At 38.2% G+C, this 72089-nt stretch overlaps 2 protein-coding genes across 3 annotated transcripts in view; one reads left to right on the plus strand and one right to left on the minus strand.

Moving 5' to 3' along the window:
* Positions 1-13151: 13151 nt before the first annotated feature.
* Positions 13152-42628, minus strand: ndfip2 (Nedd4 family interacting protein 2). 2 transcript variants are annotated; one of them, NM_001016994.2, is given in 9 exon segments: positions 17626-18957; positions 21023-21128; positions 24219-24285; positions 25534-25658; positions 27895-27982; positions 30802-30861; positions 32177-32301; positions 34317-34470; positions 42239-42588. In NM_001016994.2, coding segments are annotated over 8 exon segments (765 nt in total). In that variant the 5' UTR covers positions 42281-42588; the 3' UTR covers positions 17626-18957; positions 21023-21024.
* A 17945-nt stretch (positions 42629-60573) lies between these two features.
* rbm26 (RNA binding motif protein 26) overlaps positions 60574-72089 on the plus strand; it is a 23731-nt gene continuing 12215 nt past the window's right edge. The window contains 4 exon segments of the mRNA NM_213703.2: positions 60574-60805; positions 66020-66138; positions 67506-67642; positions 69428-69516. Of these exon segments, the coding sequence (NP_998868.1) occupies positions 60747-60805; positions 66020-66138; positions 67506-67642; positions 69428-69516 (404 nt within the window). The 5' untranslated portion in view covers positions 60574-60746.

Raw genomic sequence — 72089 nt, forward strand, 5'->3', positions numbered from 1 at the left:
GCATCCACCAAATCCTGGACAGTCTGTGGTCTGTGTGAGAAGACACATGCACATTTGTGGCCCGCTGGAGGTCATTTTGCAGAGTTCTGGCAGTGCTCCTCCTATTCCTCCTTACAAAGGCGGAGGTAGCGGTCCTGCTGCTGGGTTGTTGCCCTCCTACAGCCTCCTCCACATCTCCTGATGTACTGGCCTGGTCTCCTGGTAGCGCCTCCATGCTCTGGACACTACGCTGACAGACACAGCAAACCTTTTTGCCACAGCTCGCATTGATGTGCCATTCTGGATGAGCTGCACTCCCTGAGCCATTAGTGTGGGTTGTAGACTCCGTCTCATGCTACCACTAGAGTGAAAGCACCGCCAGCATTCAAAAGTGACCAAAACATCAGCTGGAAAGCATAGGAACTGAGAAGTGGTCTGTGGTCACCACCTGCAGAACCACTCCTTTATTGGGGATGTCTTGCTAATTGGATATAATTTCCACCTGTTGTCTATTCCATTTGCACAACAGCATGTGAAATTGATTGTCAATCAGTGTTGCTACCTAAGTGGACAGTTTGATTTCACGGAAGTGTGATTGACTTGGAGTTACATTGTGTTGTTTAAGTGTTCCCTTTATTTTTTTGAGCAGTGTCTATAGCTCTGACCATCCTCATGTTGTGATATATACATGTGGTCAAAAGTGGTAAAGACACATTCAATTACAGAGCGTATCATACACTGACAAGATCCTGCTTCGACTGTGTGACACCTTTTAGCAGACCTGGATCACCTTCAGTGGAACCTCCTAGGAAATCATATAACCTGATTCCCTATCCACTTTGATCCCTACATTAACAGTCAGTATGACCTGGGAAAGATATCTCCAATCTGCCACTCAAACACTGGAGCTCAGTACTGTTCTTTCTAGCTCAACCTTTCTACCCTACACTCATAGAGTGTCCTAAGACAGAAGCTATACCTAGCTCTATCCACATATCTTATTCGGGACCCTGTTTCCCAACATCACTAAGGGCCTCCATTACTGGAACCTTGGTCCTAGACTTCTCAGCAACCTTTAACTCCGAATAAGTGGATGTCAATTCTCCTGCTTACTATATCAAGCACAAAAGAAAGTGGTCACCACCAACCCAGGCCAATAGGGAACATTTCAGATACAGGTATCCAGGTTACAGGTACTAAAAGAAAACAGAGGGGAAAGCTAATATGGACTTAGAAGGGGAGTTAGAACTGTTGCTTTGTAGTGCCAGGGTGCTGCGCTCAGTCTGTATGTATGTTCTTTCCATATATGCATAGGTTCCCGCTAACATTCCAAAAGCACAAAGGAAGGTTAAGTGGCAACTGATAAATCTGACCCTAGTGTATGTGATAGAGACACTGAATTAACTAGCTGACTAATCAAACTGAAATATGTTCTTCGTAAGGTCATAACCCACAAGATAATATAAGCTATCTGTGCCTACTCATATTTAACAGTTAATTTTGGTTGAGCACATCTAAAAGATGGTTTATAAAACATTACAGAACAGGAAAAATAGTTTCCTGAATAAAATATCTACAGGGATTTGATGAGCAAATGATGCTTGCATAAACCTTCTCGCATACACATATTTGTCTGTTAATTAGCATATGCTAATAAAATGCTATACACGTCTATTATTTATTTTTCCCTGACATCTCCATTAAACTAAAAACCCTAGACACTTAGAGAATGTGGGAATACAGGCTCTCGCAAATTGGCCTGTTTTTGGTTCCTAACACATACTTTTGAGTTCATATTACGGTTATCGGAAGGAATCTACGAAAAATAAAACTGCATACAACTGTGTATCATCAGCATGGATTAACCTTGTCAAGCATTGCTAAAACAGGAAATACTCTGAAATTCACTGGCTGAAACACAATTTGATGAAGAAAACACACCAAGAAAGGAGCCCCAATGAACGTGTGATTGAGCTCATGAGATAAAAAGGAAGTGTTAGTTGGACACACTTAGTCATACATCATAACTATAAAAAATGAATATTTTTTCCAAACAAATATTTGTTTAGTATTCCAGCTATGTTGCAACCTGCATCTGTTGGTAAATGGAGCATGATTTTGGCCATCATGTGGACAGCCATGGGTTTATATTTAAATGGTACATCGGGATCAAGCAGAAGAAAACAAAGGCACAACTGCTTAGTATATGGCACAGGCTGAAGCACAAGTAACATCCTTTTCTGGAACAATTATTCTTGCAAAAGCTTGTTCACATTGTTTTTGAGCAAGAACACCCATATCTAAAGGGTTAGAGCTGCTACCTTTTGGGCACAGACACAAGGTCCTCTGCACTTATCCATTATCAATATATACAAGATATTAAGACATATTGTACATTTTTTTGTACAGGGATTGTTAAATATATATTGCAATATATTCAAGCTGGCCAACTACATTAAAGGTTATCCCTGTTCTAACCAGTCCTACACTCACTTTTATCTAATTCATTAAGAATTCTACAGCTTTAATTTCACCTAGGTACTGAGTTTTTCATGCAACTTGCTTGCTTTCAAGGTTACAACTCCCAAATGGTTGGCCTTTTCATTGGCTAGTATTGGGATCACCTGACTGTAGCTGGAAGTGATTTAAAGAGAGGGCATTTTTGGTAACTTAATGCACAAAATGTCTTAATGTCTTTAGTGTATTGATACTAGGTGAGTGCAGAGGACCTCTTGTCTTTGTCTATAAGAATTTTGTGGTCATACCCTCACTGCCCCATGCCTAATGGTTTAAAATTTTCCTTGTTGCATTCATTTATTCAGGAGCAGTGGCCAGCTCCATGTTGTAACTCCCACCATACTTACAGTCAAAGTCACCCCAGTTACAGTCAGGTGATCCCATTGGAGCCAATAGAAAGGGCAACCATTTGGGAGTTTTAATCTTAAAAGCAAATTGGAGGTAAAATGTGGTCCCTGTGAAAAATGTACAATGAAGTAACATAATTCTTAATAAATCAAAAGAAAGAGAATATAGGACTGTCCAGACCAGTTATGACTTTGACATAGTTGGCCAGCTTGAATATATTGCAATATATGGATAAAAAAAACCCTGTTTTGTTTAAACGGGGGGGTCTTTAGTAGCTTAATGCACAGAATGTCTTTGGGCCTATTTAGCAAAAATGGAATCTGTGACTTTTTTTTCTACTTCAAATAACTCACAATTTAAAAAAAAACTCAAATGTTTGCTTATTCATTAGAAAACTTGAATAAAATTCTGTAAAATTGTTAGTTTACAAGCTCAAAAAACCTCAAAAATCTCATATTGAAAATATGTCTTGAATTTTGCCTAGCTAGCCTTTGGCTTCTGCTTGAACTCACAAGCTTTACAATGCTGATGTTCTACATTTGATTTTTTTGAGTTTTTTTGTACTTTATATATACCAAACATTTGAGTTTTGAAAATATAATTCGAATTTGTGCAAAAATAAAATTGAATTGTGGAAATAATTAAAATTCCAGCATTGATAAATTACCTCCTTAATGTCCTATATATATATTAATAATGGGTGAGTGCAGAGGACTTCTTGTCTTTGTATGCATTTGTGTGGTCACAACCTCATTGCACTCCCACTCTAGTGATAAGCACAACTTTCCCTACCTTTTTGGCACCCCTTAGTTTTCATACCCTCTATGCAAATAAAATAAAATATGGGTGTCTCTCAGACTCACACCTCAGTGTATTTTAGTAATTAATAAAACCATTCTATAAAGGGCAGATTTATGAAACTGTGAGATTAGAGCTCAACACAATAAATATGCCCCTAAGTCACAGTGCTTTGCATGTCACTACTAACGAAGGGCTGCAACAAAGGATGGAAATCAACTGATGTAGCATTCTAGCTACTTACTGGAAGCACATTGCTGTAGCACCTACATGTAGTCAAGACATATATATTTATTTTATACACAATCAGTTATAATATATTTAACTCCAAGTAAGACAGTTATTGCTTTGCAATCATTGTTTATTTAAAAAAAAAAAAATATATATATATATATATATAGGTTATATATTAGGTTATTACAAGAAATCCTAAAATGCAAAAAAACGACAAACTCAGACCCCAGAGAAATGGTAAAAGTGATCTCACTCCCTGTGAATTTTCAGAGTTACTGTCTTATGTGCCACCTGCTTTCCTCTTTGCAGTTTCTGCAAGAATGAAATAATACAGCGCAATAGTTATTTAAAGTGTTGAACTTTGAAGTTATTAACTCTGTATTATAGATTAGCTTTTGAAAGGCGTAAGCCCTGCTGTGGTTAAATCAGGGGGTAGTCTTCTGGCTTTAGTCTCCTGAGTTATATATTTGAATGAGGGACATGAAAAGTGATTTTGAACTTCCTACTTTCAACCATGAAACTCAATGAATTATTTTTTCCCCATAGGCTTTCAGGCTAAGCTTTAACATTAATACAAAAAAAGGCAGATTTTATTTTACAAAAAGAAAACCAGCAATGGGTTATAGGTACAAAATGTATGTTACTACCCAGATGGCCATCCAGATTAAATCACACAAACTCATACAAACAGGTGATACTATAACCTGCACAGCAGGAGTGATAAACCTACTAGATAAACGTGATCTTCCTGCAGCTTTTAACTTCCATATCAATCTTGTGCACGAAAGTCCCTGCTATCTGCCTATATTGGCTGTGGCTGTTCTTTTATTTAGCAGCAGTATCTTGGATCGGCATAAAGCAAATGTGAGATCACTCAGTGTTGAATCTAAGTAGAGAAACTTCAGAGGCGATGGACTTTGAGCCTTGGATGTAAATGGAACCCCTCTTGCAGTACTTAAACCTGTTTCCAAAAGCTATATGGCAATTCTGCAAGTCAGGACCCCATATCATCCTTCTCCAGGGTCCCTAACAAATGCAAAAACTACTTATCCTGTTTTTACACCCTAAAAATATCCTATACCCTATATGTAATAAAAGGCACTAAGTTTGCCCAGAAGCAGTAACCGATAGCAAAAAATAAGATGTTTCTGATTGGTTTCTATGGATTTCTGCTCCTTTCTGTTATTTCATAAGCCCCTATGTGCCTTAACTGACCTTTACCAGCTTGGCAACTAAAAATTATGCTTGATTCTAATGTTATTAATAGAAAGGAAATAAAAAATGCAGGAAGGCAGGTATTTTTTCCAGAAAAAGCAACAATCCTTTTAGTGATGCACACTGGGCCACTTAAGGTTTTGCTATGCTTGCAAATGAAAATGTTACCTCTTAAGTGAACAAATAAACCATAAAAAATCAAATACCTCAATTTTTTAATTTTCGCATCATTTTTAATGTGCAACGATGCTTGAAAAATATTTGAAAAGCTCAAATTAACTAAACAGTAAAAATTTTGCCTAGGATGGCTCCCATTCACTTCTACATGACCTCGCGAGCTTTCAGATGCTGACGTTTTACCTTAGAGACCTTTGAGTTTTCCACATTTTTTTTTAATAAATATAAAATTTATGCTCTTTAAACCATAATTTAAAATCATGAGTATTAAAGCAAAGAAAAACTTGAATCGTGGAAATAAAAAATACAACTATTGATAAATTAACCCCCTGGAGTGCCATCCTTCCACCAAAGTGCTGGTACACTGCCAGTTTAGTTATATAAAGATCAGGGTTTTGTATGAGTGCAAGCATCACATTTTTAATAATCACTTGTGCAACTTATAAAGGTTGGTTTCCAGTTCATGGCAACACAAGGATTTTCTCAAATTATCTTTAAATATTAACTTTCTTTTTCACTTTCCAGCATCCTATTGCTTCTTGGCTCTGCACACCCTCAGTTAGCTTCTCCTTTCATTTCCACTAAGCTATATTTTTTTAATCCTATCTGCTGCAGCATGCCCAGTTTTTATGGCTTACTACCACGTTAAGCTCCTCTCTGCTTTAATAACTCTTTGCTTTACCTTCTCTAAAGCCTGATTTGCATAGGTTTGTGCCATTACCCTTTCCTGCACTAGTGTTCTGCAATGATGGTATTCTTGTCTGTGGCAAATTCCTGGGTGCTTCCCTCAACCTGCATTCTCGTCTGGTTTACATCCTTGGAATGGGAAAGTTCTCACCTTCTCACCCTTTTTGTACATTCCTAATTTGCGATTAGAGACCAGAATGAAACAACGGGTTTCACATATTTATGAACATGGTTGCTGCCTTTGATTTAATAAACGAGACTTCTTTTATAATTATCCTTATATGCAACACTATTATGACTTTAGCATGCACCTAGATCAAAAGGTGTCAGAATGTATGTGCCGTGAGATACTGACGTGTCCCAAGATAAAGGCAGGCCATTATGATCGCTGAATGTTCCATTTGAAAGGAATCAGTTGTAGAACCAGACAAAAATCTTCCTCAGCAGGCACAACGACAAAAGCATGATAAAAAGGGGTTTCCTTTTTTAAAGAAAAAGGTCACCCAGATTATACGAATAAGATAAACAATGTTGGAAAAGCACAGTTGTGAACTAGAAGAATTTCGTACTTTTGTGTTTTCATGGTGCATATCATGGCAGACGCTTTATCCATCCCCATCTCTGTAAAATACATTCAGTCGCCTGTGCTAGAAAATAGTTTTAAGTAGCATCAAAGCACAAATCAAAGGGCTGGATCTAAGGCTTTTAAAGGTAAAAACAATGTTCAAACAGAGCACCAAGTTAAGATATTTGCAGCGATCCATAGAATGTCACTCTGCAGGAAATAGCGTGAGAAAGGATTTCTGAGTTGGATTGCTTGCTGCTTGTTATGAATGATGCTGCCTTACTCATTATGTGCTTTTTTTTTTTACTGGTTAGCAAGGATGCTGAATTGTACATGAAAGGACTGTAAGCTGAAATACATGGTATTCTTTTCTTCTCATCAGTGAATCAAAGTACAAAATGACCTAATTTTCTCTTTCTTTTTTTGTGGCAGAGGTAGATCCAAGTACATCTGAATAGCCGAAGATTGGTTGTCTTTTCAAACAAGGTCACAATGTCTCTGAACCTTAGATACCAGTCTGGTTTTCTCCCTGTGCATATGCATGTGGGACACAAGGCAACATAAGACTCTCTAAATACTTGGCATTTGAGTATTCCATAAAAAGAGGCAAAAAGAGGTTACAAAGGATAAAAAAGGACAAATATCTTTTCTAAAGCTTTATTATGATGTGTTTAGATGATGAGATCATTAGGCATTATTTAAATTACATTTAAAATGACCGGAACATTTGTAGGACTTGGGGCTCTGCCCATTTTGCTTTATTAACGTATATAGTTTGTCTCTTTCCAAACAGAGAATTGAGAATAGACTGGGAAATTTTTAACATATATTCAAATAAGAAAAAAAAGAAGAACCAAAGCCAGCAACTCTATAACAGTAATGATCTGGGCTTTCAAAATGTCCACAGGAGATCCTTATCTTGGATTAGACCATATAATATTGCACATGCTCAGTATGCTCTGTGCTGTTGTCATCAGGTTAAGCTTATGGTTTGTCAGTAATCATCATGCAGGCTATGAGGATTGCATGTCATTTAATCTAATGTCACAAGGTTGATTACTGATTTCATATGAAAATACCCTGCCTTCTGTGCTGCCGTGTAATATGAATCCAAATTAATTACTAATTTACTTTGTACTTCAGTTTTTATATAGTATATATACAGTACATTGCGAGTCGGACCCTAAGCTCAGGGTGAAGAGCTATTGGGGCATCTGCAGAGGCAAAGATCTTGGGCCATGGTTACTTGGGCCAACAAAGAAGCTTGAAACATTTCTATCCTACCTCTTTGTGTAAAAAACAGATATATAGCATTCCCTACTCTAAAAATGTAAATTTTGCAATTTAAAGGGATTCTGTCATGATTTTCATGGTGTACTTTTATTTCTAATTACACTGTTAACATAACATAATTCACTCTATCATTTAAAAAGTTATTCTTGAACCATCAAATGTGTTTTTTTAGTTGTAATTTTGGAGTGTAGGCAGCCATCTTGGTGCATTGTACCTTAAGGTGGCCATACACGGGCCGATTGTAGCTGCCGATATCAGCAGCCCGACCGATATTTGGCCTCAAATTGGCCAGATATCGTTCGGGCAGGTTAAAAGATTTAGTCGGATCGGGGACTGCATCGGTGTGTTGATGCGGTCCCCGAACCGACTGCCCCATTGCCGCCATTATAATTCTGATCGTTTGGCACCAGGGCCAAATGATCGAATTAGCCTACATGTTCCCCGATATCGCCCACCCGTAGGTGTATGGGCACCTTAAGTATGAACTTGTTACACATTAGAATTGCATTCACTTCAGGTAACCTACTGTTTCTCCTACTCCCATGTAACTGGAGTCGCAAGTCAGACTTGGATTTCTTACTATTGAGTGCTATTCTGATATCTACTGTGAGCTCCTATCTTGCTGCCTTCCTATTGTTCTGCTGATCAGCTGGTGGAGGAAAAGGGAGGGGGGTGATTTCACTCTAAAGGTGGCCATACACGCACCGATAATATCGTACGAAACCTCATTTCGTACGATATTCGGTGCGTGTATGGTATATCGGTGGAAGCTGCTGATATCGGCCGACTCGCCGATCGGACCAGTTTGAACATTTTGATCGGGCGCCATAGAAGGCACCTGACCAAAATCTCCCTTCAGCGCTGAATCTCCAGAAGGAGGTAGAAATCCTATTGTTTCTACCTCCTTACCTGCCGATTCAACCCTGAATGGTGTGTGGCGGATCTGACGATGTTTCGTGCGACCGATGGTCGCACAAAACATCGTCAGATCGCCACGTGTATGGCCAGCTTAAGGGCAGTGGCACACTGGAAAATTAGTCGCCCGTGATAAATCTTCGCTATTGCGGGCGACTAATCTCCCCAACATGCCATCCCACCAGCAAGTGTTTTTTTATATATATATAAAAACACAGTGATACTGCCACATTCCAGTCAATAATACCACTTTAATCAATGGTGTGAAATCAATAAATTTCTAAAACCTGGAAAAATATAGTAACAGAAGAACAATAACTTCAAGTCCGTAAAAATTGAACAGAAATCTAAAAAGGTAAAATGTGAAATGGATTTAAAATTTTGCGGTTTTTTTTTCAAAATAGTGCATTATCATCATTTGTATCTGAATATTACTTTTTTGACCTAGCATTCATGTTCCAAGAACAAAAAAACAAAGAAAACATTTTAATAAATAAATAAATAAATATATATATATATGTCACTTTGTATCATTTTAGGTTCTAAATAAAACTCCAACAACTTTAAATATCATTTCAGCTAGTGGGTATAGTGTTCCCCATATGAAATTCACTTTGAACTGTTAATGCGCTGCCATCTCATGTAAATCCTGGTTACCTTAAAGAAAAATATATTCTAGAAAGCATGATGCCTTTACAGCACAGTAGCCAATTACCACATTATTCTATAGGGTGACAACGCAATATTTTGGGTCTAGAACCAACCTTTGGCAAGGTAACATATAATTAAAATACATACGTACCTTGCACTGAGCAACTATGTTATTGCTTTACCACAGAAACTGTCAAGGTGACAAGTGCAAGACTCAAAGTGCTGGTAAAGGGAGACATCTAGTGGCAGGAGACAAATTATCCGAAGCAAGGAATCTGCTAAATAAAAATAGGAAAATTATTTTAAAAAGGTCTTTCTGCACAGGCATTCTTATTAAACTGATGTGTCACATTTAGCCACATTTCAATGTTTATATCTGATTAAATGTATTTGTATAAAAATAAATTCTCATTAACATAAATACATATGTATTTGTGTATGTTTAGTCCAGTGTTTAGTCCAAAATCACAGCTTTTTAGAGCAAAATTACCTGATATGTGGGTGCGGTGTTCAGAAGATTTGCATTTAGATGAATAGGAAGTGATTTGGGGTGTTATGTTGCATTCCAGCTGAATTACTAGACACTTGGGGGCCCATTTAACAAAGTACTATCACTTCTGAATACAAAAAAATCTTATTTTTTCTATGTTTTCGTACTGTGCGTATTTTTTTCGACTTTTTCCATTAATTTACATGACTTTTTGTGCGATAAATCGTATTTGTCGCACCGAGTACGAAAGTTTCGTATTCATTAAAGCTTCGTTATCGTGACTTTCCTTTGGCCAGGTAAGAGCTGCAGAGTGCCATTGAGTCCTATGGGAGGCTTCAAAACACATGCACAGAAGGATCAAAGTCAGAAAGCTTCTTCCGTTTGGATACGAAAATTTTTTGACTTTCGGACCGCCAATACAATATTATTTCCAATAATCAGAAATTATCGTATCTAATCCAAATTTTACACATTTCGGGATTCGAACTTGTACTTTGATGAATCAGCCCCTTAGGGTATGAAACGCCCCAAATCAATGTGTGAGGCATTGGCCTAATCTAGCAGGGTAGGTGGCTAATGGAATCACTGCTGGATCTGGCACTTCCATTGTTAGTTGTATTGCTGAAGGAAGCCTGATTGGTACCTTCAGGTGTCAGGGGCACTTTTATATATAATTATGTTTTTATATATAATAAATATTATTGCATACACACACAAAACAAATGTTTGATCAAACATCAGTTGTATGATGGAAAAGAAATTTCCAATTTAGAAATAAATATTAGAAAGGCATTTGCTACTGGGGGCCAATAGGCTGACAATTGCTATTTGCTTTGTGCAAAAATATAGATACTGTAGATAGATAGATAGATAGATAGATAGATAGATAGATACAAAAGGAATAAACTGTGTGGCTGTCCCCTTACCAGTCTGGTTTGGCCAGAATCAGATAATGATATTTTAAGACAGTTAGCATTTTAAAAAATGATTTGTGTTTTTTTAATTATTTAGCAGCCCTTCAGTTTCGAATTGCATTAGCTAGTTACTAGGGTGCAATCATGATCAACATCCTCATCAGTTATTTTTATACGGGGTAAGTTATATCATGCTTTACATTTATTTATAACAATCTAGAGTTGCAGATCAGGGGGCCCTGCTCACGAGAGCTTCACATTTAACCTAGTAAACAGACAGAGGTTTGAAGCAGACTGAAAGATAAACAGGCTATAAGTGATAAAAAGTAACAATAACACTGTGGCCTCACAGAGCAATAGTTTTTGGCTGTCGGTATTAGTGTCCCCCAATAACCAGATAGCATATAAAATTGCAAGATAGATTTAGGGAAGGCAAATTATTGAAAAAATATAAGAAATAATGATCAGTTGAAGAGTTGCTAAATATAGATTATTCTATAAAATATTCAAACTAAACAGTTAACTTAAAGATGAACAACCCCTTTACAAACCACCGCAGTGGAGTAACTATAGAGGAAACAGGAATTGCACGTGATATACAATTTTATATTTAGGGGCAATTAATATAACCTATAGAGTATATGGGCTTTGCATCCTACTACATATTAGGGCTATTACAAGTTAACTATAGAAAGGGAGCAGTTCAAGGGCTCATACAGATGAGAGTTTGGATCTCTGTTGCCCTTCGGTGTTCTCCTGCATTCCACCACAGGGGAGCGCAGGACAAAATGCAATACATTCTTTCTTATGAAGCTCTACTAACACAGGGACATCATGTTGCGTTGCACCTGAGTTCAGCGCTTACATGCGCCTGTGTCTGTACAGCCAGTGTTGGACTGGCCCACCAGGATACCAGGAAAACTCCCTGTGGGCCCAAGTGTCAGTGAGCCCTTCTGCTCCTCACCATTTGGCCTGCTTCATGGTCATTTGTTATTTCTGAATGGGAAGAAAGAGGAGAAATAGATGGAAGAATAGATGCTAGCATGTAAATAAAAGAGACTAGGAGAATAAAGAGGTTGTGTGAGGAAAGGGAAAATTAGTTTGCAAAGTGGGCCTATAGTCTAAGGTTTTCTGGTGGGCCCCTGGGTTCCCAGTCCGACACTGTGTACAGCCCTGTAAGAAACAATGAATTGTGTTTCATCCTGTGCTCCTATGAGGTGAAATGCCCTTCTGTACCAGCCCTAAGCTTGACCATTTCACTAGGAAGCTATAAATGATGGTTATTATTATTACTACTAGTTTTATGCACAGATCTGGCACTAACTTAGAGATGCCTGAATCATGTTAAAATCAGCTGAGCAGATATTCAATCTTTGGAAAAAATAACTGAGGGTCCAGGAGGATTTGAAATCACCACAGCAACTAAAAATGCCTGTAGCAGACAATACTCTTTGTATTCATTAGAATGGATGCTGACCATAGCAGATGCTGCTGCCAGTCCCAACTGATACCTGCTGTTATGTGTTGCTGGTACTGTGTGTATGCTAAGGTTGGTCCAGTTGCCCCTCTTCTTGCTTTATTATTAAACCTGTACCTCAGTGCAGCCAGTAGCGACACAGCCTGGTATTAATATAGGCACTCTTTCCCTGCAGTTCCAAATGCTGCATATTTTTCATTGCTTTCATCTGTGCTTTTTACTTAAGCAGTCTTATGCCCATTTGCTCCTTTAGTGTTTGGGGATCTATTTGTTTGAGGGTTGCTTCTCGAGGAGAGGGGTGAGGTGGAAGTTCATATTGGAATCCTCTGAATTTTGTTTTGGTATTTAGCAGCCTGCCCACTATTCAAATTCTCAACCCAACTACTGAACACCTACCCGTCTATAAATATACAGAGTTAACAGTGGGGTTCATTTACTGGGCAAATGTGCACCTGGTCAGTAATCTATAGCAACATATTCAGTTGTTGCTTACATTATATTACTTGCAGCTGATGTAGTTGCCATGGGTTACTACCCAGGTACATATCTATCCAGTGTTAGTAAATGAGCCCAATGTCTTTCCAATATAATAAAGTACAATATGGCTGGCGGTAGCAGGCATATTTGAGCAACATGTTTCTCAGTGAGGCCTGCAGAGGTCTAAAATACATAATCATTAAGGAAAATTATGACCTTCGTTAAGACTTCTCTCATCCAACTTCCACTCCCTGCTCAGCAACGGTCAGTTTCATCAGAAGCCAATTAATTACCGGAGCATAGTTAGTACCCAGATACAGGACTGTGGCCCGGTGGGCAGAAATGTAGTCACAATACCTATACCTCATCCTAATACCCCGCCCCCCCCCCCCCCCCAAAAAAAAAGACAATAGGAACAAGAACATATTTTGTTTTTATTGATATTAGCACATATACTCAAATAGAAAAATAAAAATGCCGATGAAATTCAGAAAGTGTGAAAATCAAGATTTAAGCATATTTTGCATTCTAGAAGGTTAATGGATTAATAATTTAAGTATTTTACAGGCTTTATGGTAAAATCACATTTTAGTTTTTGAAAATGCAGCACCATACATAAAAACTGAATTTTCTGATGTTATTTATTAAACATAAAGTCACCTAAATTTAAAAATTATATGTAGAAAATGCCAAATTATCTTTTAGACATTTACAACTCAAGCAACCTCCAGAAAAATACTGCCAAACCTCTCATCCAACAGCAGCTCCCTAACAGCAAATGATAATGTAAGACAATGAAATACCCCAGATGATACCACAGCTTATCTGCCCATGAATGGGGCCGTCTAACAGGCCTACCCAACAATATTTGGCTGAAAATTGGGCAAATATCAACTGGGCAGGTTTGATTTTCCTGTCGGATTGAGGACAGCATTGGTCCTTTCTCTGCCAGCTTGTATTACTATCCAAATCTGATTGTTTGGCCCTAGGGCCAAATTAGCCCAATATTGCTCACCTTAGGTTGGCATATTGGGGTAAAGATCCACTCATTTGGCAAGGTCACCAAATGAGCAGATTTTATAGTATATGGCCAGCTGGTCAGATAAGTTTAAGACTCCTTAGTCAAATGTATGGGAACTGGACAGTTCTATTCACACTATGCAATAAGATTTTAAATGCAGTGCATATTTATAGAAAGGTGTCTATATCAAATGGACAGACCACCCATTGACACCTGACTTTGTCCAGTGCATATATATTTCTTTTTAATCCTATTATATGGCTTTTAAAAAGCCAGCACTGTTCACTTCTGGCTTGGACACAATCTCTGTATTCCTTTCATTGTTTGCACTAAGTTGCCGGTAGCAGTGGCTCGCTAACATGTTTTCATATCCACAATTTGTTCTTTTTAAAAAACGCAATTTGGAAGATCTGATATTAACTTACATTTGAACTTCTGTCTTATTTATTTCATGAAATCAGTAGTTTACAAATCTTTCATGTCACAAAAAGGCTGAAGCCAGTCAGCCTGCATGGACTGGGTTGGTGATCTACATTTGCTCACAGACTTTCAGGGGCCTATTCATAAAGGTTATATCACTTTTGCATGGCAGATAATTTGCCACTTGACACACTCAGTAGATGAAATTGGTATATTATGCTCAATAATAAATCATTGTACACTAAAAAAGTCCCATAAATGAAAAAACATAAGTGAAATACATTAACTTCTGTGATAGATGTACTGCATTCTCCACCCACTTCTGTAATACAGTACTGCAGAGGACAGCTTCTCTGATTTTACCAGGGAGAAGTCAGTAGGACAAAATTCTGAGTAAAGTTTATAGCAATCTTTATGGTTATGGCACACAAAGGATATTATGGTCAAAGCCCAGATGTCTGCATTTGAGGCATTCACCATAAATTTACATGGGCACTTTTTCCTTGGAAAAGATACCAGCACTAAAACTGTGCTGTTTAGGCTACAAATCTTTATAGCATTATATTAATGCACGAAAACTTAAACAATTTAACATTGTAAACCGATGCATATTTAGCAATTTTTACAGAAGGCCCCTTAATGTACAAACTGAACTTGAGATCCAAGTAAACATTTAAGGAAGTTGGTAATGAAGTTAATTTGTCCATGCAAACTACTGAATTATGAAACAGATTTCCAAGCAAGAGGTAACAACTTTAGCATTTTAAGCATTTATTTGTATTAAAATTTTTTTTTAGTGCAAAGCATATCATAAAAAACCCATTTAAAAGGGTAGTTCACCTAAAATTTTTACTTTTACTATGATATAGATAGCAGTATATTAAGAAATGGTGATCATTGGGAGAGGGTATGAATAGAGAGAAAGCAATCACAAATAGGTATAATATAATCTGTTTATTGGTTGCCAGGGGGGCATGACCCCAGCAACCATATAACATTTTCAGTGGCAGAACTGCAAAGTTAACTTAAAAAGCCTAAAAATGATGAAGCCCAAATAAACTGCCTAGAACAGGTCCATCTGTAACATTATAGAAGGACCTATTTTAGGCATCTTTTCAACTAAGCATTCATAATGATGTTTAAGGGGCCACTTTAAAGGGGTTGTTAACTTGTATGTTAACCTTTAGCATGGTAAAGATTTTATTGAAAGTAATATAAAAGTAAAATACCCTTTCAAACTGGTCACACACACTTCATCTCTGCAGCTGGTCAATTCCATTACATAACACAATTTGCCAGCAATCATGTTGGACCCTGCATGATGATTCTGGATTATCAATCACAGTCATTCACTTCTGAGTAACTGCAAACTCAAATTAGTCAGTAATCCTATTGGAAAAAGTAATCTGCTAACCTGGAAGCAAGCAGGCATGCATTCTTAGTGTAATTTAATTGCTTTGGCCCAGGGAAAAATTGGATTTATACAATTTGGCCAAGCACATGAGGCGCAGATGCACACAATACATTTAATCCATTTGTGGCCCATATCCAGAAGATTAAATGTGTCTAGAGTGCTATTTTTAAACACTTTTGCAAGTTTATTAGACTTTATAATCCCTTTAATAAGTCTTGTAACAATAATATTCACATGGAAGTTAAACATAAAAATCTGAAACTAAAGTTAAATATAAAAAACATGTTCAGAGTATACTCCTAAAGAGGGCTTAGTTTCCTTCAGCTAGCCATACTCTGCCAGATTTCTCAGTAGTCTTCTACCACCTACTAGACAACTGCTTGTCTGAATGCAAAAGGGACATTTTATGTTCAGAGAATTTGACATGTTCTCCCTACAGACCTTGTTTCATTTCTCTTGGCATAAGTGAATATTATAGTCTGATCATGCAAACAGAAAAGGATTTCTGGAAGCAAAACAAAACCAGAGAAATTGATTTTTTAGTATGCACAAGGAATTACATATTGTTTTTATAATATCAAAATATGGCATAGTGTTGGAAATTCCAGCAAAGCCCTTTCATGCTGTGCACTGCACTTATCCAAACCCCTAAACATCCATGTTGGAATACTTGCCTCCAAAATGGCATTCATATTGTGTATGTCCATGGTAAGCTTTGGTAGCTATACTTCAGGTAAGCACATTAGAGCAGAAATTATGTACACTGTGTTTTGGGCTTCTGTTCCAGTCCAAGGCAACCACAGCCAGCAGGGAAGATCTGTGCCCCCAAAGATGACCCAGTAGCTCCCCATCTTCTTTTCTGCTGATTTCCTGCACATGCTCTGTGCTGCTGTCACATACTGAGTGTAGGGGCCGACTCACAATATACTGTATATATAGAATAAAAATGTCCCAATATAAGTAAGATTTGTAATAAATTAAGAGCCTTATTACATGGCAGCTCCAAACCAGTGCAATTAGCATCAGCTAATACAACAGACAAATCTTAATTTTTGCTTGCTGATTTACCACAACCCCTAAGCTTAGCTTCTGCCCAGAGTACTTTAAAAATGTGAGTCTCACTGACACTTAACAGAATCCAGGACGGGGAGCTCCTGTGGCAACTCTGAAGGCCTGGCTCATTATTACTGTAGAGATGCTGAACCTTTAAGCTGGCACATTAAGCTAAGTCAGTGGTGATTCTGCGGCTGCTGCAACCTGAGGAAGCAGCCCAGATGCTGCCCCCTCTCTCACATTCTGACACTAAAGTTGTAAGAGCAGAGTGGGTCCAGAGGGGGCTGCATCTCTAGTGGCTCTTACAGTTACCAGAGGTGGCTTTTTGCCCCCTCAGGTAATTAGGCTTCTCACCTTGCCTCATGGTGGGAGCGGCCCTGAGCTCAGTATATGAAATGGTATTTCTAGCCATATTTGTTTTTATGCTTAGTACTCCTTTAAACTGGGTCTTATTTTACTAAAATGTGTAAAGTAGACTAGTACAATATACACTGCCAATCTGTCTGAACACTTCAACAGTGCTTTTTGTATTTTTTTGAAAACTAAATTCCATTTTTATGTTAATGTTTACACACCTGAGTCTGTTTTATCCTTGGCACAATACAAGTGTAAAGGAATTCCTAGGACATGTTTATAATTGCTCTAATGCTATTTCAAGAATACAAAATAGGAGAAAAGACAACATACTACAATTATAAGTGAGTTTTTCCCCTTGCAACAAGGAAACCATGAGGTCATTATTCATTGCATACATAATACATTCCATAAACAAAACATCTGTATCTAGCTATAGAGTTTGGAATAACACAGGAGTAGTATGTGATATGAGCTACAGGGAGAGGCGCAAAGCCTCTGCAGTGGCAAGCAATATTGCAACTACTATAGCATTAATATAGAGAATAATGTTTTATGAACAGATAAAGTTCTGCTTTCATACAGTTTTACTTTAGGAAAAAAACACAAGGAAGAAAAAGTTAATAAAGGTTAAATTTTTATCTTTAAATCATGCAAATGCTGTTAAGAAGTTATGCTATAAAGAGATGATTTTTTCTCAGTATTAAATAATTGACAGATTGCAAAACAAATTGACACACAAAAATTAACATATAGGACAGTAAAAAAAAATACATAGTGAAAAAAAAAACAGACAAGTAAAATAAATATTGCAAATCTTCATTCAAGCATAAACAAAAGAATCTTCTTCCAGAAGAAACTTTTTCTATATATGTATACTGCTGAAATAAAAAAAAACTACTGTTGATATGTGTTCTCCTTCAGCATAATTTAATCTGTAAAAGAATGACCCTGGCATGATCATGTTTGTCAGCAAATGCCAATATAGCCTACCTGCAATCTGCCTTTTGGCCTTTGTGTGCCAACATTTGAAAAAGAAAGCCACATGGGAAATCTAGACGCATTTTTGCAAGAGCCCTTGTAGAATTTTTGCAAAGGCACATAAAAACATTGGCAAAGGTTCAGTAGCCTTGGAATCTATTGTAATGATCTGCACTGATAGACTAAGATGGGACTATTCTTATTTACAAGCTATACAGTATATTTGTTCAGTTGCCTGCAAGTAAAAGGATACTGCTGTTAAATATGACGTGCTTTGATATATAGAGGACAATAAATTGCATGGCACAATTTGATCAAAATAAAAGCTTTGAAGGATGAAAAATATTTGTTCTATCCAATTGTAGGAAAAAAAAATAAGGCTATTTAAGAAACATATTAATATTTAAGATTACGCTTAATTTAAACAGATAATATAACACTAGGACTTAGTAAACAGACAATCTGGTCAATTAAATATTTAAGACATCATTTTTCAATTGAGCATGTTAGTAACTTTTTGGCAAAAAGGTAAGTTCTAATTTATGTAGGATGGACTATTATATCCTGGCAATATACACTTTTCAGTTGTTTTTCCAGCATCAGTGATGCAATAAATTAAGGATATGATAGTGTAATTAAGAAAAACCTGCACATGTGGTTGCACTTTTGCTCACTAAATGCTTTGTTGTAAAGAGGAAAACCCTGTCATGCTGATATAGGTCCCATTTTTAGCCTTAAAATTGGATTTGTAAGTAATTAAGCTTTTATCTAGGCAAATTAAGCACATACAAAATGTGCAACATAAGGACAATATTAAACAGACAACAATTGATTGAGCTGCCAGAAAAGCATTAACTTCTGTTCTGCATCATCATCATCATCATCATCATCATCGTTATTAGTCTTCTAATCAATACACTTGGAGAACTGTAGACTAGTTGGTTCGCACTGGTAAAGGAAAGTCTGGTTGGCTGTATCTGCAAGAAAAAAAAATATATAGTCAAAATTGTTTCCGGTTCTATACAGTAAGTTGGGGTCAACTGGGTGAATTTTCTTCCATCTATTTTAGTTAGCATTACTATGGGGTCCGTTGGAATAGGGATGTCTGGTTTGGTTTGGATCTAGTGTGCTACCTGGTCCCAAAATAGCTGAATTGGTGCGCAGGACCATACCATAATCTGCTGGGAATGATGACATCTAGGGCATTCTGGATTCAGGTCTGGGTTAATTTTATGTAATCTTTGAGGGGTAAGGTATACCCTGTGCAGAAAGTTCAATTGTGTCATTCTATCTTTGCTACTAATAACCTCCTCAAATGTTGAGGTTACGACATCCTTCAGGGATTTCTTGTTGCCAATTAACATGCAGCTTGCTAAGGGAGGTGCTCCCTACTTGTATCTTGTATTTGTGCATAGTATTGTGACAGTCTTTTTGATTTCTGCATTGCCTATTCCTGTTCTTTGTACTTTGTAGCTGCTTTAAGGTTCTGGATTATAAATACACATAACATGGGAATGATATGGCTTTCAGCCGAGCAGGTTTGAAACTGACGCTGCAAGTGGCAAAGCTATGAAATAGTCACTCACCAGCAACAGCATTTAAAGGAGACATTTTATATAATATTCATCTTCAGTTATATTATTCATCCTAGGTCAAAATACGATGATCTCTATTTGAACTCAATGTAATAATTATGTGAAATAAAGGTTTATAATATTTATTGCTAAATATGTGTAAAGCTTGTGTTTTGAGGTAACTAGGGGGCAAGTAGGGCAGGCAGGCAATATGTAGGTGTGGAGCAGGTGGGTGGTCAGTGTGGGTGCAGAGAGGGCAGGCAACACAAATGCTGGGCTGAAAATAAGGGTAAAGGGCTAAACAAATAGCAGTTTGGGGGCTTTTCTTTTTTTGGGATATTTGACCTAAAAGGTACTATTCTATTTTATTGGACTTATAAAGGACGTGTTAAGCCTATTTCACTGGGGGTGCCAAAATGTTAGGCACCCCCAGTGAAATAGACTGCTAAGTTCCGCAGGCTGGTGCTCCTATTAGAAATGAACTGCACCTGCATGTGGAAATAAACTGATCGCTGCACCACCATTTTACTTACCTTTCTACAGGTGTCTCAGGCATCCCCTGAGCAAATTTCTGCAAGTGCATGCACAGTAGATTATGCCCATCAAGATTTACTCAACCGCGCACGTGCATGTCTTTTAAAAGCTATTGCTGAACTATGAAAATTTTTAGGGGAAGGTAGGAACTCCTTTTGATATAGTTTACCTACTATTCCTTCTTACCACATCTAAATGCTACATTATAGTAGAATACAAGTAAGTCTAAGTACTAACATCTACCGAGAAAGTCAGAGGTAAGATGTGAAACTGCAACTGCACAACCCTGATTTAAATGAAACCAGTTAAAAGAATATGTGCATTGGTACAGTATGAGTATTTACCAGTAGCAGTGGTACAGTATGAGAATTTTCCAGTAATTTAATTAATATAGTCTTTAACATAATACTAAACTTTAGGTGAATTATGCCCAAAACACAATACTTTGTGCTTTAAGGTGACCTTAAAAATCAAGCAAATCTTTCACGGTTGGGCAATATCAGGCTGATCAGATTGTCTGACCCTGGAGCCAAAAACTAGATGACAATTGCTGCTAATGTAGTCCATTGGGACAATGACTGCATCAACACACAAATGCAGTTCCGATGGGAAAAATTTAAACCTGCCTGATTTCTGGCAAGATATCAGTCAGGCCAGGCCAGTTGGCCGCTGACATGGTTTGTGTGAAAAAATGCTGCATGTTACTTTGAGTGTATTCAGTAAAAAATAATGCCAGCCCATTTATTCTCTAAGATAACTAGTGTTCATGCCATAAATAATACAAGGCACCTTACAGACCTTCAAAGTGATATATAAAAGAAATCACTTCCTTCAATACTGCCTATGGACAGGGCATTTTTTTCTAATACAGAAGTGTATGAACAACATATTTTTAGGTACAGGTTTTTTTTTGTTTTGTTTTTTTAAATCTTACCTCTAATATAAGAAGAAAAATCTTGTTCTATGTGCAGCAGCCATACTTTCAGACATGTTTCGCACTTTGAGGTAATTGACAAATCCTCTGAAGAATAGTAACAAACCTGAGAACAAAACAATGTTAAAGTTATTTTACAGTGTTATAGCAAGCAACTGAAAGCTCCACTGTATAAAATCCAGGAACTTGAAAAGTTTCTTTAATTTCAGTGAAATGTACAGAGATATACAATATATTTAGTCTGAAAATGGGCAGATACCCTTAATACATTGCGATAACCACTAAATTGCTGCCTGGTTCCATGAATTTAAGCTTTTTTATACACCACATTGCTATATTTACAAATACTGGGCTGACATTTCTTTTTGCCATGTCTACATTCTCTCAAGGAAACATTTTAGGGGTTATTAAATGCTATACATTTTGAAGCCCACTATAAACATACTAAATGCTGGAATTACTGCAAATTACTTCCCCTCAACAGAAAGGAGAAAAGTAACTGTTATAGTTGTGGGTTGACCTGCTTCTTCTGGGTTGATCGACCTTCCAACCTTCCAAGAAATAATCTTGCAATTAGGCAAGCAAATGGTGCTAATTCTGCCAATAGGAATAGTGGGTCAACACTGATTTAATAGCAGGTATCTGTTCCCTACCTGCATTTAAATAATTGAAAATAGATGCACAAATCAACACAAGTGGAAAGGGAAATTAAATACAAAATTGTGCCTGGTTAAACATAATTCTATGCACCTTTACAATATACAACCATTAAAATAGTTTAGTGATTTTACAGGTATTCGTGTTACTGCAGTTGAAAGCAGTATGTTATAACATTGCTTACAATTACAATTTCTTTCATTAGGCAAATTATTTTTGGGTTCATATACCTTTAAATTCAATAGCTTAATTTTCACTGTATATTTCTGTTATCATGGAGCATTTTTTCTTGCCTGACTGAACACTACATAATGTACAACTTATTTCAAATAATAGTTTTGAGCTTTTCACATATACACAACAGAGCCCCTGGAGTTTTTAACACTTTGCTTATTTCATTAGTTCCATTTCTTCAAACCATTAAGATCTGGAGATTAATAAGGAAAACTGCAAACACAAGACAAGAAATTTCTGATTGTTGTACCGTGCACTATAAGCAAACCCTAGAACCTTCTCACCTACAAACATCAGTATATATTATATGCTGCATCTGTATAACTGCATTTGGTTGGTTCACACTGAAATACTGGGTGCACGTACACATCAAGTGAATAAAGAAAATGATTCAACATTTGTATACCTGACTGCAGTATTTCTGCTGCTGCAGTCTAGTAAAACACAACTCATCTGTCAATGCTGCCGATTTTATTAAATTGACTTTTGATGGGGTGGTTCACCGGTCTCTGCTCGGTGAGCATCAGCCAGGGTACTTTCCATTTCATTCTCTCAGGAATGATGGAAGAATAAGTAGTTTGGTCAGTTTTCCATTCCGTGTGCCATAAGCTTAGCAAAGTTATGCTAAAAAAAAATTTTTTGACTAACATTCTTAAATGGGAAATATCACGAAAATTAAATTTAAAATACGCTTAATATAATTTATTATAAGCTTCATCATACTGAAATTAAGAAAAATTAATATAGTCAATTAAAAATTCTGTACCATTTCTGAAAAAAATCAAGGTACTCTTTACTCTGCCCCTCTCAGCATCTATTTTTTCTTAATTCTGTCTTCATGCAGGAGCTGGGAGTCAGATTTTAAATGACAGATGCAATATTTTTCAAGATTTCAAATCAGAAATCCTGCCTCTCAGTTATTTTAATTTTTTTAATTTGTTTTTTGCGGGAATCAGCTATTTGAGTAAATTCAAATACATCTGCTATCTTATATTACATTTTTATTTTCACGACAGTTCCCTTTCAAAGATAAAACTTTTTATGCTTTAAAGATTTATATGCCATTAGTTAAATTCTCTTAAAGGAGAAGGAAAGGCTAATAAATAGTTAATCTCAAACTGCAGGCATACCTTCAGTTCTCTCAATAGTGCCCTTAAGTCTCCCCATATTTCACCTGTTCAGATGATCAGGAGCCAAACAGGAAGAAAAAATGTTTTCCCATAATGCCTCCCTCCTGCACAGAGACTCAGACCTTACAAACGGAGTACATGCTCAGTTTATAAGACTATAAGGAAGCTTCATGCTGATTGGCTCAGATCACACATTCCTAAGTGGGGGAGATTCTTAGCATTCTTGAGGGAGGGGGGAACAGAAGAGGTGAGAGAGGAGAGAGCTGTGTGTCTCTGGCAGAGGGAAAAAGACACAACAAATCTTTTTTTTAGAGAAGTCAGTGCAGCGTTTCTGTGAGTGCTTATGGCTGTATTTACATAGACCTTTCTAAAAAAGCTTACTTAGGATTTAGCTTTCTTTCTCTAAAAAAAAAAAATTGCAGTCCATCCACGCCTTTCTAGTGAGATTCTAGGCATATTTATTCCACCCCAGGGCCTACCACCGAACGCCCAATCTAAGATCCTGAGCCAGTGCTCCTGTTTGCTAAGAGCTGCACCGGTGCAGGATATTACTGTAGGAGGAATATGCTGTCATCTTATAACCCTACCAGGATCCTCTTTATGGGTGGGGTCCAGGTTCCCATGCAAAGCTAAAGCAAAAAGCTGACTTTTCACTCTACTGTACATGCGCGCTTAACCCAGCGCCAATAACTGAAACTAGATTGTGGTGCTCCTACAGTAGTACCCCAGGCAGTTTTTAGTGAACTGGAGCACTAGCATGGGGTCTCCGGTAAGCAGTGATTATGCCTTTTCCTTTACAGGATTCAATAGCAGAATGGAAGAAAGAAAAGTAAGAATATCTTTAAGGTTCAAAACATAGGGGTTAAAATACCTAAATGTTTCAAAATCTGGTTACCAAAATGGAGTTATAAAAGTGGAGGCTTATAAACTGGACACAACTCCAAGAGATTGTAGTCTCCATTCCATCCAAGGGCTCTACTGAAGCCTTTGTTAAAATCTCACCTTTGTTCTTGAAGAGGAGCACAATGGCAAATTTCTGTACTGGGACAAATGTCAAAAGAGGGATCTCTCTAGTATTTAGGGAGTAGTTGTCCATAATTTATTGAATGACTGTCCTACTATGTAAGTTTGCAGAAGAATTTTAAATGGCTAATTATTTTTAAATAAAAACTTACCTAGAACTAGGAATATCCACCAAAGCCAATATTGTCCATTGAAGTATCCAGTGAAATAGTCAGAAAACTTGAAATAGAACAAAACAAAAAAGTATTCAATACCATAGACACCTTTTTCAGAAGAACAGTTTGGAGTACTTGACATGACAGTAATGTAGAAAGAGAACACATTGCCAAGTTCAGCAATAAGTATAAAAGGCTTTTTTTTGCATTTCTAATTGTGCAACTGCCCATTGTTACAGTAACAAATCCATTTCATGGAGTGCTGAGAGTCAGAATAAGTGTTAAACGGAAGTGCTCTGTCTAAACAAGTTTTAATGACATTAAAGGAATACTGTCATGGAAAACTTTGGTTTTTTTTCCAAAAAGTTAATAGAGCTTTTCCAGCAGAATGGGGCATTGAAATCTGTTTTTCAAAAACACAAACAGGTTGGTTTTTTTTAAATTTAATTTTGAAATTACACACGGGGCTAGCCATATTCTTCATTTCCCAGAGTGCCACAGCCATGTGACCTGTGCTTCACACTTTACTGCTGAGCTGCAAGTTGGAGTGATATCAACCCCCTCCCAGCAGCCGATCAGCAGAACAATGGGAAGGCAGCAAGATAGTAGCTCCCAGTAGATATCAGAATAGCACTCAATAGTAAGAAATCCAAGTCTGACTTGCGACTCCTCCAGTTACATGGGAGTAGGAGAAACAATAGGTTACCTGAAAGCATTTCTAATGTGTAGAGCTGGCTCCTTCTGAAAGCTCAAACTCAGGCACAATGCACTGCTGCAATGGCTGCCTACACACCAATATTACAGCTAAAAAACAATACATTTTTTTTTATTCAAGAATACAATTTTAAATGGTAGAGTGAATTATTTGCTATATAAACAGTGTAATTTAGAAATCAAAAATACACCAAAAAATCATGACAGAATCCCTTTAAATTTTCCCTGAGTGAATAAGAATATAGCATATGCACAAGCCTATTTCCCCTGATTCCTGGGATAAGAAGAAAAAGAGGGTTAAAAACACTCCTGATTTGCAATACTTTGTAATATATGAAAAAGCAAATTGAAAGCAAAACAGTCCGTTTCCATTAACTCAATGTCATATCATATAGTGGTTTAAAACGATATCTTGTAACATATATGCAGCTCTTGTAATATACTGTATTAATTTTAAAGGTCAGCAAAAACTTTGAAAGGAGTCGTGAACAGTGAAACACTGTAGAGCGTTGTACCCATATTGTGTGGGCTTTTCTGGTCCAACTGAAAATTACCACATTTACCAGTTTATAATAAAATCATATCAAAAGTGACTTACTCTCACAATCAAAATCCATTTGATTAGTGAAAGGCCAAAACCACAGATAGCCCCATATCTTCCAGCAATTGTATTAGTTATGCAGAAGGATAAGCAAAATCCAATCCAGTTAAATATGAATGCCACTAGAACAAGAAAAAGAACATATAAAACAGATTGTATTATATATTATGCACAGAAATTTACATATCTACAACAGTGTTAAAGAAAGCTGGCAACCAAACTCATACAAACAACATCAGTGCCAAACTTATAAAACAAAAAGCACTTGAAAAGAGATAATGTCCCACTTTTGCCAAAAAGGCATGCACGCATCAGCAAAATAATAATACTGACATACATGAATACACATTTTTTAGATGTACACTGTACAATGTAAAAGAAAACTCTTAGTGTTTTTTAGCAGGCTTATAGAAGTGCATTTGCTCCCCTTCCCAACTCAGTTGATCCGATTTTTAAAAGATTTTAGGCTGAAGTTTTGGAAGGTAGGGGATCTGCTTCTCCCGGTGTGCAAAAAAAAAAAAATGCAGATGCAAGCAGAGAAGCCAATTCTCTGTGTGCCCTTAGCCTTGCCTAGGGACTCTGCATAGCACTGCTGCAATAAAGTCATTTTCAAAAACTGGCACCATGCTGGTTATCAGAAAAGATTTCTGAAGTTCTTTTGTTTTCAAATTGAATCTCGTCTATGAGTTTTCACGTGATAAACCACGAGATATCTTTTTCTCACTAAACTGAATCTGACCCAATGTCTATTTATCAGACAGTGTCTAGAGATGTAAAAACCATATTAACTCAAAATAATCAGATTCTTAAATCCTGAAACAGAAAAACTAATGACATTAACATACAGTACAATTTAACAAAATGTAAAATTAATTTTGTTTCTCTGTCTGGAGCAATAAATCACTCCCTCCAGTCTCTAACTTGTAAGAGCTCTTACTCTAACTAATACACCATTTTCTTTTTGTTCTGCCACTTTTCTATGGTAATTTACTCATAGTTCTTACCACATACACTCTATGTACAACTTATTTGAGAAACAAATAAGGCCTGCTACAAAACTAATAAATTGTATAGTTAGATCTTTTGCTCATGACAAAAGTTTGTACACAATATTGCACAAGTCAGCACTTGGTTTTGGGGGTTAGCTAAGAACTCTGGTATAAAAGGGAGCCTCCACAGTGTGTCAGTAGCTTCACCTAGAACTCCTGAATGAGTGCTGGGACATTTGGATCATCGCTTGGTTATCCAGAACCTGAAGGTCTTGCACAAAAGGTTGTGGGGCTCTCGATTGTGCTGAATTGATGCAGAACTGATGCAGATGCTTGTAACTAAAACTATACAAAGATAAGTAAATCTGTTTGATTCTATTATTACTTGTGTGTGCATAAGTTTTTGCTCACTAACAGTTTATCAGAAGGTTTAATCATTGATCCTGCCTATGTATTAATATTTGTTATTAATGTCAATGAATACAAATTAATAAAGGTTCACCCCCTTTATTACACTAGGGTAAGCGTGTACTAATAAGAGATACTAGCTCACTGTAAGAAGATGGTTTCCTAATTCACTACTAGACTGAGTGGTTAAGCCTCAGTAATTCATTTTTAGAAAATAAAATACTTGTTTGGAAAAATGTGGAAAAAATACAACATAGAACAACTTGCACAGCTCACACAATATTCACAGCAAGAGAGACTAGCTTTTGTGCACCCTCCAGTGACAATACTGACCACTAAGGGCAGCAAAAAACTACTGACTTGGGCGAGTAAGCATAATGTGTTTCTTAATTTAACTGCAAAATGGGGTAACAAATTTAGGTTTGTTGGCTGGCTGCATCCCCTGAAGTCTCTCATCACACAAAGATCACATACATTGAGTGGCCCTATTGTGAGGTCCCTTTGTCAGGTTAAACAAAGAACCAAGTTACTGGATGCTTAAAACTTCTTTTAACTTTTTAAAATGTGTTTTATTTTCTTTTATAGCTCCTAAGATAAAACATTTTTGTGTTTTTTTTAACCGCAAAACAACAGAAAAAAAAAAAAAAAAACTAACCTGTTTCTCAGTGGTGCCCTCACTGACCTGCAATTACTAAAGCATGACTGTCCTGCAAAAGTTGGATTAAGCTATTGCAGGATAAAATTTATATTACTGTTGCTACTGGAAGTCTGATGAGCTACAGTACAGTTCCTCTCATCCCAGAGCTTCTGCTTTGATTGGCTTACCTCAAATTCACAACCAACTACAACATAATGCAGGAGCAAGTAATAAGACCAAAAATGGATGGTATCTACACAAAGGAACTGTGCTATAAAAGTTAACCAACTAGCAAATAAAAATGCAGTGTTAAAAGGAACTTACTAAAAAATGCCAGCATGAAAATCCCATCATTCCCCACTCTCAGCTGATCAGCATCACTGAAGTCATCTCTAGGTGGATATTCCTCTTCCTGTCAAAACAAAATAAATATAATAAATATAAAATAAACCTAATAAATACAGATTTTGCATTTTGAAACAAATGGTTTATAAAGGATACTTGGTAGGGCGCTGAACACTAATAAACTATTCATCCAAAATCTATAAGACAAAAATGAAGGTATTTTTGAAAAAGATTTCTTAAAAATCACTCTGGGGGCATGTTTATATTCCCCTTAATGCCACCTCAAGAACTGCTGTGTTTTTGCCCTCTCAGTAAATAAGAAACTTATCAGCAGAAAGGGTACAAGCTGTGAATTATTTTATTATAGAAATAAATAACCACATATTTTTTATTATTATAAACAAGATATTTCTAAAAGCTCTTAAAGGAGCTTAATCAACAGGGCTTTTGGCTACTGTCTATCTGTGGTTTTTGTTATTTATCACATAAAACAATAACCTTAAACCACTTTCAAACACTTTTGATTCCATCACTGTTTGCAGAGATCTTTGACCCTTCAAGCTTTTATAAATATGAGGACATGGGACTTTGTTTTTGTCTGTGAATCCAACATACAGGAATCTATGTGCCCGTACACACACAGTTGCCTGTGAAGAGGTCTGTAACATTGCTGCAGTTGTCACTGTCACTGTCCCTGGTATGGAGAAAGTCTCTTTTATGCACTCTTTTGTTACACCTGTATCTGGCTACTGATCCGCTTCTGCATATGTAAATTGCAGGAGGGTGACTGGCAGCTGATCTAATCCTGCTGGTGAGAAGCACAAAATCCAAATGCAAAAGAGCCTGAAATGCTGCGTATAAGTGGATATAAGTTATATAAGCAATAATCTGCTTTACTGTTACATGTACAAATATAACTTCATCAACAACCAGCCCAGCCAGGCCCCATTCCTTTACTTTCCCTTTGCACATGCATGCTGTTGAAGGTGTAGACACATGATACACCACAGCAAATCAGCTTTCACTCTGCTCTGTCACTCATACATTTCTGCATCACTGACGCAGACCAGGGAGCCAGAGATTCTGGAGGGTTGGGGTTAGGATGCTGCTTCAATAATAAGCCATAACTTTGTAAGGGTGCAAAAAGCTATAAATTGTTAAAATGTTTATATATAAAATGTTATATTATAAAATGTTTGTCTAGACTTTATATTTTCAATATTATAAAAACATTTTTCATGATAGGTCCCCTTGAAGCTTAGTTACTATCAAGTACAAGATACTGTTTTATTGTTTCAGAGAAAAAGAAAAGCACATGAAAAATATTAGAATTTTTTTAAAATTCATTTCATGAGAGAGGTCCTTTTCAGTTTCCTGAATAACAGATTTCCGGATAAAGTATCCCGTACATATATCTCCGAGAAAAAAAAAATGATCTTAGAAAATGCACCCTAAATAAGTTTACATGAAATCATTTTTGTGGATTAACTACCTTTTTAATACTTCATTTAGGGGTGGTGCAATGACAAATGGGGATACTGGCAGGGCCGGTTTTTTTATTTGGGTGCCCCAAGGCCGCCCCCTTGTGCCGACCATCTCAGCACCTAGCCTCACACATGCGCACCACACGCACCCCATCCCTCCCCCCCCCCCCCCCCGCATATGCGCCACTTAGTTCATCCGGCGTTCGGAGCAGTGGGGAGAGGATGCGCTAAAGTTTCTGCGCATACTCTCCCTATTACTCTGCATAGGGGCAGATTTTTCTGGTGCGGCTGGGCGGCTTGCCACCCCTAAATTTCTGCCGCCCTAGGCCAGGGCCTTTGTGGCCTCGCCACAAATCCAGGCCTGGGTACTGGATACATACTAAGATGGGGCTTTGCTGTACCACAGTAAAAACTGGAAAGAACTGATGAAAAGTTTCAATATCTTTCGGTGGCTCTTTTTATACCAACTACTACTTCAAACATATCATTGATTATTAAAAGGAGATGCCTGTAACAGATGGCAGTCACAATATACGAAACAGAATTCAGAATTCATACACGTGAGAAAAAAGTGATTATTTTGTTTTGAAATAGCAAGTGTTGCTAAAGTAGAAAACTATATTTGTATTGCATGACGTACACCATTTTTAGACTTGTCCCCTGAAGAAGGGGTCACCCCCGAAAGCTTGTGCTGTTTGTACATTTCTGCAAATAAATGATTTAAAGGCATTGCCGACACACTGGAGTGCTTCTTCCCCTTTGCAAAGATTCATATTACATAATACATAAGGTCTAGTCCACACCAGTATCCGTTGAAGTAATATAGTTGATCCTATTAATGTCATGGCTGTGGGGATTTTTATACAGATATGGGACCCATAATCCAGATTGCTTGGGACCTGGGGTTTTCTGGATAAGGGGTTCTTCGTCCTTAATAGGACTGTTTTGCCTCCAATAAGGATTAATTATATTTTAGTTGAGACCAAGTACAAGCCACTGAAGTATTTGATTAAAAGATGTCTATGGAGTTCAGAGCCTTTCAATAATTCGGAGGTGTCTGGAGAACAGATTTTTCAGATAAAGGATCCTATATCTGTACTAGCATTGGACAAGCAATGCCCTGAGCAAAAGAGATGCAGGAGGAGGCAACAAAGAGAATTGCATTACTAGTAAACACAAATATGTTTCCAGGAAAAAAACTAGAACATTTAGTCTGGTCAAGACTTCCTATAATAAAAACTGTTGTGCTTACCAAAATGTATTTTAAAATAATAATAACTAACACAAGTGTGAACTAGACCAGAACTTTGCCACAGTCTTCTAACAAATTAATACAAGTTTAAAACAAGAATATAAAGTAATTATTGTGTTGCAACAAAATTACTGCAATTAATGTCCATACCTCCGTAGGGCTGAGGAATATTTCATCAAACAGACTTCTAGAATCTCTAATTTGCCCGTGCTAAGCATGTGAAACAAAGAAATAGGGACTGAAACAACATCAAAGAGTCAACACACAAAACCATTTTATCCCCTTAACTTGTTGCTCTCCTCTCATCTTGCCCCAAACAAATCTGATTTCAATTTGAATGCACCTTTGCTTGGGAGTGGTAATCGCTTATTAGAATATGTTGTTAGTTTGTAAGACCCATTCTTTCTGTGGCTTTTAGAACCCCACCCATACTGGGCTAACTAACTAGGGTATTTAAACTGCCTTTAAGTTTCACTTTGAGAAAGTCAATGCATATAGTTGCATAACTCCAGGTTTCATGTAGAAAGCATTTAAGACTTTGGGGATTTGCCTTGATGGTGCTTTTAGGTTTAAATTCTCTATGACCATGTATAATCCTAACTAACATATTATTTGAATTACTTTGGTAATGATATTTATGCAGCATTAAAAATGTTTCTAGGGGAAACATGCTAGTAATCTAGTTTGTGTTTTCTGGTACCTGACCAGTTATTCACATTTTCAGGTCCAGAGTGTCAGTATGTTTTATATCTTAAATGTCTGTAGTTTTACCCAAAACAATATCTTCATCTTGGCAATAAAAGATATGGAGTATATCCATATATTTATGCATTTACTCCACATCTTTAATTGCCTAGATTATGAACACATCACATCCTACCTTTATGCCTGAATCTAAGCATTTGTTTTTCCTTTGAACTAGACCAATAATTGGGATCATAAAATTATGCTGTTTTACTTTAGCTAACCTTAATATAATGAAGGAATTTACTAGTAGTATCTATTGGCATTACAAGGAAAGCAACAAAAGGGCATCACTGGGCCTCTCTTAGACCATTAGGTTATATTCCCATTGACTGTGATATACACAATTATTGTCGCACAAAGTGTTGTGTTATTTGAAGATATCCAGTTTTTATAAAATAACATATTTTGAAACTATTGGCTGCTTGTAAATCTGTATGTTTAATGTATTTACTGTACAGCACTGCGGAATGATGTAGCAAGCTCTAACCAGAAAGTGCAGGGATCAGTATTTACTGTGCATGCCTCCTTCTTTTGCATATCCTTGATCTAACTGAACACAGATATTCTTACCATATTAGCTACTTAAATAATAACCAATCTTAACAATGCTGGTGTGAACTAATAATAAATGTTATACCCATGGGCTACGAGATATTTATGTGGAGATAGATGCCCATTGTTTTGCTGATCAAGAATTCCCAATCTGTAAAAATATTGAAAGATAGACAATTTGACAAAATGATGTCGAATAAAACAAACAATGAATATAATTGCTTACTCTTTGTGCTTCAGCTGCTACTGCTGCCAATGCTGCAGCCTTTGCCTTCTCTGCTTCATCATAAGTTGGAAGTGTAGTTGCTACACTATAGGGGGGTGGCACAGGATAGAAGTCACTACTTGTTTCTATTGAAAGGAAAAAAAACAGACATGTAAATGTAACCTTGAATTTTAAAAAAAGCCAGTAAACTCTGGTCTTAGCCATATATATTTTAGAGGGCAAATTAAAACAGTGCATACAGCTACATACACCTTGTACACCATGTAACATGAACAAAATAAATATAACTTATGCTAAGAATATATTCTCTTTTTCATTAAAAAAACCCATATTTATTTTTTTTCTCTTTTAAAGCATGAGCATATTTATAAAGCAAAATTATTTGTTTTGCTTTTATTATGACTGGTTTGTTAGCAGGAGTGCATTATGCAGAGAGAGGAGTTTCCATGTCTCTTTTTAGCTCAAGAAATAACACAAGTCATATATTTTTCGGGATTAAAACAATAGGCAAATATATGTTTGGCACAACCACTATTTATTGAACTCATAATGGGCAAGGGGGTATGCTCAAGTTTTTTTTTCCCCATCAGCTTTTGATTTAGAATTGCCTTGTCATAGTTTATATCTTATACCAGGAACAAGGGCAATATTATCCACAATGTTGCTTGATATATTGGGACCCAGAAGCTTTAAAAGACGAGAAAAGCTCTATTCACTCAGGGGTGCCAAAATCTTAGTCACCTCCCAGTGGACTGAATTTCTAGGTGTGGTCGCTGGGCCTGTGCTCCTGTTAGGAAAAACTGCACCAGTCAAGGAAATTTAAATCACAGCACCCCCATCTTGCTTACCAGTTCCTAGCCAGGGACTTGCACATGCGCAGTAGCACAAGGTTATAGGTTTTTTTGCAACAGTACATCTAAATGTGACAAAAGAGATGACTTGAATAGCAAGGTAAGATGGTGCTACAGTACTGTGTTTCCCAAGCCCACCAAGTCATCTTTCTGTGTGGAAACCTCGTTTCGTACGATAATCGGTGCGTGTATGGTATGTAGGCGAGTCGACCAATATCGCAGGAACCTGTTGATATCGGACGACTCGCCGATCGGACCAGTTGGAAAATTTTGATCGGGCGCCATAGAAGGCGCCTGACCAAAATTCTCCCTTCAGATCTGAATTGGCAGAAGGAGGTAGAAATCCTATTGTTTCTACCTCCTTACCTGCCGATTCAGCCCTGAATGGTGTGTGGCGGATCTTACGATGTTTCGTGCGACCGATGGTCGTACGAAACATCGTCAGATCGCCACGTGTATGGCCACCTTAAAGGAGTTAGGGGAGTCACCCAGGATTGCAGGGATTTTTTAAGGCAATTTTCTGCAGCACAGTGAATTTGCTTAATACACATCACAACAACCTTAAAGAAGAAGGAAAGGTATAGGTAAATAACACCTCAGTAACAAGGTCTCATCTTTATTTAACCTCACAGTGCAGTTCTCTATTGTCCCAGACATTAGAACCGAGTCGGGGAAGTCAGTGTATCAACTTATTTGATACATTAGTTGTTACATTTATCTAACCATAATTGATACAATAGTTGCAGATGATGCTGAGAAATTTATCAACGAATGTACCAAACAGTGTGTGTCCATTGATTACCGAGCTGTCAGACTAACCAGCAAGAGGTTAGTCTGACAGCTAAAACGGTTAGTTGGTTAAGAACCCCGTAAAAAAATGATGTAAAGGAATCCACACTCACAGGGCTTATAATGCAGCAAAAGACATGATTATATGACGCTGTGACATCACATGACATCACTAGAGTGAGACACAACATACAGAGTGAGACAAAAGGTAAAAAAGTAAAACAGAAAATAAGACCTAAAGTTAGCAAAGCACAGTTGTTATATGTCACATCATCCAGAAGGAAAAAAAGATAAAAACTGCACAAAATAAAATTAGACAAATATGTTTGTCCTTGTATTAAAGTAAACAGATATTGTTGCTCAGTGTCTGCAACCATAGAAACCAAAAGGAAAAGAATAGAAGAAATTCAAACAATAAAATCAGACAAATAAGTTACAAACGTATTTATTTGTCTGATTTTATGTTTTTATTAAACAAAGGATTCCTTAACTAGATGTACCTGCATCTGTAGTTGTTCCAGCAACAATGCTGCTGTAGGGTGGAGGAGAGACATCTGATGCAGATGATGAGGTTTGGGCAGCCTGAGATGGTTGCGTAGAGGTTGAAGGCTGTTCTACAGTTGGTGCCTCTGATGAATCATCCTCATTCTGAAGCTAAAGAAAGAAATCAATTTGGCATTTAATTCTCCAAAACAACTACTGCTAGCTATAAATATTGAGCCAAATGCACACTTGGAGCAATCTCAGTATCTCCCATAGATGTCAAAGGTTGAAGTGATCTGTGATGGGTTACTTATGTGACAATATGATGCTCTATATGTATTTACATATAAAAAAATACCTAAATAAGACTTGTCTGCCCCATTACTTCAGTCAATATCACTATTAATCACGACTGGCTGTGAAGCCTCTTCCATTGTGAAAGTAGGTAGGCTTTATTCTCTTCACGCATGCTACACAGCTTCCACAGGGCTAACCCTCATGCTAATCCTGGTTAATTTTATTAAAAACAATCAACTCCAGCTTTCACAATTTGTGCATTTGCACAGACAGCAAAGGTTACTACTTTTCCCTCTGATATTTATGTTACTCAATGGAGAGTAAGGGTGGTCACATATGGGCAGATTTAAGCCTTCCGACCTATTTGGCAGCTTATTTGCCCTTTCATGGGGACCCCTGATGGGCCACTCCAACTGATATCTGGGCAAAAATTGACCAGGTGTCAATCAGGCAGGATTGGTTTTTCCACTGGATCTGGGACTGCATTGGCTCATTGATGCAGTCCTAGCTCTGACATCTCTTATACATGTCACCGTAATTCAGTTGTTTGGCCTATGGCCAAGGTGGTCATACAGGGAGAAAGATCCACTCTTTTGGCAATCTTGACAGATGAGCAGGTCTTAAAGGAACAGTAACACCAAAAAAGTGTAATTACAATATAATGTGTTGTTGCCCTGCATTGCTACAACTGGTGTGTTTTCTTTAGAAACTCTACTAGTTTATATAAACAAAGTTACTGTGTAGACATGGGGGCAGCCATTCAAAGGATAAAAGGCACAGGTTATGTAGCAGATAACAGATAAGTTCCCTACAATACAATGGTGTTTTATCAGTTATCTGCTATGTAACCTCTGCCTTTTCTCCTTTTTTCCAGCTTGAATGGCTGCCCCCATGGCTACATAGCAGCTTATTTATACAAACTATAATAGCATTTCTGTAGCAAACATGCAAATTTTACCAGGGCAGGGCAACTGTACATTGTATTATAATTACTTTAAAACACTTTCATTTTTTGGAGTTACTGTTCCTTTAACATGTATGGCCACCTTTGATCTATATTTATTGCCAGTTTTTTTGGTAACAATGCGATCTCCTTAACTGGTATGCTATGTGCGCCCTATCTACACTAACTTCAACATAATGCTCTCCGATGCATAGTTTAAACACTCCACCAGCATTTTAGTCCCACCCGAAGACTGCTAGTTTATGCTCGGTCCCACCCAATGTTTTTGTCTACGATATGCTGAACCCTGGCCACTTTCCTAGTAACTCAATCTCACCCATCTCTTCCCCCCACCACTACCACTACTATTATAGAGGCAGTTCTCCAGTCCGTAAGAGTGATCAGGCCCATTTAAAACAGCCTTTCCAGAGTTTAAACTCCCATCTTCCTCATACAGTCTGACAAATCTGTTGGGATGCTCAAACCACAGATCAGCCTTCCTTTTTCCTTTCCCTACATTATCCTTTCTTACCGTTAACCAACTTACTTCCTCATCATCCTGCTGCTGTTCTCCTTTCCAAATTCTATCTGACCCAGCTAGGTCCTGCTCAGCGAGTAAGAGACTGCTCTCAATATTGTCAGTCAACTGCAGCGTTGCAATTTGCTGTGCTAGTGGCCATACACTATATGCCCATCTACAGGTGGGTGATATCAGGCTAATTTGATCATTTGGCCTTAGGGCCCTAAGTAAAATGGTGGCCATAGGCACTGTTGGTTCAGGGACCACATCAACAAGCCAATCCAACGTAAAAATCAAACCTGGCCAATCAAGATCTGCCTGATTTCTGGGAGGTCCATTATTGGTGCCCATACATGGGCAGATAAGCTGGCAAATCGGTCTAAACGACTCTCGGCAGCTAAATTCGGCCCATGCATGGCCACCTTATCTTAAGGTTCTAAAAAGGCAATTTGCTCACATCTACCACAAAGGTAAGCACTTTGGATCCAGTGTTCCAACACACGCTACACAGAGCACCTACTTACCAAGCAACTATCCACACAAGCAAGTTCACAGGAGTCCCAGGGGTTTAGGCTGATGCCACACGTAGCGTTTCTCCGCTGCGTTTTTTTCTCGGCCAAAAAACGCCGCACAAGCCACACAGCCCCTGACTATGGCGTTTTTCAGCCTAGTACTGGTGACGTAAGCAAACCCGTTTCCATGGTGCTAATAGTGCGAAATAGCAAAAAACGCCGCGTATTTCCGCTAGGTCTGGCAGCTGCCTTTGCGTATACATAGGAATAGCCTGCTTTGCAAATACTGGCGTATGTCGGCCTACGCTTGAAAAATCCGTGCTAAGGCGTTTTCTAGCGTATTTCCGCATTGTGTGGTTTGCTTCAAGTCTTTTCAAGCTGTTTCTATGGATGATGATATCATCACGAAATCATATCATGAAAAACACCACGTGTGGCATCAGTCTGTTCAGGTGAACTAATCAACCCCACCCACCTCAAACTGATCTAAGCCCTTTAAAAACGAAAAGCCTTGGCTATTGGTCATCTCGTCAATCAGGCCGGTTTGACAATTTTGATCAGGCTTTATAAATAAGCTGCTGTGTAAACACGTGGAAAGCATTTTAAGTTAAATAGGGCAAAAAGACACATTGACATAGCAGGTATGCTGAGTATGTGTGAACAATGACTGGAAAATACACTAGTGTGTGCCATTAAAGGATCTCTTTAGCAAAACTGCTGCAATTAGGCTAATGTCCCTAAGAGAGATTAGTCGCTTAGTTTCCTCTCAAGGCAACTTCCGCGGGGAGATTAGTCGCCCGCGACAAGGGAAAATTGTTGCAGGCGACTAATCTCCCCGTCTGCCACAGCCCATATAAATCGCCAGTACATGGTGATCAAACGCCCATATAAATCGCCAGTACATGGTGATCAAACGCCCATATAAATCGCCAGTACATGGTGATCAAACGCCCATATAAATCGCCAGTACATGGTGATCAAACGCACACTATTACCTACCCAAACACTGAATATATTATCTGTTTGCATCCAAAACAAAGAGTGGGTGTGAAGAATGTTTACATAATATATATAATTGTAGATACTAAAGCAGCCAACAAATAGAAACAGAACAGAAAACAAACAAAAATGCCTACTGTTGTTATCATAAAGCTGGTCATACACGTACAGATAAAATCAGACTAAACCTAGTTTTGTTCAATTTTCAGACTGTGTGTGGGTTCCAAATTATCATCCCAGTAATTTTTACATCAAGGCGAATGGGTGTCTAGTCGATTGGCCAAGTTAGAAACTTTCAATCTGATAACGATCAAAGCTGCGCATACATTGTGTATCAGATGATATCCTTGGGGGACCTACAATGGAAGATACTATCGTACTTTCGATTGGCGTCTGCCAGCTAGTTCATGTTCAGAACATGCTCCAATTTGTATTTTAAGGGCTTTATCATGCAATTTCAGTCTAAATTTTAGTTTCAGATCGTTGCATTTTAACATACAACCCATATCTGAACGTTTGTTGGAAGAAGACTAAAATCTGAACATGTATGGCCACCTTTAATATTAGGAGATCTATTCCTTTGGCACTGCACTTGTCTTTTTGTATATATGGCACACAAAAGTAATTACTATCTGTGCTGGTTTTTTACCCAGGAGCCTATATATAAGGCTAATTTGAGGAAATTTTGCTTGTTTGTGTAGAAACACTGCCAATCTACTGTTTCTATATGCAAGGACAAGCATGGGATCAGCATGTCTCTACACACACAGCAGAAACTATAAAAATATGCAATTTTGCATCGAAATTCACTCTGTATGATTGGCTTCTCTCTACTGGTGTATATACTGTAAGGCAACAGAGAAAATGTCCTGCATGTCATTAAAGCACAAACACAGAACAACATCCATTTATATAAAACTTGGACCCCCTACAAACTCCTCCCTGCCCCCTTCGATACTGTCCAACACACAGCCTCCAATATTATGCTATTGGCCCAAAGGTATTAAGAAAATGCAGAGCAGCAAAACAGGTTTGGCCATTTTGAGTATGCAGGGCAGTTTTGGGATCCAGTCCTTAAAATGGATATTAATGCGATGGAGAGAGTGCAGAGAGGTGCAACTAAACAAGGGAATGGAAGATAGTTAGTTATATAAATGAGTGGCATTGCTGCATTTTGATCTCTGCTCCCTGAGAACAGTGGAGGTCAAAATGCGATCAACCTAAACGTTTTGATAAGCTAATAACATACAAACAGATTCATGTTTTTGAGAAGACAGTGACAAATCACTGTCCAAATGTTAAAGTTACTTATTAGCAGGAAGTTATGATGTGACAAGGAATAATAAACACTGAAATCTTCCAGTGACTTAAGCATGTTTGAAATATTATAAATGCTTATCAAGAGATTATGTAAGATTGCAGTTATGAGTCAATCATGAGTCTTTTGTAAACCATTCATATTAAAAAATTTTTTAAAGGGACATATAAAAATAACTGTTTTAAATGTTTCCTTAGGCTGATGCCACACGCGGCGTAGGGCTGATTTTTTCGTCAAGCGGAAAAACGCTTGCCGAAAATTCAGCCCTACGCCTGCTACTTGTGCCTGCACCCGAATGAATGGGATACGCTCGGGTGCAGGCACATGTAGCCGATATACGCACAAAAACGCGAGAGAATGCAAAGTCTCGCGTTTTCATGCGTATATCGGCTACATGTGCCTGCACCCGAGCGTATGCCATTCATTCGGGTGCAGGCACAAGTAGCAGGCGTAGGGCTGAATTTTCGGCAAGCGTTTTTCCGCTTGCCGAAAATTTCAGCCCTACGCCTCGTGTGGCATCAGCCTTAATTATATAAGTGCTAATTATATTACAGCTTCCTTTTTTGTTTTCATAGGAGGAAATATCTGAAATGTTTTGAGTCCACTACTCTCTTCCAGTTTTAAAATGACAAATCTTAAAACTTAAGGCCACTCATAGCAGTTTGTCTGTCTTAGCCTTAAGGAGGCCATACATGTTACAATTATGATCTTTCCTGCGACCACACAGCATTAGTCTTTGGTGTAATTGTATTTAATTTACACAGCATTAGTTTTTGGTGTCATTAGACCTTCTCAATAAGACTTTGCACAGTACTACTATTCAAGTAACACTGCACGTTGTTGTCAGATGCGCACAGACTTTATCTTAAGTTGGCCATACATGCACCAATAAACGTAGTTTTGTACAAATTTTTGGACCATGTGTGCTTTCAAATTATCGCCCTGATAATTTTCTGTTCCATTATGACCAGTCATTTACTCGATCGCACAGTTTAGAAAGTTTCAGTCGGATAACGATAAAATCTATACACGTATTGTGTTCCGGATAATATCATTGGGTGACCTACAATGCATTTCTGGGATGTACTTACAATTGTTGCCTGCTAATTATTTAATGTTGAGAACATTCACCAATTTGTTATTTTTAGTACTTTATCCTAGAAATCAATCTTAATGTTAGTTTTAGATTGTACGTTTAAATGCAATAATATATATAGGAAGTTCTTTGGAAAAAGTTTAAAATCTGAAGCTTAAGCTTAAGCAAAGCTTCCTTTTAATCTTAAAGATCTTTTTTTTTAAAAAAAGAAAAAAGTATTTTTCTTCTTGATGCTTACCGCTAGCAGAATGCTAGAAAGGAAACCAACTGTGGTTATACATGAAATTGCTGTTTTGCAAGCTGTATTTCATGATAATTAGGTCTAGGAAATATTTACTCACAAGGGGACTTCCTAATTAGACAAAATGTTGCAACTTTCTCTAGCCTTAAATACAACACTAAGTGGCCCACTATATCTAGTCAAGTAAAGCCACCCCCAAACACACATTCAGTCTTAAATGTTAGCATTTCTGCATACAGGAAACAGTGTCAATCAATATTCAAATGTATTTTTCATTTAATCTTCTTTTATTTATAAAGCACTGACATTTTATGTAAAGACTATTCATCATTCAGATCAGTTCCTGCCCCAGCACAGCTTACAATTTAAATTCCCTATTACATTCACTAATTAGAAAATCAACCTGCTAGTAGGGCTGCTTTAATAACAATGGGCAATTGTGCACAGGGACAGAAACTTATAGCAAGCAATCAATGATTAACCATGTACAGCCAACTAAGGGACACATAATCAGAATAAATATTTAATTGGTTGCCACATTACGTAATGGGATCATACTATAGCATTAGGTTTATGCTTTTTAGGCTATTATTATGCTTAATGGTTTTTCTGCCAGCACACCAACCACAAGTGTTTTCCCGTCTTAAGTTAAATGGTAACCACCACTAGTACAGGTGGTTTTTTTTTTTTGCCCTAAATGAACATCTAGGAGATTTCAGGTAAAAAAAAATATAAATAAATCACCTTTATCAGCAGTAAAAGGCAGCTATCATTAAAGTTAATTACAGGTGCCACAGGCCTGGTGTTGCTCTGCCAAGTGCCTTAGGTTCAATTAGCTCACAGACCAAACTGCCGGATATTGTATAATATGGCCATCCACACTGGCAATAAAACAGAACTGATTATCCAGCAGTGCGCCAAAAAGAATTAACAACTGATCTGTCAAACTGCCCTCTTCTGCCAAAGTGCCAGAATATGCACCAAACGCTGAACCTTAAGGTCAAAATCACCCAAAATATATAACAAATCCTGCAGATGTGTTACCATACCATGGTTTGCCATAAACACAGATTTGTTTATAGTATTCGGTTGGTTTCTGACTGATCCAAATTTCCGGTCCACTCCCTAATTCAGTGACAACCCCACCTAGAAATTCTTATATCTAGTCCATCTAATCAAGCAACTGCAATTTAGGATGTGGATACCTAGTACTAATATCTGGCTCATATCCATGTAACAGATGACGCTGAAATGTGGTTTCTAATTGGTTGGCTATAATACATTCAAACAATTGGAGGGCAGAAGGGTTGAGTCTCTCTTAGTAAATGCTATAATGTATAGGCTCTAAGGGGGAAGACACACGGAGCTACTTAGTAGCAGCTACCTGTCATGGCTACTAAATGCCAGAAAATACCCTGCCATAGACAATACTGAGAATTTCCTCAGCTAAAACGCATGTAGAGACATTTATCAGTAAATGATCATCATTGTCTATTTTAGTAGCCACGACAAGTAGCTGCTACTAGTAGCTCTGTGTGTCTTCACCCTAATAGGTCTGTCAGCCATCACTGGATATTCAGCCTATTCTCTGGCACTGTACTTTAAGTAGGCAAATTAGGAGCAGGGCTGGAAATGAAAAGACCCCAGGCACAGAAGAAAGGCAGGGTATCAATTCGTGGCAAAAAAGTAATGTAAGGATGTCCAACCAGTACTCATTCAGCTGTTGTTGCACAACAACCCCCTCTGATCCCCCCAGACAGATAGGGAAACAGATAGGGGTGTGCATGTTGGACATCCCTAAGGAATACAGTAAAAACATGTCTATTATTAATTGTTTCACGTTTTAACATTTCTTCCCAGGGCAAACGCCTTCTCTGGCCTACCGAACAGGCAACTGTGAGCAGAAGCATGCCGAACAGACTCCTCAGTGCTTCTACCTGCGACATGACATATATTCCACTCACATCCCCACCTACGCCTGGGGCACAGCACAACGTCGCGGCCGGTTCTTACCACTTGATATCGGTTGGCTGCTTGTAGATATTGATGCTCCATGGCCAGGAAGCAACTTCCAGGGTTCAGCGGGTCTCCAGGCACGTCTTCCCCGGCCTGGCTGGGTCTACCTGTGCCGCGGTCTCTTTTCCTCCCTGTCTGTTCAGCGCTTGAGGTGAGTCACAGCGAGACTGTAATGCCCTGCCGCCCCACTTATCGTTATTCTTATCCCACGCCCTGATATAGCGCTCTCTTACCGCCGGCCGGTGTACCCCACTAGTAAAGAACCCTACCCAATGTTCACCTTTCTCTCTGCCCTATGAGTATTTCCCTAATGCCTCTCTCAGCCTCCAGTACGCGCCGCCCATTCACTAGGTCAACCTCCTCGGCGCGCTCCTGTACCCCTCCCATTCTAACTCGGGAACACGCATGCAAGGGGCGGCGCCCTAGTTCTCATGAGGCGTGGCTTGCAGGTATATCCTTCCGTTGCCATGGATTGTGGGGAACGGATGCTGCTTCCTGGATGTGTCTTTCTGTTTCGGACGTGATGGTGTTGTCAGCATGCACATATAGATACGAATAACAATTTAGTGGCGTTCCCCTGTTACAAAATACTAGTGATCCTAAAGGACATTTAATTAATAATCGTGCCTCATGGCGAGGAAACACCACGTTTTTTGTAGTGGGGGGGAGGTTTAAAGGTTGTTGGTAGTGGCCTCTTAACCACTTGGAAGGAGACTAAAGTAGCACCATTTTGTAGTGTTTTTGTCGAGATTCTAATTTTTGCTTTTTATTTATACAGTCCCCTGACCAAATCACCCACACACACAAAGCTGTATGTCAGGCATCTGTTGCAACACTTCAGCACTTAGTCCCACAGTTTCCTTCTTATTGTGCCTTGGTTATTTCTTTTTTTATTGCTCTTACGTTAGTCATTGATTTAGTTCACCTTATTTTCTTTTATTTAGCCCTTACCATGCCTCTCCCTTGATGTGAACCCCTAACTGCCTTTTTCTTCCAATAGCTGTTAGGCCCGCATCCATAACTTTTTTCTATATGTTAACTCAGCACATACACCTCATGAAATGCTTAATGCTTTTTATACCCCATTACTTTTTTTATTTGCTCACACTTTCTCTCTCTTATAGGAGAAGAAAAGGTAAAATCGCCGGAGGCTCTGAGTTGTTAGACAACTCTGTTTAACAATGCATTCTTTTCTCTACTAACGTTAAGGCTGATGCCACACGTGGCGTTTTTATGGTGCGTATTTTCTAATTCTCTCAGCGACTGAAAAACGCCTGATATCATCATCCATAGAAATAATTTGAAAAGACTCGAAGCAAACCACACAATGCATGAATACGCTAGAAAACGCCTTAGCATGGATTTTTCAACCGTTGGCTGAAATACGCCAGTATTTGCAAAGCAAGCTATTCCTATGTATACAAAAAGGCAGCTGCCAGACCTAGCGGAAATACGCAGCGTTTACTATTTCGCACTATTAGCACAATGGAAATGGGGTTTGCTACGTCACCAGTACTAGGCTGAAAAACGCCATTAATCAGGGGCTGTGTGGCTTGTGCAGTGTTTTTAGGCTGAGAAAATACGCAGCGTAAAAACGCCACGTGTGGCATCAGCCTAAGAGCTGAATCATCAGATATTCAGGTGGAAACAAAAGAATTCTAACCCAATCTGACAATTCAGCATTAAAGTTTTGCTGATGTTTGGACACCTTCAAAGGCCCCTGATGAAAATGTTCCATCTTGTCCGATCAATAAGTTGACTGATATATAAGGCTTTTGCCAATATCGGTTGCCCCATCTCCCACCATACATGCACCAAATATCATACAAAACTTTGTTCTGTATGATAATATTAGAGCATGTATGGCCACCTTTAGTTAACCTTGCCCTTATGTAATGTAGTTTAAATATTTTTTTTTACATTTAAATAATTGAATCTGTTGATCAACAACCTAGAACTTTTTTTGGCAACAAATGTGCTATTTTATATAAGAGAGGTATTTATTATATAGTTCTGTGAAGAGCCATGAATTACATTTGACCCCTGTTGATCTCTCTGTATAAGAACCAAAGCCATTGTATTCTGCACAGTTTATCTGCTGTGTAAACATGTGCCTATTTGCCTTTTTCAGCTTAATTGACCACCCCATGGCTACACAGCTGCTGATTTATATAAAGCTAGTAGTTTTTTTTAAGCAACACACATTTTTACCAGTTCAGCACAATTTGAAAATGAAAATTGAAGAATAACTGATTCTGGTGGGACAGGTTAATACTCTTTATAGTTTTAAAATACATAATATGAAAATTGCATTTTTTATACTGTAATGCTACACAACACAGTTTAAGGGCTCTGGCACACGGGGGAGATTAGTCACCCGCGATTAACTCCCTGTTCGCGGGCGACTAATCTACCCCGTGTGCCAGAGCCCTAAGAGTTAAACAGTAAAAAGGGATCATTTCAAAGAAATGAGTAAATTAGTTATGTGATGCTTTTCACAATTACCAAGCCTTTTTCCAGCACAAATTGATTAGTTTGCCTTGCCCTTATGTAATGAAGTTTAAATGCATAAATATTGTTGGGTGGGGGAGTTTATAGCACTAACAACTACATATAGATTTGCAGGATATTAAAAATGTATTTAGCAATGTAATGTACACATGCTAGAGGGATTACTGTGACTACTTACACAAAACAAAACAATACTTCTAGGCATTCTTGTAATTAAGCTAAGGTGAATCATTTGAAAACTGGTTACATTCATAATTTTGTAACAGTCTAACAATCCCCTCCCCCAAAATTATGCACCTTTGCATCTTTTTAATTTGTTAATATTTGTACATGCATATAGGGTGCATAAAAATGGCCTTCAAATAAAAGGAGTATCGGCATCTGTCTTGTTGATAGAGTATGCATTTACCAAATTTGCTGCCATAATGCAGAGCAATAGCAACAATGAACTGCACATAATGCATCAGTCGGGGCCAAAGTCTTGTACAATGGTTGCAGTCACTGCTTCTCTACTAAAGGGAAAGAAAAGGAGCATTGAATGGTACTTTTTAAGTACCATTACGTGCATTTAAGTTTAGTGGGTCAGTAGTGTAATATACTATGATATATTTCATAAGTTGTAAATATGAACAGGCAGTTTTGACCCAGACAGGCCTTATGAAAACTGGGGCTGTCTGGGTCAAAAATGGACTGGTGGCAACCCTAAGTATATAAAAATTAATGTTTTTTGCCTTGAAACAAAACAAAGAAAAACATTGGAGGAAGAAATTTTGAGAAATGTTTCCACTAATCTAGTAAATATGACCTTATAAGTAGCTATCTGAAGAAAAATAAGCAGAAGCACTGACGTTTTATGTAGCCACGAGTAACACAGCTCCTGAGGTTGTAGAAGAGATGGATACCAGTCACAAACCTAATACCAGCATGCATTGTTCTACAGGTCATGGTTGTCGGTGGAAGCCCTTCGCATCACTTCAGTAATCCAAAGTCGCACAAAGTTTCCTCCTGCAGGCAACTCTAAGTGATTTAGGATTACCACAGCGATGCAACGGGCTTTCCACCGACAACTCCTATTGTTGCCGGTGAAAGGCCTTTTCAGAGAAGTTTGTTGCCCGCAATGGCAGAGATCTTTCATGGGCGACTCAACAGCTCCGTGGGTTCTTACCCTACAGGCAGACCTAAAAGACCCAATGGCTCATACACCAATCTCTAATCTTGTTTTGAGCTATGGGCAACCCTGCAGTAAGGCTGAACCTGCAAAGAGGGATTTGAATGAAGAAGGGCTGCACTACATTAATAATGTTATTTACTTCCAAACAAACTATTTATAATTATGTTAATACGAATGTTCCCATGATCAAATTTATATACATATGAAATATGTTTGCACTTTGGTCTATTATTGTTTATAAAAATGCACATGACCCTTTTTTATAAAAAATAAATGCCACAAACATATGGTCTGTGTAACATAAAATTATGCTTGAATTTGATGTTGTAGATGAAAATGATGAATAAACAAAGCAGAGAGCAGTGAAAGATCCCATGACAGCCTCATGTTGTGGTACGTAAGAGCTATTGTTGACAGATTCTTAATATATATTCAGAATAAATATATTTAACTGTTAAAAGTAGGAAACTAACACCAATGGAATAATTTGATTTTTTTTTTTTTTTTACCATAAACAGAAAATCTACTTTTATTTATTAAAATCATTTTGTAAGCATTATCAAGGGGGTCTTTAGTGACATACTAATACAGTTATTTTCTGCAATAAAATTATTGTAAAGTAAAAAAAATTTAAACTGACACCAGTGTTCCCCTGTGGTGGATAAAGGAGTCAATGCAGTAAAGTGTGTAGGAGTGAACCTGACTATGCTGGTGCCTGCTGCAGACCTGATGTTCCCCATCTTCTCTTGCCTTAAAGGTGAACGAGCACTGACATATCCTGGCATTGCATCCATGTGATCTTTTTTCTCTCTAGAAATTAAACAAGGATAATCACTCTTTTGTCAAACATTTTAGAATACAGTACCCTTTTGAAACAGTTACAAAACATCTGACCAATTTTATTCTGCTTTCATACCTCAGAAGTCAGCAAGCTATGTTATGATTTTATAATTATTATATTAGTAGAACATCGCTGATGTGACTACCTAAAAACCAGCCTCATTATATTTTTATAGTATATTTCACCCCTATTTGCTATGATAACCTCAGAATTAGGTTGGCATTTTTTACCTCCAATTGAGATTTACTTATATTCCCCTCTGCATTTTATCATCAGCTTTAACATGTTTTTATGAAGGGGGTAAATGAATCCCAATTTATCAATATTTTGTCTCTTCAAAGCTCACCAATACATTTAACACCCAGGTAATTCCACCTTTGTATAACAGGCTTACACAATCCCGTGTTTCTACTCTTAAATGCTCGTCCATAACATCTATTGTTTATTGGAAAATTTACCTTTGAATATGTTCACATACGCCCATTAGGGATGCTATTTTTTATTTACTCCTATGGGACCCAAAATGTATCATTTGCATGGGGCTTAAAATTAAGATTTTAGATTGCTGCTCCTAGAAAACACTACAGGAGCCCACGCAGTTTTGAGTTATGGTTCGAAAACTCGAATGCCTGGTATGCCTGGTGCAAAAAACCTGAAAACTCAAATGTAAAAATTTGCCATGTAAATGCTTGTGAGTTTCTATATAAGTCAATGGGAGTTGTCATAGGCAAAGTCAAGCCATATTCTCAAACTCAAATATTTAATTTTTAGAGCTTTTTATTTGAAGCGACCATTCGATATGCAAGTTTATTCAATTTAGAAAAACAAACTTCAATTCACAAACTTGAAAATTGATAAATAAGCCCACTATTGTTGGAGAAAAGGACAGTACAGGTATGGGACCCATTATCCAGAATCCTTGGGACCTGGGGTTTTCCGGATAAGGGGTCTTTCCATAATTCATATCTCCTACCTTAAGTCTACAAAAAAAAAATATTTAAACAGTAATTAAACCCAATAGGATTGTTTTGCCTCCAATAAGGATTAATTATATCTTAGCTGGGATCAAGTACAAGGTACTGTTTTTTATTACAGTGAAAAAGGAAATCATTTATAAAAATGTAAATTATTTGATTAAAATGGAGTCTATGGGAGATGGCCTCTCCGTAATTTGGAACTTTCTGGATAATGGGTTTCCAGATAAGGGGTCCGATACCTGTATTACAAAAATTTGAAGGTTAAAGGGGTGGTTCACCTTTAAATTAACTTTTAGGATGTTATAGAATGGCCAATTCAATGGCAGCTTTGAAATGGTTGTAATGGTCCGCAGCCAAAAAACAATTAAACCACAGTTTAATTGTTATTGCTACTATTTAGAACTTATTTTTCTTTTCCTCTCCTGTTCATATATCAATCTTTCATTCAAACCACAGCCTGGTTGCTAAGGTAATTTGGATCCAAGCAACCAAATAGCTGATAAAACTCCAAATGGGAGAACAAAACTGAAATAATTAAAAAACTACCAATAATACCAATTGCGAATTGTCTCAGAATATTACTATATACGTCAGGGGTGTCAAACTCAATCACATAAGGGGGCAGAAATCTAAAACACAGGCTAAATGTTTTTATTAAGATACTAAGGGGGACATTCATTAAAGCACGATGACCACGATTAGAAAAAAATTCCTATTTTTTCTAAAGTTTACAACTTTTCATACTGTTAACGATAATATTGTTAAAAAAGTACGACTATTTCGTGATATGTTCGTTATTCAACGAAAAAGTCGCACTTTTCGCAAGGACTACAAAACTTTCGCTATTCATTCAAGCTTTGGTATCGTGACTATCTTTTGGCCAGGTTGGAGCTGCAGAGTGCCATTGAGTCCTATGGGAGGCTTTCAAAATCATGCATTGAAGTCTCAAAGTCAGAAAGTTTTTCACGCCGTTTACGATCGTTCCGATACGAAAATTTTGTAACTTTCGGATCACAACCACAATATTTTTGTACGACCACAACACGATTTTCGCACAATTTACGCACATCAGAAATTATCGTGCTTACTACAAAATTTTTCCAATTGTGCTTTTAACAATCCGAAATTCATGCTTAAATGAATGTGCCCCATAGTCTAGTTCTATCTAAAGGATAGATCCTTCCCCACCCTGAAACCATATCACATGCCATCTTCAAGCAAACTGGACAGACTTGGATGAGAGCCTGGCCAACCTAGGCCACAGATGAGCAGAGGTTCATTATGTGGGCTGTGGTAAATTTGCCTAACCGTGCAACTGACCAATTGTAGAACTGTGCGGAATGATGTAATATGCACCACGCACCCTGCTGGGCAGAACGAAAGAGCGGCTGCTTGGATCACCTGGAGCGGCTTAGTCGCACTGCATGGTCAGGTACAGTACCACTGGGACTGGAGAGGAGCAGTCAGGCTATTGGTCAGCTAAACGGTCAGGCACAGTCATCACGGGCCACATAAAACAGCCAGACGGGCCAGATTTGGCCCCCGAGCCTTGTGTTTGACACATGCTCTATCTACATCATACTAAAAGTTAACTCAAAGGTAAAAATTCCCTTATAGTCCAATGGTTTTTAATTTCTGCAAAATCATGGGAAGGTCAGATTTAGTCAAACTTTAGCTTATACAATAAAATGCAAAGTGCAAAAAACTGGTCCAGCAAACAGCCTGTGTGCAGTCAAATTTCTTAGTATCTACCAGTTCTTTTAACTTATGAGGAGAGGATATAGTAACAAAACAATTCGCAAAATATAATGGATGAATACTTTAGTGATGAGTTAAATTCAATTTTTAATTTGCATAGTTAGTAATAGATAGCAACTATTGTAGCACCAAGGAAGCACTAAGCAAAGGCTAAAGGAAATCAAAACAAGTAGTTTCAAGTAACATTTGAACTTCCTTCTGACATTTTAAACACATTCACGTTGCTGCAAGTTGGATCCATCTCTCTCAGATTGCATATCACTTTTGCAAGGGAACAACTTCTATTTTTAATTGAACTGAATGTTAAATTGCCTTCATCTGGTGTTTTGTTTCAATCGTAGGTCACTGAACTTTCAAATATGTAGCAAACATTTCATCAGGTTTTTTAGGTTAAGAAAAAATACAGGCATAAAAGTGTATTTGGAAGATAATGTGTAGTGTTGTTATAAAGATTTTCTATCAGTTATATAACTGATAGAAAATCTTTATAACAACAACACATCCTTAGTTTGTTTTCAGGTAGTTTATTTTAAGTTTAAACTTGTAAAATGTAATCAATATATGGTAATAGTTATATCATTGGGGCAGAAATAATATATATCAGAGATTGCATTCTAGTCATTTCAGATGTTGTGACACATGAAACTAGAAGTCCATATATATTGCATGCTCAGTGTGAAGTAGCAGTCAATAGCAGGTGTGTGATGTAAAGCTGGCAACAGCTGATGGATGATCAAGAGAGTGTAATTTATAAGCACACATGAGACAGTAGAGATGTCATCCAAGGGACAGCAGCAGAACTGTAGACTGCAGGCCACACTATCAGCATGATAGAAGGAAAGCAAAGTGCAAAACAATAATTCTTCATGTTTTTTTTTGCTCTAAGTGCATCATTCCTTTTCAATATTTCATTACAATTGTTGCAATCAGGCACATAATGTTGCACCAGACACCAGAGGTGCAAAGATTTGTGTAAGCTATAAAAAATGGTTCAACTTGCTAGGAAAGGCTCCTAAATGGACACGGTATGGGTATGCACTTATGTGCCCTTCAGTTACCCAGAAAACACTTGCAATACTGCAAAACCGAGTACCTACAAGCACAACTTCCACCTGGTCAAGGCATGTGGTAAGTGCTCAGTTTCCAGAATGAAGCCATCAAACTAGGAGCCTTTACACAACTGATTTTTGTACGGTTGACACCTGTTTTAGACACAAGTTTTATGCAGACAAGGGGCTGGTATAATGATTGGTCGCTCAAAGAGTGTTCTGCTGTGGATAAACAATAAACACAAGTTCTGGAATTGCACCACCCATCATTATGCCCTAGGTGGTGCCTATGCTGCTTAGCCCTAGTTCCAACCAAGTTGAGAGGGGTCCATGTGCACAAGAACCAAATTTATAGCATTAGGGAGTGGCTAAACCCCTTAGAATAGCTTGGTTTGTCTCTCAAATGGGAACTGCCCAGAAGGTCACAAAAACATGGAATAATAAAATTTGTTTTTTTACAAAAAGTGACAGTCCAAAGTTTGGGGTGTCAGATATTTAATTAAGCACTTCAATTGTAATGAATTAGTTAGGGTCAGGGACCTAAGGAAAACAGTGTTTATCACTAGGCAAGTAAAACGGTGTCCAAACATTGTCACATGCTACATTTTGTTACTATGTTCATGAAATAAAATGTTTCTGTGAATTAACATATGCAAATACAGTATGTTGTTTGGTAACACATTGATTCCTGCAATAGCTGATAACTACTTTTAACTTACAAAATTGTCCAAGTATGCAATTGGGAAAGATGGCCCAAACTTTTGCATTCAACTGTATATACTGGCAACTCTCGACCCTAAGGGGCCCATTTACTTACTCACGAACGGGCCGAATGCGTACGATTGCGTTTTTTTCGTAATGATCGGTATTTTGCGATTTTTCGGATAATTGTTGCGACTTTTTCGTTGCCATTCCGAATGTTGCGCAAAATCTGGCGATTTTTTCGTAGCGTTAATACTTGCGCGAAAAGTTGCGACTTTTTCACAGCTTTCGCGCCCAGTACGAAAGATTCGGATTCATTCAAGCTTCAGTATGGTGACTTTTCTTGGGCCAGGTTGGAGCTGCAGGGTGCCATTGAGTCCTATGGGAGGCTTCCAAAATCATGCTAAGTCTGAAAGTTTCGCCTGCCGCTTACGAGCGCTCAATACGAAAAAGTCACGACAAGATACGAGTGCATCGTAATGACTACGAAAAACTCGCGTTTTTCCGTGCAAATCGTATTGGTAATGAAAAAGTCGCGACAATTTCCGCAAAGTCGTAAAGGCGCCGAAAATTCGCAAAAAATACGAAAAAGTCGCAAAATGTTCATTTTCCAATTGCAATTTTCCCAATTCGAATTCGTGTCTTAGTAAATGTGCCCCAAAGTGTAATAAAACACGCAGTGTATTGTCTCCCTCGTTTTGTTGATTAAGCAAAATTCCAGAAAGAGGACAGGAAGAAGAAAGCATTTCCTGCAATTGTTGGATCTTCACATGTAAAGTGTTTTACTTGTGGAAACCCCAGTTTTTCTTCATTTTAAAGGTACTTTTGTTTACTGGTGAGAGATAAAACAATACATGTGCTTGTGCCCTAAGAATACTCTCTCAATTTTTCATAGTGTTAAATAATGTAATGATCTGTTTGTACAAGTACTGAAATGTTTGGCTACTACTGTTTTACTTGTGTGTATTGGAACAGAACAAAAAAGGGAGGAAAAAAAGCAAATTGGACATAATGTCATACAAGTTGCCCTTCTCTGGACCCTCTCTAACTCAATAATGTCACGTTTGAGCACTGGAGACCAGAACTGGACAGCATATTCTAGATGGGGCCTTACCAGTGCTCTGTAAAGGGGAAGAATAACCCCCTCCTCCCGTGAATCTATACCCCTTTTAATACAGCTCAAAACCTTGTTTGCCCTTGCAGCTGCTGCCTGGCATTGCTTGCTACAGCCAAGTTTATTATCTACAAGGACTCCAAGGTCCTTCTCCATTATGGATTTGCCTAGTGCAGTCCCATTAAGGGTATAAGTCGCTTGCATATTTTTACATCCCAGGTGCATGACCTTACATTTATCCACATTAAATCTCATCTGCCACTTAGCCGCCCAGATTGCCAGTTGGTCAAGATCCTGCTGCAAGGATAGAATTGACTGGTCTGCAGAGTTTTGTGTCATCTGCAAACACTGATACATTACTTATAATACCCTCCCCCAAGTCATTTATGAACAAATTAAACAAAAGTGGACCCAGTACAGAACCCTGAGGGACCCCACTGAGAACCTTATTCCAAGTAGAGAATGTACCATTAACAACCACCCTCTGTACCCGATCCTGTAGCCAGTTTTCAATCCTTGTGCAAATGACTTCACTAAGACCAACAGACCTTAGCTTAGAAAGCAGTCGTTTGTGGGGAACGGTATCAAATGCTTTGGCAAAATCCAAATAGATTATATCTACTGCATCCCCACTGTCCAGCTTCTTACTTACCTCATCATAAAAAGCAATTAAACTGGTCTGACGTGACCTGTCCTTCATAAAGCCATGCTGATTACTGCTCATAATGACATTCTCCACTACATAATTTTGTATGTGATCCCTTAACAAGCTTTCAAATAACTTGCCCACCACGGATGTCAAACTTACAGGCCTATAATTGAAAGGCTGAGATCTTACTCCCTTTTTAAATATAGGAATGATATTCGCCTTCTTCCAATCCCTAGGTACCATACCTGATGAAAGCGAGTCTGAGAATATCAGAAACAAGGGCCACTGTAATTTTGCCCCTAGCTCTCTCAGTACCCGAGGGTGTATTCCATCTAGCCCAGGTGCCTTGTTTACATTTATCTTGTGTAACCCTTTAAGCACTGTGTAGTTGGAGCTGAGGCAACAGTGCAGCTATTGGGTGGCACTCTGGCTCCTCTACTGTATACACAGAAGAAAAGAACTGGTTAAGCACATCCGCCTTTTCTGTATCCGCTGTACTATCTGTGAGAAGCTCAACCCATAAGGATTCAGCTCCCTCTGTTACCCCCATCACTTCCTCTTTAATATTTGCTTTTAATTCTTGCTTTTCTATTGCCCCTGTCCCTGTGAAACAATGTATAATCCCCAATATTAACTGCCCAGTCATGAGACTCATTCAACCAAGTTTCAGCAACACCAATCACATCATATTTCCGCTCCAACGCCAGTACCTCCAGCTCTCCCATTTTACCATTTAGACTCCTTGCATTGGTAAACATACATTTAATACTGTTACCAGCATGAGAATGACGTGTAAACAACTTATGGGCCTCCCTGCCATTATCAGTATCCCGAAGCAAGTCTCCCCATTTTCCCTTACTATGCCCACTACCTCATCTATCCTGTCCACCACAGAATTTCCCGCTGCACCCCCCCCCCACACTCCTAGTTTAAAATCGCCTCCAACCCTCTAGCCATCTTTTCCCCCAAAGCCATCTTTTCCCTGTCAAAATTGTGGATAAATAAGATTGTTTCAAACATGTGATGCTCCTTTAAACTCACCTGGGGCAAGTAACAGGTGTGGGCAATATAAAAATCCCACCTGAAAGCAGATAAAAAGGAGAGAAGTTCACTTAGGGGGACGCTCAGAGCGTTCAAGTGTATTGTTGATGATTTTTTCACGGGCGCATGACTTTTTCGCGCGCCCGCGTGAAAAATTCGGAAAGGCTCTGCCGCTGTTTACAATGGTCAGTACGAAAATTTCGTGACTTTCGGATCGCCAATACGATATTATTATGAGTAATATGAGCATAAGCATTTTCGGGATATTTGCGATCTTCAGAAATTTTCGTTTCCAATCCGAATTTTTCTCATTCGTCATTCATATTCGTGGATTAATAAATCTGCCCCTTAGTCTTTGCATTGTGTGCCACGCTTAGCATGGACAACAGCAAAGAGGAAAAGAGAACTGTCTGAGGACTTGAGAACTAAAATTGTGGAAAAATATCAACAATCTCAAGGTTACAAGTTCATCTCCAGAGATCTAAATTTGCCTTTGTCCACAGTGCACAACATTATCAAGTTTGCAACCCATGTCACTGTAGCTAATATTCCTGGGCGTGGAACCTTTATAAAAGGTTGCAACGCAGGACAGTCCGGATGGTGGATAAGCAGCCCCAAACAAGTTCCAAAGAAATTCAAGCTGTCCTGCAGGCTCAGGGAGCATCACTGTCAGCGCGAACTATCCGTCAACATTTAAATGAAATGAAACGCTATGGCAGGAGACCCAGGAGGACCCCACTGCTGACACAGAGACATAAAAAGCAAGACTACAGTTTGCCAAAATGTACTTGAGTAAGCCACAATCCTTCTGGGAAAATGTCTTGTGGACAGATGAGACCAAGATAGAGCTTTTTGGTAAAGCACATCGTTCTACTGTTTACCAAAAACGGAATGAGGCCTACAAAGAAAAGAACACAGTACCTACAGTGAAATATGGTGGAGGGTTAATGATGTTTTGGGGTTGTTTTGCTGCCTCTGGCACTGGGTGCCTTGAATATGTGCAAGGCATCATGAAATCTGAGGATTACCAAAGGATTTTGGGTCGCACTGTAGAGCCCAGTGTCAGAAAGCTAGGTTTGCGTCCGATATCTTGGGTCTTCTAGCAGGACAATGACCCCAAACATACGTCATAAAGCACCCAGAAATGGATGGCAACAAAAAGCTGGAGAGTTCTGAAATGGCCAGAAATGAGTCTAGATCTCCCATTGAACATCTGTGGAGAGATCTTAAAATTGCTGTTGGGAAAAGGCGCCCTTCCAATAAGAGAGACCTGGAGCAGTTGCAAAGGAAGAGTGGTCCAAAATTTCTGGTGAGAGGTGTAAGAAGCTTAGTGATGGTAATAGGAAGTGACTGATTTCAGTTATTTTTTCCAAAGGGCGTGCAACCAAATATTAAGTTAAGGGTGCCAATAATTTTGTCCAGCCCATTTTTGGAGTTTTGTGTGACATTATGTCCAATTTGCTTTTTTTCCTGCCTTTTTTGTTCTGTTCCAATACACACAAAGGGAATAAACATATGTATAGCAAAACATGTGTTACTGCAATACTTTTCTGTGAGAAATACTTGATTTTCAGGAAAAATTTCTGGGGTGCAAACAATTTTGGCCATGACTATATATTGTTTTGCAGGTCATATGGTATATTGTGTTTTTTGTATTACAGTTCATGCAATGTTTAATCTGAAAACTCAATTATGTTACGGAAGTATACGTATGAGTTACAAACACATTTGCATATTGTGCAGCAAATAGAGACAAGCTTATACATGTCTTTTTGGGACAGCCAAATAGTATTACTTGGGGAATGCTTTTGTTCAACTAAACTTGGAGATAATATATTATCCTTTACTAATAATCTTATTCTGAACTGGATCTGTTTGGACAATGAATATATATGAATGTTATATGAATATTTATGTAATGTTCTTTATTTATAACTGTTGACTGAATATAAAGAAACAAAGTGGAACCTTAGCGTACCTGGCCGACATCTTCTTTGCAACTGAAGACACTTTGGGTCTCACCGCCGACATGGACCTTGCTTGTGCATGCGTAGTTTTAGCATATTTCCTGCTACCACCAACTGCGCCAGGTCACCAGGTCTGTAAGGGCCAAGGGTGGCACTTAGGCAACCCCCATCCTGTCCCTACCCACACCCCAATTTGTGCATCAAGACATGCAAGTAATAAAATACATAGACTGGCTAAACTGTGCATTTTTATACATGACCCATCAGGTATATAAATACAATTGTTTTAGTACTTAAATGGGAATCAAAACTTGAAATATTTCCATATTTTGGCATTACTAGACTTGCTTATTGGAACAATGATACTCTAACCTGTCTGTTCCATCTCTGACTAGAGACTGATTCAGTGATTATTCATTGATCATGATAATTCATGCTGCTCTATTAGTTATTTCTGCTAATAGATCCAGGAGGTAAGATTTCAGATCCACATTCCAGATATGTTTTATAAGAAAAACTGAAGAACTGAGCATGCCATAAGAAAAGATGTATGTACCCCACAGGTGGTACTGTCTGTGGGGCTGTTAATTGTCTCCCACACTAGTGTGGCTTCATTGTATAGATGCAATGTTCATACATGTTCATTATAAATGCTGAGTATTATTTATTATGCAGAGAACCTAACATAATGTTTTGTTACTTATCAGTTTCACTTTTAGCAGCTTGGTATACACAATAAAGGGGTTCCATCCCCAAAAAAAGTATTTCGCGTGCTCATATGAGCATATTGTGCAGTATTTACATTTATTAATTAGTATTATTGACTTAATACATCAGTATAAATGGCAAAGCTGAAAAAAATGGAACATAAGGACTTGAAAAAAAATAGAACATGAAAACCAGATACAAGAAGATCCACATTCGGCTTTGTATACAAACCAACAGAGAATAAGTTAAAAGTTTAGTTCAAGCTAGTCACTGAAGACGAGACTATGATGTCACTCCTCAAATCATATAAAATGTTGACAAAACGATCATCTGTCTGAAGACAAGCAGTATTCACTGGGTTGCCACCTTTTTTTTTTAGAATACCGGCCATCTGGTTTGGGGCGCAGGCGATGGTGCCATGGGGTGGGGAAATGGGCATATGGGTGGGGAAATGGGCATGTGGAGCAGGCAAATGAACTGGTTGGGCAGGGAAGTGGGCAGGGAAGTGGGCAGGGCATCTTTCTCTATTTAAAAGGGGCTGATTGGCCACATAGAGGAGGAAAGGAATTTAAAGGTAGGGTTTGCCAGCCTTTCAAGTTTACCGGCAGATATATTCGTGGTAAATATCTAATACCGGCATTAGCCCTAGTTGGTGATTTACCGGCTAGGCCAGTAAAATACAGGCTTGCTAGCAACCCTAGTCTTTGTGTGCTTAGCTGGGTGAGGGGGTTGTCTGTCATGAAATGCTGGGGCCACACAGTTACTGTCATGAAATACAGATGCTGCAGTGTTTAATGAAATGCTTGGGGCTACAATAGGCCATGGAATGGTGTGGGCCATATAATGTGTCTGTAATAAAATGCTTCATTAGGGCTCTTACACATGGGTTTTTTCATACATGAAAAACACATATATATTGTATCTAGTATAAATAAATTTAAAGCAACTGGACTTGTTTGGTAATCATTGAAGACGTTTCACAGACGTTTCATCCGAGCAGCTTCTTCAGTTCAACGTAGTGAAACGTCTTCAATGATTACCAAACAAGTCCAGTTGCTTTAAATTTATTTCTACTAGATATACCATGACCTGGATGAATGAAAATCTTCATTCATCCAGGTCATGGCAAATGCACATCATATGAACAAAAACCACCAATGTGTAAGAGCTTTTGGGGTAGTACCTAGGGTTGCCACCCTGCCCCACTAACTTTACTGTAAATAATACCAGATTTTCTTTTTTAGTTTTTTTCCTCTATTATATGGTTACCATTCGTCCCCGTACGACGGGGATCTACCCAGTTTTAGAGCTGCTGTCCCCGTGGCAATTGTCCCTGTTTGCCGTCCCCGTGGGGCAAAAAAAATCCTGTGAATTCCCTGGATCGGCAGGCATTCAAGCCGACAGCTTAGGAGGTCATTCGGCGCAGAAGATGTCACTGCCTTTTGGCCACGAGCTGGAGAAACAGCAGTTCTCCCCATATATTTAAATGAGCTGGCAAGACAGAATTTCATTTAGGGGCATATTTATTATACTGTATAAAACAAATTCGCCGAAAAAAGGGCATAAAAAGCTGTGTAAAATAAACAGAGAAGATCGCTGTCCGAATGCCAGATTTTACGCTGTTATTTTATGTAAGTTCCGGCGGAAGAAAAAACGAGTAAAACAATTACAGCGATTTTGCGACAATTTTTACATGGCGAAGCCTGGCGATGTGTGGCAAATGCCCCTTAGTGTTACAGGGATGAAACTAATTATAACCAGGTCAGGTTTGTCCGCCTGCCTTTACCCAGTACTACCAGAGTCCTTCTCCACAATCTACAGCAGCCTTTGCTTTGTTTATTCTTGGTCAGAGAGACACTTATCTGCTTAACCTTGTCATTCCTGGCTGATATTCCTGCTGCACGGTCCAAGTTTTAGTGTTGGTATACCTCAGCTCCTTACTGACCTGCTGCCTCCTCAGTAAGTGTCTTTCACTCATAATAATATACTGTTAGTGCTGTCTGGGGATATTATACATGAAGTTGCCACTCATCCTGCTATAGGTATTATACATGGTATTGCCTCTGCGTTGATTTATGTATTTTCTGAAGGTTTATAGGAGGCGTGTCTGTCAAAATGGGCATGACCTAAAAATTTGTCCCCGGACTTTGCTCCAAAAATCTGGTTATCTTACTCTATTAATAACATTTTCATTAAACAACATTTTTACCAGCTGGGCAGGTGTAGGGTTGTCTCCTTTGTCAGGTTACAAACCCAGAGAAAGGGGGCATGTGTGATGACGTTGTTGACGTGAGGAACGTCATCACGTAAACCATCAATGTCATCATTATGTGTAGCCCACTTTAGAGAATGTGCTGCTACCTGCTGAGATCTAGTGGAGCTAACAGGATCCTGAGCCCCGCTTACTTTGGGGAACAGATGTTGCTGTATTATTTGGCGTGCCTCCACCTAGTATAGGGACAGACTGACTGTAACTCCCTTCCTGAGAACTTGATATTATACTTCTGCTTGGGGACTCCCAGCCCTCCTGGCACCTTGCCCCCTCCCTGGGGTAGATTCTTACCAGGCAGAGTGGATCCTCCTGAAAGCAAGACACTGCACTCAGATGTTATGATGAACCAAGTGATATCTTTTATTGTAGCTTGACGTTGCAGAAGTCACAGAACACTCAGGGAACACTTTCTTTCCTTTGGAGACCCTCTCTCCTGGGATACCGGCAATACCCCTGCCAGGTGACCCTCTTTTGGGGGTTCCCTCCGGTACTTTGCGCCAGAAGACCCTCTCTAGGGCTCTTTCCGGTACTCCCGCCAAGCGAACACCCCCAAAAGACCTCACCCCAGTAATATCCACCGGCTACCGCCTTGGATTAGGCAAACCTCCTATTCCTTCCACTTAGTTCCCTGACTCCAGCAATGAGTGCTGGGAGATCTTAATCTCATATAATCTCATTCCTGTAGGGGCCAAGCTGCCCAGCTAAATAACCTATCTACCATTCCTAGAGTGGTCTATAACAATTAGCTCTCTAACTATGCACTGGCCTGTCACTTGCCTCTATACCAAGAGGGGTCCCAGGCAGGAAGACCTGGCAGCACATGGCTACACAGCCTTATATACTAATTGTACCACCCTGTGGTCATAACCCTGATCTGCAGGGAAGCGAACGCCCTGTTAACTATTTAAGTACCAAACCACCCAAGGTGTTCCACTATTAAAGTACTACCCACCCTTGGGGTCTAACCTGGGGGTAACCATCCTAGGGTCCCCATTTTGGAGATCCCTACATATGCAATGATCTTTCTGCTGACGCAATGATGCTGGGGTTATTGCGTTTTCCCTTTTCAGAAGGCAGAAGGTTTTGACCAAGATAGCCCCTTTGAAAAAAGTATGTTGTCCATGCCTTGGACCATGGCAACCTTGGATGTAGTCAATTATTAAGCTGTTGATGTTATATTCCTCTTTCGATTTTTCAAACTTTGGAAAGTATGCCTTTAAAATACAAAATAATAGAACATTGATTTTTTTTTTTAATTTATACCATCAGCAGAAAACATTTTCAGTAGATTTTCAATTTACTTAGCTTCTGATATATAGGTGTATATTTCACATAAGAATCTAATCTAAAAATAATACCTCGTACCCTAATAAAAGAATACGCGTTTGTCTGATTAATGACTGAGGGGCGTTCCCTGTATCAGGTTGCTAAGGAAGTAGAACTTCGATCACTTCGAGCGTCGCCATTGTTTTGACAGCGTGAGGACGGTCGACGTCTGCCGTAGTGCCGTGCTTGTAGGCTGCCGCCATGTTATAGTGCTGCATTTCATGGTTGAATTTGGTGGTGTAAGAACTTTTTTTTTATTTTTAATATTTTATGTCTCTTGACGGAATCCGACTCGAATTTAGAAGAAATACATTCGCCCTCCGCTATAGAGAGGGTGAATTCAGCCAGGGGCGGTGTAGTGGCCGATTTTAGAGTCTTCCTATTGCCGCGTCTAACAGCTGCCCGGTGAAGTCGCAGAAATGATCATAGAGGATTTTGAGGCATTGAAACACTGGTTATCAAAGACGCTAGAGCCAATGTAAGTATGTTTTCTGGACTGGGATGGGTAAAGTGCAAGCGCTGGGTGTTCGCCGCCTGCTACGGGGCCTGTTAGTATGTAGGGCCCAGTCAGGGCACAGATACTCTGGGTCAGATTCAAGCAAGGACTTGGGGAAGGGAGTTGATATTAGCGCAATGAACATTTTATTGGGGGGATGTAAGGGTTTTAAAATTCAGTGGCATTTTGCCGACAGGATGCCGCATGTGGGTTATTCTGCCACTCACAGCAATTAACTCTTTCCCGGGATTCTGGGAATTGTAGTTCAGAAGCGCCACCGTCCCGCCTACTAAACCCGATTTACGACGTTGCGGTCGAGTTTGCATTTTGGACAGTCTTCTTTGTACAGTGTAAGAATCTGTAAATGAACAACTGTCAGTCTTTTTAAAGTTATTTGTAAATGTAACTGGTACTGAAAGCTTTAGCAGTCTATATTCTCTGCACTTATAGTTTTGTATCTGGTAGCAGAAGTTTGTTGATTAGAACTAATTTCCGATACATTGTTTCAACAACTAAAAGAAATGCTGCTTTTAGTTGTAAATACATTTACAAATAAAGTTAAAACCATTGAATGTTGTGTTTAATCTACATTGGACAGTTGCTCATTTCATTATGCAAAAAACAGTTTTTGGTTTGACTTCTTTTTTTTGACATAACCATAGGCCACTGTTATTAAATGTTGCAAATGTTGAGACACTCCACAGAAAAATGTATTTTATTTAAACAAGAGGATAATTCAAGCTTGCAGCATACCAATTGGGTTTTTTTTGTCGCAGTTTGGTCACTTTGTCAGTCAAGAGTTGGTTTCTACACATCAGTGATGATTGGCCACAATATAACCAAATGTATTAATGACAATTTTTTACAATGACATTGCTTCAGTCCTATCAGTTGGCAAGCATGTAGCATTGACAATAATTCTGCTCTGTCCTACCCATCTATATTTCTACTGGATTATCTATTACCGTAGTTGACCTGGAAAGGAAACTGATGAATTCACTCTTTCTATGTCTGTCTGAATGTCCCGCCCCAAAGCAAAGCAGCAAAAAAAAAAAGTAAAAAATAACCTGCTTTGAGCACTCTGATTTGATGAGGAGATACAAATATAACAAGAAAATAGTGATCAGTACAAGTCATGCAGACATTACAAGTGAATTCCATTTTCTTTTTATCCTACTGTGGCAAACATCACCAAGGAATGCAAGAACCATTACCTCTACCTTATATTTTGACTGATTTGCACATGTCAGGTTTACTAGAAATCAGCAGTGTCGCCACATTCTGGCTGCTCAATAAAGGTGGCCATACGCAGTAAGATCCGCTCGCTTGGAGAGGTCGCCAAGCGAGTGGATATTCTCCTGATATCCACGCCTATGGGTGAGCGATATCGGGCTAATTCGGTCGTTTGGCCCTAGGGCCAAACAATCGAATTATAACTGCGGGTGTAGGCGTCCATCGCTTCAGGGACCACATCAATGAGCCAAATGCGGTCCCTGATCCAATGAAAAATCAAACCTGTCCGATCAAGATCTGGCTGATATCAGGCCAGATGTTTTTGGACCATGTATGGGCTCCAAATTATCGTCCTGATAATATTCATACCATGGCAATTGGTTGTTTAGTCGATCAGACAGGTTAGAAATTTTTAGTTGAATAATCATAAAATGTTTATTTTCTGAATGTTCGTTTTAGATTGTTGCATTTAAATGTGCAATCGATATCCGAATGGAATGTTCATCAGCAAAAGACTTAAATCTGAATGTGTATGGCCAGCTTTAAATGAATGTTTCCTGAAAGTAAAGTTTAAAATAAACTAAAAATAAATAAAATACATTTTTTTCTTTTGTTTTTCTGGAATGTGTTGTCAACAATGTCTACTGTAAGGTTAAGTTACTAATAAGAAAAACTTATACTCATGTCTGTCTGGCAGAAAATCGTAATCGTTAATCGTAAAACAGGTTAAACAATAATTTAACAAACAAGGGTTTCAAGGGTAAAAATAGAATCATGTGTGTTTTCTCCAAAGGCTCACATATATTTACCCTAGAGCCTGCTGTTTTTGTACTAAGCTCCTTATCATGCCCATTGGAGTTAACCACCTATGAATAAGTAGCGTTACTGTGACAGCACACCTATTGCTGTCGACTGCCAAGATGGAAGATAATATTTGTTTTTGTAAAATAAGCCATTTCATTGCAATAGGATTTTTAAAAAGATTCCACTTTTTAGTCAATATGCTGTAAACCCAGTCAGGGTCGGACTGAGCAGATGCTGGGTCAAACTAGGGAGAAAGTATGTTTTCTAAATGCAGTGTTCTAGCCAGTATTTGTACAGTACAGTAAATATTTAATTGCTTTTATGGGTGGGGGGAAAGGTGGTAATCTCAGAAAGAGAATCCCCCATTTAATTGAGAGTGTAGTTAGTGTGAAACTGGTTTTATCTGGCATTGGTGGTGTTGATGGGTGAGTAGTGACTCTTCTACATTTTTGTACTACCTTTGATCGGTGCAGTTCTTTTTCTTTGAGACCATAATACAAGGCATTGCAGTTTTGAGGATGCAAAAACATGTAATAATTTTTGGCTTGTCCTCTGTTGGAATCAGATGTTTTTGTACTCTTCCACACAGGTGTATTTTTTTTTATGCAATGATGTGCATTTGAGATGCTGGTTTGAGAGCACCTAAAGGTGTCAGCTAATTGATTCCATTGTATTCTGCCTGGTTGTACTCTTGAGTGTTTAGAGTTGCTCTTTATGGAATTCACTTTTCATGACTGTTTTTTTAGATGTGAAATGCTGCCTTTTCTTATGCTTGACTCAGTGTGTTGCATTTGAAAACTGGCATACACATTTAGGTGTGTATTGAAAATAAATGCAGTACAGTCATTTTTAAATGCATAAAAATGTGAGTGTATACGAGCCCTTATTCTTGTAATGTTTCTGAGATGGAAGAATGCTAATCTGATGGTAGCTGACACCTGTTGTTTGAGGGAGAGATCATTATTTAGAACCACCCCCAGGCTGCGCACCTGGTCTGAAGAATCTAGATTTCCACACACAAGTTTTAAATCCACTGACTGCTCCCTGTCACCTTGATATCAGCCTTTACCCTACATATAAAAATATTTTTTGTTTAATAACTATTATCCTGACAGCTTGGGACCTGGGGTTCTTCAAGTAAGGGTTCTTTCCGTAATTTGGATCTTCATACCTTTTAGTTTGCTAAATCTCATTTAAAAATCAAATAAACCCAATAGGATTATTTTGCTGTCTATATGGATTTGTGCAGCTTAGGAAGGATCAAGTAAAAGTAATGTTTTATTATTACAGAGAAAAAGGATTTTTTTTAAATTATCTCTATGGTAGATGGCCTTAAAGCTTTTTACCTGTATGTTTTGGTTTTATTTTAACCAGTTGCCTGTTGGGTATGTTGGCATCCTTGCAAACTCCAAAAAAATGGTTCCCCTATGACTTGTCTCCTTAGCCAAAGAAAGGGCACCCACATGTTTTTGTAAGCCTTAAACATCAGTACACATGCTTTGAAAATGCCACCTTGTTTGCATTAAAGTATAACATTGCATTGTATAACAACGCATGGGTCCCCTAATTTTATCTGAGGAGTCACATCATAATAGAATAAAGGCAATGGATGTCTTAATACATTTAAAAATGATGCATGAAGTATTGTCTTTTTTGGTGAAAATTATTTACATTTCTTTGGGGGAAATGCTAGTGTCATCTTTTAATGCTTTCATTGAGAAATCCATGTTTGTACTAGTGCTCTCAAGAAGGGCAGATTCAGACACCAAATTTTAAAATACAATATCTGAACTGCAGTTCAGGTGCAGATTCACGTTAAATTGTTTCAATGCAGTTGAAGTCAGAAATGGCACTTGTTAAAAGGTTTGTGTGTTAAGGTCCAGTGCCAACCTGGCCACCGGATCTTAATGTGCCCCCAGCATGGTGCATGTGACGTTGCTTCCACTGCTTACGTGCTGGATGTCACTCACCCCCACAGCTCCACCGCCATATTCACTAGGGAAGTCTCCAGTGGCATCTGCGGAGAGTTTTTTCTTTTAATTGTTCTAATATACAGGCACTCATGGACCACCCCCATAAAGCTGCCACCCTTGCCACAGGCCCTATGGTGCCTATATATAAATATGATCATACTCTGGTATACGGTGTGTATTGCCCATACAACAGCCCAGGGCAGTGACAGGGATACCTGGGAGAACTGAAGAATGTGGCGGAACAGTCTGCATGAAAGTACCGAAGGCTGATACATCTTTTAATGGAAAAGGAATGTCATACTCACTGGGAGGTTGCCAATTTGATAGGCACTCTCAGTGATTATAACTGCTTACCTGATAACTGGCCTGGGGTACTACAGTAGGAGCACCATGTTTCAACAGCCAGACTTAGAAGCAAAAAGACTGCTTTTTACTCTATGCATACCTGGCACAGGGCAGCAAAGAAGAGCAAAAACCAGAAATTCATTTGTGATGTAGGGCTTCTGCAGTAGCTCCCTAGGTTGATGTAGTGTTCGGTGACCAGGAGTACGTGATTATAATCACTGTGGCGGCATGACATTTGGCACCCACCAGTGATTATACCTACCCTTTTCCTTTAGGGCTGTGACAGACGGAGACATTAGTCGCCGCGTGACAAATTTCCCCGATATGCCATCCCACTGGCTAGAATGTAAATCGCCAGTGGGATGGCAGACGTGGCACGGCGATTTGCCGAAGTTGCCTTGAGAGGAAACTTCAGCGATTTCGGCACCGCGTATGCCATGCCACCAGTGATTTACATTCTAGCCGGTGGGATGGCATATCGGGGAGATTAGTCGCCCGCGACAAGGGAGATTTTTTGCGCGGCGATAAATCTCCCCCTTAAAGAATAAAGTATGCCCCCTCCCCCCCCCCCATTTGTTTTAAATTTCTTCTCCTAGGAAGCTTTCATCTGAGCTGTTACACTTCTGAATCATTTTATAACCATTTTACAAACCTTCAGTTGTTTAGAGTAACAGTTTAAAAGTGACTATTTCTATTTTAACAGTTTTTGCACATCCATGTAGTGTGAGACAGTTACAATAGTGAGCAGTGTTCTTATCATGTTTTTTTAAAATACATTGTATATCAAATTAAATTTTTTGTAGAATTTGCACTTACTCAAAATATAATTTTTCTATTATAGTTGTGATGCTGACCCATCAGCCCTTGCAAAATATGTACTCGCATTAGTGAAGAAAGATAAGACTGACCGGGAGCTAAAGGCTTTGTGCATTGATCAACTTGACGTATTTCTCCAAAAAGGTAAACTTATTGGTGAGGAAATAAGTGGGAGTTAATTTTTGGTTTCATTTAATAGTCTCTGCTTGAGTAACTTTTACAGACTTAAGCCTAAATAATAAGACTAGAAATATTGTATCTTATGTACTGCATGCCTTGAACCATCCCAGAGGTTAAAGGCGACGTGTTGGGTAAATGGGGAAAAACCCTAATTTTGTAGGTAAAATTCTGTAAATCTGTGAAAATGGCCCCTTTATTGGAGCTCCCTATAGATACTATCCGTTCTCTGTCCGTGTTTGACATGAAGGGTGGGCGTGTCCTAATGGTCCCTGCCAGAAGCACAGTAGGAGGGGAAGAGCCAATCACAGTCTTGCACTCCCACAGGGAAAAACAGGCTTCAGTTCCCTATCAGGTCAGCCTAGCTGCTGATTGGTTCCTATCCTACAGTGCAGTGTACTGAGAGCTGCCGGCTCCACTGCACATCCAGAGAATTCAGCCAGCAGGAAGTGGGACAGATGGGCAGGACTAATGGGGTGCTTCTGGCAGGGACTGTTAGGTCACGTCCACCCTTCATTTGAAACAGGGACAGAGACCTGATAGGATCTATAGGGAACTTTAATAAAGGGGCCATTTTTACAGACTGTATTCAATTTTAGACTAATGTGAAACCAGCACCATATATTATTCATAATTTTCTACAAAATTAGGGTTTTTTCCATTTATTCAATATGTCTCCTTGATAATAATGATAATATACACTTTCTTCTTTTCCCCTTCTCCTTTATTCCTTTGTTTCCTTCCTGTCACATTGACTTTTCCTTATTGAGGATATTATATATGGAATAGCAGCTACTGTTGCTATTTTTCCATATTGTTTAATACAAATAAAAACCACTGAACAAAAAAATATATCAGGAACAACATTTCTAGGCAATTTTTTTGTTGGGCTTTAATTATATTTTAAGTTAAATAACTCACAGACACATGATTAGAGAACTTATACTCCATAAGAAAAACTATACTAATGAAGATGATAGTATATTTTCTAAACTATTAAAGAATGTATTTCAAGCGATTATTCAGAAGGTGACATTTTGACTTTTGCAAACTATTGAATTTAAAATTCAACTTAAAAAGATTTCTCTTCTGTGTATGTATGTATATTAGTGAGATATTCATATTGAGATATACATATTGAGATATACATATTAAGTAATTACACCAAAGTTAGCATGCAGATTATCAAACTTGCAAGTCATGGCCAAAGAACTTTCTCTATTAGACCTAGACTTAAGCTAATTAAGCTTAAGTTAGTTAAGTGAATTGAAACATTATAGTTATATGTAGAACATGTCTTTATTTTTTAGTAATTTGTCAAATTTACATTTTAGAGACACAGGGCTTTGTTGACAAGCTGTTTGATGCCATAAACACCAAGAATTATCTTCCACAACCTGATAGCACCTCAACAGCTGTTGTGAAATTGGACACATTTGAACATCAAGAAAGAGAAATAAAGAAAGATGAGGTATTTATTATGAAAACCCTGAAGTACACAACCATACTTTTTATGCAACTTTAATTTTTATTTGTATTATTGTTCATTGTATTTATTATTGTAATGACCTCCTGTATTTTATTGTGCTGCTGTACAGCGCTGTGTACATAAGTACTGCTATATAAATAAAAAATATCCATAAATACATATTTAGAGCGCTTTGGTGACACACAGAACTACAATTGGATACATTATCCACATGTGATATATATATTTTTTCTTATTGGATAAATCTTACATCAGTTATATCTTTGACTTTGCAGCTTCCCTATTTATACTTCCAAATGTGAAGAAATATTCTAAACAATTGAAAATGACTCTGCATGCCTTCATACATGTATTTATTTTTACAGACAGTGTACTAAAAAGAGTCACTTTTTATTGCATGTAACCTACATTTTACCTCTGGGACATACATGGTGGTACTTTGGTATCTAATTATATATATATATATATATATATATATAATTTATCCATCCATCTTATTAATGTGAGCCATAGAGCAACAAATTATTTAAGACCCTGCTATTTTGCCAATTCCCAGCAGAAGTTTCTATATGGAGGGAGCATAGTAGTTGAACATAAATCTATCCAATATGTTATTTATAAACTGCAAGTCTTGTATATACTCAGATGCAGTATACCCCAATTTCCAGCATTTAGTTCAATGACTTGTGCTGAACATACTTATGAAATATCTGTGGTTTTTGTTCTTGCACAAAACAGGCTAAAATCTGAAATTAAAACATAAGGATCTTACAAGTACATTTAAAACAAGTCAGCAGTCCACTGAGAGGCCTTTGTATAATGAGCTGCTCCTTAAAGGAACAGTAAAACGATAAAATGAAAATGTTTTATAGGACAGGTTATCCAGAATGCTCAGGACTCAGGGCATTCTGGATAATGGATCTTTCCGTAATTTGGATCTCCATACCTTAAGTCTACTAAAAAATCATTTAAACATCATTTTAATGCAATAGCATTGTTTTCCACCAATAAGGATTCATTATATCTTAGTTGGGATCAAATACAAGCTACTGTTTTATTATTACAGTAAAAAAGGAAGCGATGGCCCTCCATAATTGAGAACTTTCTGGATAATGGGTTTCCGGATAATGGATCCAATATCTGTAATTAAAATATAATGTACTGGTAAAGGTTGTGTGCTTACGTCAGAAAGACATAGTTATAGTTTATATAAATAAGCTGCTGTGTAGCCAAGGGGGTGGGGGGGGGCATCCATTCAAGCTGAAAAAAAGGAGAAAGGGCACTGGTTACATAGCAGATAACAGATAAGCTTTATAAAATACAATGGGAATCTACACAGCTTATATGTAAACTGTGCCTTTTCTCCCTTTTTTCAATTCAAATGGCTGCCCACTTGGCTACACAGCAGCCTTGTTTATATAAACTATAGTAGAGTTTCAAAAAAACACACAGATTTTACCAGTGTAGAGCTATACGTACATAATATATTACTTTGATACACTTACATTTTTTGGTGTTACTGTTCTTTTGTAACAAAGGCTCCAGCTTAGGAAGGGGTTTGTTTATATAGAGGGCTTTTCAGGGGACTTGTGGACAGTTGATTTTTTTTAATTGTGTTTGTAAGAACCTAAAGTAGCAAGTGACTTTCAGATTCAGATTTCTTTAGTCAAAGTAATTTTCCAACTTGTATTACTGTTAGTCACATTTAATTTACATTGCATTTCAGTTAAAAATAATGAAATCTTAATACATTTTCTCATTATTAAGGTAAACAAAGAAGAAGAAAAAGAAAAGAAAGCACCTCGGAGATTAAACCAAAGCCCTCAGCCTTCTATCACCCGCCACAAAGAAACCAGGTTATTTCAGCACTATTATTGACATTTTTTTGAGATGAGATAAAGTAGGCTGACACGGGCTAAATTGTTTATGCATACATAGCGATTATGCTATGTAAATCAGTAGTAATGCCTCTGAACTTCCCCTCTGAGGATCAAACAATAGTTTGTTGATAAGGCTAAATGGAAAGCCGAAGTGTGGTGTTTTCAGTCAGGAAAAAATGCTTGGTTGAATAAACTTGCAACTCATTTAAAGGAATAACGTCATGGGAAAACATGTTTTTCTCAAAACATATCAATTAATAGAGCTTCTCCAGCAGAATCCTGCATTGTAATTCTTTTTTCAAGAACACAAACATATTTTTTTTATATTCTGAAATTTCACATGGGATTAGCCATATTCTTGATTTCCCAGGGTGCTACAGCCATGTGACCTGTGCTCTGATAAACTTCAGTCACACTTTACTGCTGAGCTGCAAGTTGAAGTGATATCACCCCTCCCTTCCCAACCCCCCAGCAGCCGATCAGATAAACAATGGGAAGGCAGCAAGATAGCAGATCCCAGTAAATATTGGAATAACACTCAATAGTAAAAATCCAAGTCTGGCTTGCGACTCCTCCAGTTACATGGGAGTAGGAGAAACAATAGGTTACCTGAAAGCATTTCAAATGTTTAGCACTGGCCCTTTCTGAAAGCTCAGACTCTGGCACAATGCACTGGCTGCCTACACACCAATATTCCATCATGCAAGCACAGATTATTTTGTGAGACAACGTTTGTACAATTTTGTGTGTGCACATAAAGGGCAATGAAAAGAAAATTCACTGGGAGGTGCCAATGTTGGTATGATGGTGTGGTACCACCAGGGAATATAAATGCTTACCTTAGACCCCGGCCGGTGCTCCTTTGCAATGAAAACTGCATTCCTGCTGTGGCACACTGCTATCCTTCACAATGCCCAGAGATGCTCTGTGCTGTCTCAGTTGCGCACATAAGCAGTAGAGGAAAAATCGTGACTTAACTGCACATGTGCATATCTATGTCTCCCAAAGAGGATTGCTGGGCAGAGGATAGCTAGAGCAAAGGTGTGTGTCAGAAATAGGACCCTGGCTGGTGACAAGTTAGTGATTTATATTCATGGGGGGGGTTCCTAACACTTTGGCTCTTCAGTAAATTTGGCTTTCCTTGTCCTTTAAAGGAACAGTAACACCAAAAAATGAAAGTGTATAAAAGTAATTAGAATATAATAGCATGGTAACAGATAAAATACTATTGTATTCTACCAAGCTTATCTGTTATCTGCTATGTAACCTGTGCCTTTTCTCCATCTTGAATGGCTGCCCTCGTGGCTACACAGCAGATTATTTATATAACTATAGTAGTGTTACTGTAGCAAACAGACAACTTTTACCAGTGCAGGGCAACAGTACATTATATTTTAATTACATTAAAAAACTTAAATTTTTTGGTGTTACTGTTCCTTTAAATGTTAATTAAGTCAGTCCAGGGAAAGATAGAAGACATGTGGATCTCCTTAGTGTGTGATTGCTAATCAGGGCTAAAACCTGTCTCTCGGGTCCTACATTATCTTGAAAGTGCAGAAGAATAATATGCGTGAGAATGTGTGAAGTCCTCTGGGCCCAGTTTGTTGGAAAAAATTGCCTTTCTGTTACTTATAAAGGGTGTGCTTGCTTAGTGAATGAGCCCTACCTTAAAGGAGCAGTTCAGTGTAAAAATGAAACTGGGTAAAATAGACTGCGCAAAATAAAAAAATGTTTTCAATATAGTTATTTAGCCAAAAATTTAATCTGTAAGGGCTGGAGTGGGCAGATGTCTAACATAATGGCCAGAACACTACTTCCTCCTTTACAGCTTTCTAAGCTGTTAGCAGTCAGTAATCAGTCTTGAGGGGGCCATATGGAACATAACTGTTCAGTTAGTTTGATTTGAATTTTGCCTGCATGCTCACAAACTAGCTGAACAGTTATGTCCCATGTAACCGGCCCCCCTCCTAAAGTCAGACTAAGAGGTTAGAGAGCTGAAAGCAGGAAGAAAGGTTCTGGCTATTATTTTAGACATCTGTCCACTCCAGCCTTTATAGATTAAATTTTTGTCTAACTGTATTAGAAATATTTTTTATTTTGCACAGTCTGTCTATTTTACCCAGTTACACTGAACTATTCCTTTAAGCTGCCCATACACAAAAAAGATCTGCTCCTTTGGCAAGGTCGCCAAACAAGTGGATCTTTCCTGATATGCTGACCTTAATTAAGGTGGTAGATATTGCTCTGATACGATCAATTGATTCTCAGCCCAAACGATCAGATCATAGAGATAGTTATACAGGCTGTTGAGGCAAGGGCTGCACCAGTAGGTCAGTGTGCCAAATTGACAGCTGAAATCTAATCTTGTATGACTGCCTTTAATTGGGCAACAAGCCCTTGACTTTGTTCTTAAAGGAGAAGGAAAGGTAAAAACTAAGTAAGCTTTATCAGAAAGGTCTATGTAAATACAGCCAGAAGCACTCACAGAAATGCTGCACTGAGTTCTCTATCAAAAGAAACAGTTTTTTTTGTCTCCTTTACTTTTCCTC

This window comes from Xenopus tropicalis, chromosome 2 (genome assembly GCF_000004195.4).
Source record: "Xenopus tropicalis strain Nigerian chromosome 2, UCB_Xtro_10.0, whole genome shotgun sequence".
Classification (NCBI taxonomy): Eukaryota; Metazoa; Chordata; class Amphibia; order Anura; family Pipidae; genus Xenopus; species Xenopus tropicalis.

Excerpts from the sequence above, each read along its gene's own strand:
- ndfip2 (XM_012957017.3), bottom strand. The coding sequence starts at position 42,280 with ATGGAGCATCAATATCTACAAGCAGCCAACCGATATCAAGTG. Across the intron at positions 32,302-34,316 it reads TGGAACAACTACAGATGCAG|AAACAAGTAGTGACTTCTAT; the intron begins GTACATCTAGTT and ends TCCTTTCAATAG. Across the intron at positions 25,659-27,894 it reads TTTCATGCTGGCATTTTTTA|TGGCATTCATATTTAACTGG; the intron begins GTAAGTTCCTTT and ends TTCTTGTTCTAG.